The 72,089-nt window shown below is 40.2% G+C and overlaps 1 protein-coding gene across 2 annotated transcripts; it reads right to left on the bottom strand.

Annotated features, from left to right (window-relative positions):
- Window positions 1–11,687: 11,687 nt before the first annotated feature.
- Window positions 11,688–65,899, bottom strand: LOC113996160 (myocardial zonula adherens protein). Of its 2 annotated transcripts, XM_027736897.2 has the most exons (15): window positions 65,794–65,876; window positions 60,121–60,210; window positions 51,134–51,292; window positions 48,761–48,853; window positions 46,202–46,315; window positions 45,201–45,353; window positions 42,281–42,406; window positions 41,431–41,559; window positions 39,504–39,589; window positions 37,370–37,475; window positions 26,823–26,906; window positions 26,262–26,362; window positions 16,729–17,415; window positions 15,850–16,072; window positions 11,688–14,921 (listed from the first exon to the last, which is right to left on the bottom strand). In XM_027736897.2, the coding sequence occupies exons 2-15, from the start codon at window positions 60,208–60,210 to the stop codon at window positions 14,784–14,786; spliced, it is 2,289 nt and encodes a 762-aa protein (XP_027592698.2). In that variant the 5' UTR covers window positions 65,794–65,876; the 3' UTR covers window positions 11,688–14,783. The 2 variants fall into 2 exon arrangements, with proteins under 2 accessions (XP_027592698.2, XP_027592691.1); XM_027736890.2 differs by lacking the exons at window positions 11,688–14,921; window positions 15,850–16,072; window positions 16,729–17,415 and adding an exon at window positions 22,533–25,137 and having other exon boundaries at window positions 65,794–65,899.
- Window positions 65,900–72,089: the final 6,190 nt, after the last annotated feature.

Below are 72,089 nucleotides of genomic sequence, written 5' to 3'. Positions count from 1 at the left end.
TAACTCATGGCTGTGCCTTTCACTCTGTGCTCAGACTTCTAAAAACTGCACAGCATAGTGCTCAACAGTGCAACATCTAAGTCTCAGGAAATCCCCTAATGAAATGCCATTAATACACTCATATCAATGCACTTTAAATGGGCATTTAGGAGGGTTAAGTATCTAGTGAAGCAAAATCCCACAGCCTGGTACTTGGATGGAGTTCTAACACACTGTTATGTTTAAAAACACACAGATCAGAAATAAAGATGAGAGAGCAGATATATTTGAACAACTGTTCCCGAACAGAAATCATTTCCTTATTCTATTATAAATCTATTTATGATTACCTAAAAAGAATGTTGAAACATAAGACTTTCTAGAAATAACTTGGTTCCAAAATGAGTCTCTGAAAAGGCTCATTCTGGCTTGCACTCATCGAAAACCAAGGCACTCAATATCAACATTTTGGCAATTCTAATAACAAAGACTGCCAAAAATATGTTGTCTATCAAATGTACACGGAAGAAAGATGTTAGAATATTAAGAACAGATGTCACAGATATCTTCGAAAATGCTCGTGCTCCCCAAGTACTCTGCAAGGCAATATGTACAAAACCTCATTGAAAGATTAAATTAATGCATCTTGTTCAAATGCTTCCAAGTGTCGTATATGCATGTAAACTTACTTATGAAATATGTACTTTCAAAGATGTTAGAAAGAAGGATTGTGTCATAAATTGATAATGGCCTTGCATCTTAAAATTGGAGCTTTAACAGTTTGATAACATAGTAAAGACTACTTTTTATAGTCTGTTATTTAAACCATTTTGTTCTGTGCGTGCGAGGTTTTCCAGTTATTGAGTATTCACGTATTTACATTTTAATTATTATTCTACTGACAAAGAAAGTTTACCAAAAAATTCCTATTGGAAAAACATGTAAACAACTCTAATGAAAGGAATTTTTACATAAAAGTAGCTTATTGTCTAAAATTAAAAGACCACTTAGAAAACATAAATATCTCGAGAGTTCATCTGAACAGGCACAAAACATGCTTTCTTCCTCTGCTCTATTTATTTTCAGTATTGACAATTCTAAACAGTAAACATTAATCCACTTTCCAAACAGAAAATCATGGCAATTGGCTGATTTATTTATTTATTTGTTAGCATAGGAAGCATTGGATTCTTTATAAATGACATTTATATTAAGAAAATATTTTCATCAACCTCTAGGGCTGATGTTCCAGATTTCAGGCACAGAAAATCACCTCAGACAACTGAAGCCAAACTTTTCATGTATGACTGATTCAGGTGATAGAGTGTTAAAAAAAAAAAATAAAAGGAAAACAAAAATGAAAACCAAAACAAAACAAACAAAACTCCCCCAGAAATCTACTGAATATTTTAAAGCTCATAATAAAATAATAGGTAGTGATACCATGGTGTCTCTTATGGGATGACATTTCCAGGTAAACAGCCAAGAAACCAAACATAGCACTTTGAGCTAATGATTTTGATTTTTTTAATTTTCTTACTGAAATCAGAATTTCAGTGAGAAGGGGATCATGGCCCTATAACATACATCACCAAATTGCATTCACGTGAGAACACAGAGCCAACAAGACTTGTCTTTAAGTTTAAACCTGTCTGCATATTAAACTCAAGACTTTCTGAGGTAAAAGACTAACCATTTGACGTCAAAATGACAGTGCTGAACTCAGAAATGTGATGTGGAAGATATAAGACAGTACAATCCTAATGTAATAGCAGCAACAACACTGACGTTTTCTGTTCTTTAAAAGTTTTGAAAACAGGGCTCATTTCTTGTAACAGGATAAAGGCAACACAATGCTGACAACAACAACAACTGTATAACACTTTGCTGGCCAGGGGCAGGCCCGGGTGCCCTCAGCCTCACAGGACACGGGTTGTGGGGCTCCACTCCTGCCGTGGCGGCCAATCCCTCCCACAGCACAGCCTGAAAAACACGTTGCATTCCCATAAGCACCACCATGTGTGAGGGCTTCGTGGAAAAGGGGCAGACTCGAGCCTGTTTTCGTGGAATACACATGTACAGGCTTTGCCGGACCAGGCCCTAAACCACGACTCCTATTTTTTTTTTTTTTTTTTTATGATCATCCCCTTACAATTAACAGATGTGAAGGCAAACTAGGCACGTACGGATGGCTTAATTTTTTTCTGCCTTCGAATAACCTGGTTATATCCAGTTTCTGCAGCAATCCTACGAGTGTTTACATTGTTGGGGTTTTTTTTCATTTCCCTCTTTTATTAATAGAAAGCAGAGCCGGCGTGCCCGGTGCCCTGGGGAGGCCGCGCAGAGGAGGGTGCTGCGCCGGGCAGTGCAAGGGGCGCTGCACGGGGTGATGTGTTTTGTTCGTATCTGCAGACCCCCAGGGCCCCATTCCGCCCTCCCTGGCTGAGCTCCAGGCCCAGGCTGTCAGCCAGGGAGAGTACAATATCTTCAGGCTATGGCTCATTTAAAGTTTTTCCTCAGCTCTCACCGAGCTTTTCCTTGCGGCTCAGGGGAGGCCACAGCATCTCCTCCTGCCTGAGGCAGCCCCAGACCTGCTCTCAGCCCAGTCACTGCTCCAGTTCCTGTCACCGGGGCAGTGCCACCCTCACAAACACAATCCCCCAGTCCCTGGCTGGGGGGAGACTTGCAGGGAGATACTCCTGCTTTCTGTGTTTCCCTTCCTCTTAAGCTCCCTAAGGAGGGTCTGATATTTAATTAAAGTATCATGAAAGAACTAGATATTTAATTACATGATTAAGTCAGTTAGCCTAGCTTGACAGAATATCATAAATCCACAGAAAAATGTGTTAGTATTGGAGTTAAGCTGTTACTCAGAAACTGCAAACAGGCCAGCTATATTCCTCATGCAATGGGAACAGAATTAGGATTAGCCAGGGTTGCATACACTTGTATTGTCAATAAAAATATCAAAAGACATTTTCAAACCCTCTTAATATTCAAACTTTATCATGGTTGGTTGCTCTACTGATGTGAGATTCCTCTACCTAGCACAACTTCGTTTATTAGTGGGGCTTCGTGAACCCAGGCAGAGCTCAGGGTTAATGAGGCTCCATTGCCCTTGCAAGCCCAGCCAACTTTCTGGGGCGCTGCCTGGTGCCACACTGGTGTCTCTAATAGTGTTACACCAGGAGTGCAATAGCTAATTATACAAAAAACTAGTTACAATTTTCAAACCCTAAAGCAAGTTCCAAACAAGGCCATTTTTGTGAAAGAAGAAAAAAACCCACTGGTTTCTAAGAGAGAAAGGGTTTTAAATTACTATGGCAGGCTTGAACGACTGTCACAATAACAAAGCCACAAAATGCCTTGTATGGCACAGCTCTGCAGTGGGGAACAGGGTGATCATGGGGGGAACATCGACTCTCCAGAGAGAAGCACAAATTGGGACTTTGCTGAGGTCTTCACTCCATCAGACAGCGCCTGGTTTTAAGCACCTAGTCCTGACCACAGACAAAACATTCCTGAGCAGGTGAAATAAATGGCAACACAGATTAACTGACCCCACAAGTCTCACAGTTGTTCCAAAAAACACTCTTCTCCTGGCAGGCTGTGTGCCAGATTGAGTATTGCCTGTCCTCACACAGCTGGCATAAAATCATAAAGGCAGCATAACCATCACACTGGCTGCTCTGGCTACATAGCCAACAGGAATAAGTTGTGTATCCACATGATATCCTGGTTTAATTGGTTCTGTTGGGTGATACCATGTTATACAGCACTAGTATTAATAATAGTAAAACCATAACCTGGAAAAATATTTCCTGCTGCAGTGGCAGGCTGTAATCCTTCAGTAAGCCTCCTGGTTTTCCACTGGCTGGACACGGCCCCGTGGTCCTTGATCAAAGCCCATGTACAATGTATTTAAATGCAAACTGATGCAGGGCAACCCTGTGACATACAGCACTCCTACAAACATCCTCTTATGTTACTACCACAGATATCCATCTCCCCGCACTGTCCAGGCAACAAAATACGGATTTTGTATCGAGTTCTGTGATAAAGTGTAATCTGACTCTCACGTCTCCTCTACTCCTACCAGTCAAGCTATTTACTTAGACATCAATTTAGCAGGGAACATAAGTATTAAGGACAGCCTAGGTTTAAGAATGAGTGTCATGCTGTCCTTCCTGACACGTCTGCAAAAGGTGTTCTAGGCATTCATCCTGATCTCTACATCATGGAGTCTTAGAGCCTCCAATTATTTTGGAGGTATCCTTTCTTACACACCAACACGCAAAAGAGAGTACACCACGTTCCCTGGAGCACTTGCTCCAAAGCTGCAGCAGAGAATTATGGATCACATACAGGTTAGATAGATGTGACACAGACTGAAATACAAACTGCTGCTCTCTCCAGACCTATGAAACTTTATCTCTCATCTCCCTGTTTTTAAAAGACAGGAAATGTGCAGTTAGGGTGACAGTCTCCCACAAACCCAATCCACCAGTAAAAGCACAGTCTGATCTCTCCAGCACAAAACAAAAGGGAGAGCCCCTTTTTTGGGGGAGAAGAGTGTGATACTTCATAAGACAGGCATAATGGATGAAATATGAAATGGTACTTTGCCAATTCCCTTTATGCTAGAAGCCAAACACGATTGATAACCCTGAGCAACTGCTTGCAAGATAGAGAACAGAGCTCCTCTGAACATCTGGCTAATATACCTGACCTGTACTCTGTTTTGCAGGAGGATTCTGATAACCTAATAATAATATATGCTGCTTGCTGGGCTGGTTTTTCTTTTGGTTGTGAAGTTTGGATTTGTTTCATCGGGTTTTTTTCTTTTAAATTGAGTGCTATTTATAAAGTAACAAATTGTGCCTTTACTATCTAATGAAATCTTTACTTGATTAATATTTTTTCTACATCTTGCTTTAATTTTTAAAATTTGTCTTCATGTAAGTATGTGGCACTTGAGTACAAAAATCAGCTTGTAATGTATGTACCTAGAAGTTTGTTATTTTTGGATCTCTACAAAACTTTTTAATCATTTATGAAATAAAAATACCAAAGAGAGAAATGACTTAGCATTTTAAATGTATATATATCAAGTGTCTCAACATCCACATATGCAAACCTATGAAGTTCCTTTCCTCTCTACTGTATGGCAGTTTGAGTCAACGGAAGGGTCAAGACAGAGAGCTCAAGCTCTTTTGCCTTTAGACAAAGCACAAAAAGAATGCATAAAGAGAATTTACATCTGCTACAAATAATTTGAAGTTAATTTTATTATTGTTTTTTTACCAGCATTTTTCCTTCTTGAGAAAAAGTAACCAGTGTTGGAACAGGGCACAGCTGATAAGTAAATGCATTTACCCAGACTGCCCCATCCTTTCAGCAAGATCAGAAAACAAAACTGGAGGAGGAAACCTGAACTGTCAATGTACTTCAGATTCGAGATCCGATGAGCAATTTCCATAAAATTTCCTGGGAGTTAAGGTATCCAAACCACACCATCAGGATTTAGCCACAAATAAAACTAAAAAGAGCAGCTGCCCTGTAACAGAGGGTTATGCTGCAGCCATGGCAAGGGGCAGCACACACAGCAGCACACCCCAATTACCCATTTACCCTGTCAGTGCAGAGCTGTTCTCTGCAGTCAATGCTCTGTCCAGGGGAGCCATAAGCACCTGCAGCTGAGAATAGAACACTTTCCCACAAGGGATCACTCAACAGATAATTCCTCTATTACAAGAGCTGCTTAATATTCACAATCTACATTTTCCTCTTAGATTTATCCATTCTGCTTTATTCCCTGTTTTTGCTCAAATGCACCTCCCTGAGTAATAAACCTCTAAATAATTTGTCTTCCTCCTCTGTGTTCCTATAACAATGAATAGATTGCACTGTCTGAACTATAACACTACAAATTTCCGGTGCGTAGTTTTAGCAATAAAGAATTAGGTATTCTAATAAATACAAGGTTAAAACTAAGGAAAATTAATTACCAAGCTATAGATCACTGAGCAAGAGGTGAAACAGCCAAAGAGATGCTCTTATTAGATTATCAAACTCAAGGCTGATTTATAGCTTTCACTGTGCTTCCTTATCCATCATTTTTATAGTACGTAGAAAGGATTACAAAGCACAAAATTGCCTTGTTTTAATTAGCTATGAAGTTTTGGGTAGCATGGCTATCCTGATCTGAGCCTAGGTTACATTTTTTTTGTTTGCAAAACATGAAAGCAGAAAGCATATTTTATTAATCTGAGAGAGCTGTGACAGAACTGAATGCAATGCAGTTGTCAGCCTGCAGCTTCCTAATGTGCTTGCCTGTGATTTGCCCAGAAACGTCAAGCTGTGGAGCAGCCCTGCTGAAAAGCCTCTGAGGGTCGTGGTAAAGAGCAAGCTGCTCGAGCCAGCAGAGTACCTGTTCAGCCTGGAGAAGGGGACACTTCCAGGGGGTTGAACAGCATCCCCCAGTACCATGAGAAGGTCATCAAAAGACAGAGCCAGGCATAAGATAAAATGAGAGTCTTCGCTCCCAGCCTCGCAGAGAGGTTGTATAATCTCCATCCTTGGAGGTTTTCAAGGCCAGACTGGATTAAGGCCCTGAGCAAACTCATCAGGCCTCACAGCTGACTGCTTCATGCAGGAGGTTGGCCAAGAGCTCTCCCAAGGTCCTTTATAAGCTGAACTGCCACACGAACTCAGTCGGATTCAGGATGCAACAATTTTGACAGGTACTACAAGAAGAACTTTCTGAATTGTACTCAACACAATTCTGCCTCTTCCACCTCTGAAAGGGATGATGACCTGTAGGTCAGAGTGACACAGCAGATCCCTAAAACTTTCTTAATCCAATGGTAAAACATAACTCAGCCAGAGACTTGACAACACTGGCAGCTGGCTCACACTGCTGCTCCTGCTGGTGACAACTGCAGAAACATGTGCAGATGTCGACAGGCTGGGCTGTGGGGGATCATAAATTAAACCAAAAGGGGCAATTGAAAATTACCAAATCCTGAATACACTTCAGAAGAAACCCCTCATCTTGTCCAGGGTCCCTGCCAAAGGTACAGATCAACTCAAAATTATAATTAAAAAAATAAATGCACAAATAGCTAATAGAATGTGTAAATAACTCCTCAAACTCAGTGACATGATTCACTCCTCCTGAAATAAGTGGGTTTGCAATTATATCCCACACTAGAGGCTTTTCTAAAAATACGAAAAGTTACACAGAAAACTGAGTATGCTTTTCCTAGCCATTCCCTCACCACAGTTGTAATACAAGGATCAGATCTGGACTGCAACCAGTATTTCATTCAGTCTTGTAGCTTCATTGCTACCTCTTTTAAATGCTTTGGCTCATATAAACATCTCTTCACTGTTTGTAAGGGATACCACATTCTTAGCACTATCACATTACCAAAAGTAAAAAGATAAGGAAAGAATCTTTTAAAATATTGAGAAGAACTTTTGAAATGATTATTTATAATTGTCTTTTCAGCACAATTTAAGTGGTTACCATAGCTGGAATGAAGTACAGTGCACTGGCAGGAATTTCAGAAAAGACCCCTCCACCCCAGGAAAAGTTCAGTTGCATTCTGCTTTAATGGCTTCTGGCAAGCTTGTACTATTGTTTTTGTACAAACACAAGTAAGTTTGATACAAATAAAAAATGGAACTTTATGTGAATGAAGCAAACATCAAATTCCCTAATCTTCAAAAGAAACTGTATCCCTGAATAATTAACTATGATATATTTATAAAACTAGAATAATTGAAAACAGAATTCTAAGTTGATTCATGTGGACTGCGCTGAAATATTTATTATTGCAAGTCCACAAGATCTGTCTGGGTTTTGTCACTGGAAATGTCTAAACTCAGTGTCCAGATGTTTATTTAAGTTGCTCCCACATAGTTCTAATGTCAATTACCAGGGGTTATCAGAGAGCATCACTGTGTATCTTCCTTGACTAATATTCTCATTTCTTCTGCATCTTTGATGTTTTCTTTCATTAAAATTCCTGGCTCACAGCCACAAAAATCTGCCGTGCAGGCAAAAAAACTGGTCTGCAGACATGACACATGATGATGCCCAATGTCTGTGCAAGGATAATATTTATCATCAGCTATCATTTAAGCAGTTCTATAATCAGTACAATGCCAGCTTAAAGCAGTTCAGAGAAATACATGAGTATTTTTCTGAATACTCAGGGAATAAGAATTTCTCTGAACTCTCAGGGAATAAGAATTTCTAACCAATAAGAAATAACTTGGGTCAGTAAAAAAATATTATCACATAAAATGAAGATTTCGTGAATCTGTGTGGCTTGAGGCTTTTTCCTCATAAGGGAAAAGCCAGGGGAAAGCCAATGACAAAGTAATTTCACACATAATTACAAATGGAATTGATGGATCTGTAACTCTGGAAACCAGAATTACATCAAGACTTTTATAGTAACCAGGAGAGAACACAGACCACTCATAACAGTGACTTAAACAGAGAGAGCTTATCACAGAGTCTCTGAAGATTTCATACATTCAAATGCAAACAGCTAGATAACACAGCTCATTTTTATATATATTATCTGTTACCCAAAATCAGGCAGTTCATTTTGTTGTAGGCGAATTCTGGAAGATTACTTTTAAGGATTTGTAAGAAAAAAGAAGAAAATCAATGTTAATTCAATATAAGTGGAAGTAGAGCTATAAGATGGCTGGAGAAAATAGTACCAATGCCATTTCCTGTTTTCATGATAGTACCCAGGTACTAAGCCTGGGTTCCTCCCTTGGTGAGGTGTTTTAGTTCTCATTGATCAGTGAGAGACAGGCACTTTGAAACTTCAATGGAAAACTGCCTAAAGGACTTGGAAATGCAAATCTCACTGACTATGTAATTTACTCTCCCTGCACTGTCAGTTGGGAAGTGCATCCACCTACCAGCCAAAGCCCTGACAGCTGAGCATTCAGCCTTGCTGAGAGTCATTCTCCCTCACCAAGATCTTCCACAAATGGTGTCACTGCACCTCCAGATTCAGTTGGAATTCTGTGTATGCAGTACAAAATCCCATGGCTTCTCACAGAATCACAGGTTCTATCACAGTATCTATCACTGCAGCAGCAGCTGAAGTTTCTATTCACAAGTGTAGAAAGAATATCTCCTATCAAGTGCTCAGCTTCAGACTCAGCAAACCTTGGACTGCAACTCTTGCCACATTATACCACTATCTTGATCTAATAAGCAAGTACATTAATACCAGCTGTGTGGAGAGAGGGAGGAAATATGAATATGTTCATTAAGCATTATGGCTCCACTTATCTCCCTTATGACTTCAGTGGAGATCTGCCAATTCATGCATGACACAATTATGGTCCCCAGTATCAAACCTGAAAGAAAAGCAATGAGGGTGTCACTACAAATTCTTACAAATTTTCCTATCAAGAAATCTCTCTTACACTTACTGCTGCAGGACACATTCACTCACATTTGGGTGATTAGAAGTGAAATGCTTAGTTCAATGATTCTAGCAAGTTGAAAATCAATTTGCTTCCCACACACATTTCACTGTGCTCATTTATGTCCCCTCACATCCAGTAAGTTGTTCACAACTCTTTATTCACAAATTCCCTTGCACGCAGAGATTAAACAAAACACAGAGGCAATATCCCAGTTCAACAGAGCACTTGCACATAAATGTTCCTAGAGGAATCAAGCTTTGACTTCAGTACTACAATGAAGATTTCACGCTTCACCAAATCAAGGGCCAATTTAATAAAATCTTAACAATCAAATGATCATAACAGTTGCCTTGAACATGAGATGACTAAATGCCTCTAAAGCTTTGCATATATAATAATAATTACAGTTTGTATTAGGAGTCAAATGGAGTTAAGCATCCATATCCCATGGAAAGGCAATGTGACTGTAAAATGTTTCAGCTACAGTCAGCTAACATCTGCCTGCACAGTGGCAGCAGTGACATAGCACTGCAGAGTATGAGAATAAAACACAATCATTAGCTGACTGGGAAAGGAAAAATACCACAACAAAATAAAGGTTGTTTTCACACAGCTGCCTTTTCCACTTCCCTTGCCCTCCCAGAATGTGGGAGTTCACAACCTGAAACCAAACATCAGGAAACCAGGAAATCTCAATGGTGATTCTCCACACATACCATCCTAAAAGCGGTGGCTAACCACAAACTAAGGGAAATTACAGGTCATTTAGCACCTCCCTGGAACAAGGCCACACCATGCAAGACCTACTCCCTGAAAAATTTGTCCTTACAAAATACTCTGGAGAAGTTATGCTTCCTTCTTATACTGCTCTGAAAAGGAATCAAGGCTGGCAAAGCTGAGAAAAGCCACCTTTCCCTACAGCAGAGTGCAAAGGGTACAGCACAGCTTCTTCCAACACAGGACTCCCATTTCTTGTCCCCTTTATGCCATTCATTTGCTATAAAAGGCCAGTTGCAATTCCCCTGGCCCAAGTACACTTTTTGCAGGCACTAACTTGCTAAAAGCAGAAGACGAGCCAGACACCACCCAAATTGTGCCCAAAATGTTCTGAACTGGGTCCCACTACAGATAATTTTCACTGGTAAAACCCAGCCTGGTACATGACCGAGATTACAGTCAGCCTCCTGGAGCCAGGGAATTGGCTCTGCAGTGGAGCTGCACAAAGCAACCAGCCAGCCAGACCCACACCTACAGTTCAGGCTGCTCGGGTCCCACCTCCTGCACGAGGCTGCTAAAGGCTGCCAGCTGGTGGTGGTCTGGGATACGGGAATTGTCTGCGAGTTCCAGGCAGAAACCCCCAAACTACTGCCTGGGGATGCTCATGGAGCACGATCAGCTTTTGCCATGGCTTCCCACTAAAATTTTGATTCATCAGTCCGTAGTGTCTGGATATTCTTTTACCTGACTCCTGATCCTGTGTCCCTCTGGCAGGTTCAGAAATTCCACAGCACAGAGCCATGGTTTCCAAATTCTCTCAGTTTGCAGGCCCCATTTCCTCCACACAGCAGCATGCAGCTTACTGTCACCAACTTTTCTGGAAAAACTACTTACAAGTAGTCCACAAGCCACCAGACAGGAAGCTTCTAACAAGTCTAAAAACCAGGAAAAGCTTATGTCTTTTCTACCCTTAGTTACTCTTACAGTCCTCCCAAAATAATTCAGTACAACAGCATTCCCGTCTTTCTTCTTTCAAATGTTATTTCCTAAATATTTAGCATAAATTTTTAGATGGCTAAATCCTCTAGATCATGTAACCACCACAGCTGGCAAACCAGATTGCACATTCTTTCCCTCAGGAAGGTGAAGCTGCAAACAGAAACTCTATTACAGTATTTTTCTTCTGTGCAGCTTGGGAATCAGGTACTCCCAGCAACACAAAAATCAAGGGACTGCAGGTGCTGCTGCTCAGATACTGCCTCACATGCTAAAGCTCTCTGGCTCACAAGACACCAGCTAAGCTCTCTCTCTGTGCCATCTCTCAGACCTGCATGATGGGCCAACTTCAGGTCTTAAGAGTCTTTTCTTACCCATTGCATTCCCAAAAGTTTTCTTTCCCTATATAGCAATTTATTTCCTTACTCCATCTCCAGTGCTTTCCTTGTGAAGTACTGAAGAAAAAGAGTTCCAATTTTCCTCTAAATTTTACATGGCCAAGACAAAACATTATTCACAAGAGGAACTTCAGAAACGTATTATCAATTCTTTATTTTTACTGTGTTGACAGCCCATTCCAATATAACAGTCCACTCCCAAAACAGGGAACAATCTTCTCAACTCTCAATATACATATTGAAATGTTCTGGAACTGCAGAACAGCAAAATACACAACAGCAACACCATACTTGATCAGAAACTTACTTCAGTATGACCAAACCATTCCTTTGTCCTTTTATTATCCAACAAATCATTCCATGATCCTCTTAATCGCTAACCTTTACAAACTTCCAGATTGCACATCCTCCTTAACATGGGACTCTATACCTGACTCTGCATTCTTGTCATTCACAGAATCTTAATTCAAAGTGCATACCTGTGCTCAGAACCAACAGCTCCCCAGAAAAGCTTCCAGGTTATGCAGTAATAAAAAACTTATAATAACTTAAAATCCATATCAAGCTTGGCTCTGTATTCACACAGCCCACTCTTCCACAAAGACTCCCCAACACTGTGCTGAGCAGCTGCTAATTGTTTAACAAATACATAATGCACTTTACCTGTCACCACAGTGATTTACACCCCCCCCCCCTTAAAGGTGAAGTTTACCCATTCAAGGGATCACTTTGGCAAAGGCCCAACATGCTGAATGTTACCAAAATAAAGACCAAGAAAACTGCCTCTGCTTCACAAAATTTAGAGAGCAAAAGTAAGTGCTAACAGTGCAAGGAGAGCTCAGTTTTTGTTAGGGAAAGGGATGGTCAGCAGAAGCCTAGACTGAGATAGATTTCAGTACTCCAGGAAACAGATGCTACTGTGCAGCTTTGTGTGGATTCCTTTAGCACAGAAAAGCCAACATGGAGAAAACACACACAGAATCTTAAAAGGTGTGACAGCACAGCCAGTACAGGGACAAGGGTGATGATCCTGGGAAGGGGAAGAGATGCAAATGGCCAGGAAGTGGCAACCTGTGCTTCATGCAACAGCAAAGGGAAAGCCAATACACTCCTGAGGCTTGTCCTTAAGCAGCACAGACTGCAATGAGGAGAGGGATGATGACAAGATGCAGCTGGACAAGCGGGTGACCTGAGAGATGAGCAGCATCCACAAGACAGGAGCACTCCTCTGGCCTGTGTTCTGGCTGAACAGAAATAGATACAACTGAGGATCAGCTGGGTCATCAGCATGGATGCTGAGGGATGGTTGTGAATGACTGACAACATGCCAAGGATTGTGCTGACAAAGGCAAGTGATGGTGAGAAGAAGGAGCACAGAAAAAGAGAGAAGGGGAAAAAAAACAAACCAGGAAAAGGTGGTAAAAAGGACAGAAGGCCTGGAAGGGTCAAACACATGCAGAGTCTGAAACCAAAATGGGAAATAAGAAAGGAAAGCCCCAGTAGGAAGGCAGCTGTGGCAAAAAGTCAAAGACATTCAGGTCTCTGTGGGATATTCATGGGACTGAGATGAACAGGAGGTGCCCAGGTGCACAGCTGGTATTTAGATGGAGTTCCAGAAAGCAAGGTAAGATAGCAGTGGCAGGAGGATCCATGACACAGGGCAGGAATTAAATGCAGACACAGGCAGCAATGTCATATGAAAGGGAATGGGTGGTGCAGGGATGCAGAGTATGAATTTGGCTTAGTGACAGGAGGTTAAATCTAATAAGAAAAAGGGAAGAGCAGCTGATGAGAAGCCAACGAACAATGACAACACAAAGGCTGTGAGAGGAAAGGGTACAGGAAAGAACAACAGAAGACCTAGTCAAAAAATACCACTTATTAGCACAGCAGCAGTTCCACCTGTCAAACTGCAGTGCCAGGGTGTGGACTGTGCCACAGGGACTGGAGCATTTGGGAGAGAGTTACTGCCTGTTACTGAAGTGCTGTTTGCACTCAAGAAGCGGCAGAGACCCTCCTCCCCCATTTCTAGATAATATCATGCAGCTTTTTGAATGACCTGCAGCTGGAACACCTTTGATTTCCAGAGACACCATTCCTGCAGCAATAGGTACACATCCAGGGACAGCCCTGCACATGAGTTGCTGCATCATCTTGGAAAACAGGTGTTGACAAACTATACAAGGAATCTCTGAGGTTTGCTTTTTAGAACCGAACCCAAACTAGGCTTGGAATATCCTAGTCAACATGGAATATCATTGTAAGATACTTCTCAGGTGTGTTCCTGATCTTTCAAAAATTCATATTAAAATGCAGAAAATGTAATTGTAAGGAAGATTGGTATTTATCTTCAAAGAACAGCTAGAACTTAAAAATACACAGAACACTTTCTCCCAGAAAACCAGAGGGTGGATCTCTTAATTTACATTATGAAAAAATAGTATTCCAAAGTATGAAAGCAGTGTACAAAAATAAGGAAAAACTTCAACATCTTTAATAAAAATATTAAAGTCTTCAGATTAACTTGATCTCTTGATGTGCTTTGTCATGATAAACAAAAATAAAACAGCAGAGTCCCTTAAAGCCCAAACAGAATTTGAGTTACAAAATAACTTGGAATCCTTAGCTATTTACAACATAAGGGCAGAAAGTGTTATTTTAAGGTGCAGGCACAGAAACAAGTTCTTGTGTGATAAGAAGCCGACTTACAGCCTAAGGATCGTGGATTTATTGTAGCTGTCTGGGTATGTATTTTCACCACAAGGTAAAAGCAAGAGAATATTAAAAGAAGTATCTCCCATTTGTACAAGACAAGAGCTTTCATATGTGTGAGCAGTTCACAGGCACCTTAGCTTACTTTATGGACAAGTGTGCCCTTTGCAACCACGTTTCTGCACAGAAGAAACCTCCTCTTGTAGGTGAGCCATCACAGCCTGCAAAAGGGTATTAAAGAGCTCACTTTGCTAAAGCTGAACACTGTGGGGCATTCCACAAGGATTAACAGCCCCAAGTGCTGGAAAAAACAGTTCCCAAATAGCACTCAGGTTACCACTTAGTCACATGTATATTTATGAGGTTTACACTGAACCCTTCCTGTGGCTGTAATGTGAAAATTTTAAGAAAAAAATGATTAGATCAAGCATTCTCAATATTCAGGTTTGGGTTTTAAGAAGTACTGCACAAAGATCAGTTACATGGCGCATCCTCAGACATCCCTTCTTGAATTCAGTCCTCTGCCGAAAAATAATCTTCATCTCTCACTTCTCTGTACTGCATTGAGGCCTCTCCCTCTGGTTCAAACCTGAGCATTTTTATATTCAGTCTCTCTGCAAGCTTCTGTGCTGCCAGCTTGGCTTGCATTTCCTGCATAAGAAAAAAAAAAAAAGGACACAAGTTAGAAAAAGTGTTCATCTGTCATTGTCACAGAAAAATTAATATATTAAAGTATAAATTTGACATCATAGTATCAGCAATTCCAGAGTGGGTTTAATTAAAAGCTTTAGTAACTAGCAAAGAAATTTCAGGTTTCTTTTCACACTTATACATAACTGTGCTATTATGTATTATTGAAGATCCTTTTATAAGAGTTAAGATTCCCCGTGTGGCAGCCCTCACCTTTGATACACTAATGTCAGTTTTTACAGAACAAAATCAGCTCACATAAGAGAGCAACTGTGCACAGTAAACACGTAGCAAAAGCAGTGCTGGTCTTTCAGCAACCTCAGCAAAGAATGTCTCCATTTTCCAAATAAGTTGCCTCCCTTAAAGATGATGAAAGTAGCAAGTACTTTTAAAACAATAAGCAGCAACAAACACTTTTACAATAGTGTCTAAGCTTGACACTAACTAGAAAGTCAAAATTCATTACAACAGCATTTGAAGAACCTCAGAACTTGGATTCTTCAGACACAGCATAAATAAAGGCAAACTCAGATACTTGCATGTTATAAGAATAACAAATACTGCTAGGCCTTCATTTATGCAAGGGCAAAAAACTCTTTAAAGACTAATAGGCAAGGTATACATTTAATTTCTAGTCAGAGGTGAAATAAGTGCAGTAAGCTTAGCATATCAACACACAAAGATTTTGTCTAATGTAGGAATAACAATTTCAGAAGGCATTAATAAATTCTTTAATTATATCATTAAAAGAAAAAATACAAGACAAAGTGCCTTTCCTCAAAGTCTGCCCATCTCAATTCATCATCATCAAAAGATCCCTTCATCTTTTCTTTTTTAGGAGTGATCCTGATGCTATGATTACTTTTCAGACCAAACAGTAAATTCATACCTCATAAGCTTCTTTTTGCTGTATCTGAATTGCTATGGATTCCTCTATGGGTAAGAGCTTAGCAGGGGAGTGGTGAAGTGGTGGCAGTCGAGCTGCTGTGATATCATCCAAATGTTTCTTATCTCTGAGTCGTCTTTCTTCAGCAGAAATTGGAGAGCCAAGTCCCCCAGGGGATCGACTGGATGAGGAACCAAGAGATGACCCACTGTGCTCTCCTGATAATCTGGAAGACATAAAACACCTAAGTTGTGACCCAAACTTGCAGCACAAGGTTGAACACCTTCAGTTCCAAAACTTATTTTTAACGTGCAAGAGTTGAAAAGAAATATGAAGTACTACGAAAACATACACAAATGAAAAACAAGCAGCACTCAGAAAAACTACAACTGTTTCTCTGCAGAGAGACAATAACACAATTTACACCTGGCAGTGAACAAACCAGGTATGGCAATTTATTAGCAAGCTGAAGTAGCAATGCTTTGGGAGTCACATGAAGTACAAATTGCTCCCAGTACAGACAATGTGAACTGTAACTTCTCTAGAAGTGTAGGAAAAGCAAAAGACTTCCTGCTATTAAAGTCTACACATTCTAGAATTGATATACAGGAGTTTTGCCAATTGTTTCATAGTTCTGCAGCTTAGGCTATGAAATTCTGTGAAGGTTCATGACAGTTGTTTCAAATGGGTAGAATTAGGTCACTGCTCAATACTGAGATTCTGTGGCACTTAATGCTAAAGAGAAACATATTAACTCTCTGTGTCATGAGACTCTCTTTAATTATGACTAGAAAATAAAGCCATCATGCTTATTCTGTACCATTTCCAATTTTATACACATTAATTATCTCACAAAAGGTTTTTCTATCCCATAATACTTACGCATTTGTTTTAAACTTGCTTTTCTTTATGACTGGGTTCTTGGCTCGAGCCTCCAGAACTTCAATGTAATGTGGTGTCTTGGGATACAGGCTTCCAAACACATTGCCCTTATGTTTTGCCACATTCTGCCCTTTTTCCAATATTTTTTCACTGTTATCTCCATCTACAATTGTAATTTTTTGAAAGGCATCAACCAGAGTGTCTTTGCTGTCATTCGAAGTAGCTGCACTTTCAGTACCATTCTCAGCACTGCTCTGAGAGACGTGTTGATCATTTTTCAGATGACTGCTCGTGGCTGACGTGGAGACAACTTCAACAGAATGACTCTGATCTTTTCTAACAGTCTTTACTTCATCATTTTTCCTCTGAGTCCTTTGATTTTCCAAAGCTGTACTTGTGGCATCTTCCTCAATACATTCTGCCTCCTGCCTTTTGGAAGGAATCTCAGAAATTTCTTTAATATTAGAGTTTTCGTTAAAGTCTGATGAATCTTCACAGTTCAGTGCATCTTTCTTTTCCTGTTTGCTTGTATTAATTTCCTCCTGTTTTGCCCGAAACTCCAACCTGACAGCAGATAACAGCTCAGCAGTCCTGGCTAGTTCCTCCTCTTGCAAAATGGCAAGCTTCAGCTTTTCAGCAAAATCAGAGATCTTCTTACCCTTATCTGGAAGCCTAGAAATGAACCTCCTAAGACCAAAAAAAGAACCAAAAACACCAGAGTATAAACAATCCTATTTCAATCTGAAACACAGAAGTGTTTTGTTAGAATAGCCAGTGGGGGAGGTTTTACATTCTGATATCAGCTTCTTATTTACATTACAGATTTCTGAAAATGTTAAGATGCAAAGCACCCGCAGTCCAACCACGTGTTTTCACTGAGTGAATCACAAAATTACAGAATGGTTTGCGTTGGAAGGGACTTTAAAGATCATCCAGTCCTACCCCCTGCCATGGGCAGGAACACCTTCCCACTATTCCCAGGTTGCTCCAGGCCCGTCCAACCTAGCCTTGAACATCTCCAGGGGTGGGGCAGCCACAGCTTCCCTGGGCAACCTGTGCCAGGGCCTCATCACCCTCATAGGGAAGAATTTTTTCCTAATATCTAATCTAAACCTACTCTCTTTCAGTGTGAAGCCATTCCCCCTTGTTCTGTCACTCCATCCCCTTGTAAATAGTCTTGTCTCATCTTTCGTGCAAGCTCCCTTCATAAACCGGAAAGGCGCAATTATGTCACCCCGAAGCCTCTTTTTCAGGTGGAGCAACCCCAGTTCCCTCAGCCTTCCCTCACAGCACAGCTGCTCCCTCCCTCTGCCCGCGGGGCCACAGGGGCACGCACTCCCTGTATTCCCGGCAGCCGGAGCGCCGGGCGGTCCGTGCGGCCTCTCCGGTCCCCGCAGGACGGGGCGGCTCGTCCTCTGCTGCCTGCCCCGCCCGCCCTCACCTGTCCGCCAGCAGCCGCTCCTGCCGCCGCAGCATGTCCCGGAGCTCGGGCAGCGCCCGCCCGCGCAGCCCCGGACCCGCCGCCATCGGCGCCCGCCCGGCAGCGACATGGGCGCCGCCATCTTGCCGGAAGCGACGGCACGGCGGCAGGGCCCGCCTTGCTCGGAACGCGAAGGCCGACACGGCCTCCCGAGGGGGGACCAGGGACGGGGTTGGGCGGTGTGGAGAATGGGAACAACAGCTGAGGAAATGTGTTTTATTTCCTAGCGAATATGGCAGCTGTAATACTTGCGGAGAAGCAGCTGAAAGGCTGTTTATTTGTTTTGGGACCAATTTGACATCTTTTAGCAATGTTTTTTGGCAGTAATTCTGCTTCTTACCCTTCAGAATTCCTTCAGGATTCTGATTTTTCCCCCTCCCCAACACCGATCTGGTATCTTTCTATCATAAGTTTTTTGACATCTTTTTACTGGGGGAATCAATAAAGTCTGAAAATATTTTTTTTTTCTGCAGAAACAAATTGTTATGGAAATTTCTGGTATTGTTTTTGGCCAATATATATGACTTTAAAATCCAGGGATTTCATCTTTCCTTGCCTGTGTTGTGCTACATTTATTAGACATTATTTTAAATTTTTATTACTTTCCCTTTTGAAATATGAACCTTAGAATGGATACGTTCCAGACACATTTTTTAAAGGGAATAATTAGCGCAGTTTTACCACAGTATTTGAAGGGTCACACGTGCCTGACGTGGTGCTCGTCCCGTATCAGTGCGGGCGGGTCCGGCTGCATGAGGCTCATCGCACATCCCGGAGTCACGGAGTCCTTACTGCACAAACGCAGCATCCCAGAAACAATTCCAGGTCAGCCTGGGTGTGACAGGCTGTGCAGAGCAGAGGCAGGATTTGTCCCTGAGCTCAGCATTCTTAGCGAACTCAAAAAGCTGCGAAGGCTGAAATGTCTCCCCTGTTGATGTTTCCACGGGTGAGAGCTGTGCTGTTTCCATGTGTCTGAGCAGCCCTTAGCAGAATGACAATTCATGTTAAGGGCTCAAGGTTTACTTTTCAGAGGTCTGTTAAAGTGTTTACATGGCCTTTATTTTTTAACTTGTTCATGTATGATACAGAGACCAAACACAGAACCTCAGATTGTGGTATAACACTAACTCCAGACCTTCCGAACTGGCACAAGCGTCCTTAGGAAGCCACTCCATCCATAGCAGTGAGGTCACGGTGAGTGGGGGCTCCCAGGTGGCTGCTAGCAGCTTTTTTAAGTTGATCCCAGTGGAGGTTTCTCAACCTGAGCAATAGAGAACAGGCACATTTCTCAGAGGCTGTTAAGAGAGTTGTTTTACGAGCCGGACGAAGGCAGGCCCAGCCCGGAGGGACTGCAGGAGGAAGCACTCCGAAATGTCCGCCTGCCCTTTGTTTGCGCAGCTGGACGGCCCAGGGAAAGGCTGAGGGCCGGGGGAAAATGAGATTAATCAAGTAGGCAGCTACCCATGGAAAAAACACCACAACCAGGGTGAGAAAAGCTGCTCGGTGACGAGTTGAAGAGATCATTTCACTGCCTGTTACTCACAACCTGGATCATCTCCTGTGGAAAATCCCTCGGGGAATTTTGCCTGAAAGTTCAGGGAAGAGGAAATCACTGAGTTTTTCACACCAGGAGATCCCCTGCTGTTAAAGGACACAAATCCTTTGAATTGCTGCTTCTGTAACGCAGGGTTAAGTTATGCTATCTATTGAACATTTCTTGCAGAAGGAACCTTGCTTGATCCTGCTTTTTAGCCTTTCTCCTCTGGAGATAGGAGAAAGCAGGAAGGCTGAGCATGGAAATCACTTCTGCCCACGGGAAAGTGGAAGTCTAGAAGGAACAATCTCATTAGACCACTGCTCTGCACTCACAAGATGTTCAGCTGCTTTATGACATGTACAGGAAAGTAATGCCAGTATTTACAATGGGTTTCAGCTTATGTGCTAAACTGCATAAACATAGGAAAAAATAGAGCAAAAACTGATTAAAGTGCTGGAAATCACAACTGATCCTTCTGTACCTCACATAGAATACCATTCACCAAATCTGTATTGGTTCAAAGTCATTGCAAAGGAATACTGCTCATCTTTACAGCTAGGGAGTTTAAATTTTGAAGCACTGTTTACAGTTCCAAAATGATGAACAAGTAGCTGAAATTTGGAAGGTGCAGAAACAAATATATTCTTGTGTATAAAGAGGTGGGCAGCATCTAAATACACCGTAATTGAGATGGTATCAATTTAGGAACAAATTTGAAGAAGGAAAAATGGATTTATGCTTTTGCAGTCAAGGAGCAGAAGTATGGGGCACTTGTGGGACTGAGGAAAATTATCCTTAGGCATTGCTGCCCCTGGGGTGAAATACAGGTGTGCAGGAAAATCCTCACTGCTCCCACTCTGAACATGAGTGATCACATCCTACAGCAAGTTTGGTTTTAGGACTTTACTCTTTCTTCTATTGGGAGACTGACAGACTGTCATTATTTGCAGTGCACAGTCATGTTTTTATGGTTTCCCTCAGAGTGTTCTTGGCATGTTTGATTAGAGGATTTATTTTGTATCACTTAAATATTTGATCAGCATTTAGGTGAGCTAAATATGTAACAAAACTAGGGGGTTAATATTTTTTACATAGTAGGCTTTCCTACATTTCCTAACTCAGGACATTATCTTGAGCCGTTACTAGTTTTTGGTGAGTTGTTTTCTGTCACTAGATATCTAGAGTTAAATATATTTTTTTCTGCAATAGCATGGCTGGAATTGCTAGGCAATTCAGTATTATTTCTACAAGAAAAGTTCAACTTTATAGAATGTTACTTCTTTTCATTAGGAAAAGAGGCAAAAGAGACTTTAGAACATAGATTTTGGGGGAGGGGGGCATTACTTTTATGGTTTCTCTGCTCCTAGGTGGAAATATTAAGAGGCAGGAGGAGAGGAAACAAGCCCCACAGACAAAATAAACTACCCCCAAAATAGCAGGAAAAAATGGTGTACTTGGAATTTAATTATCTTTTATTTCATTTAGGAAAAAAACCCCTTTTTATCAGCATGACTCACCTTCATAATAATTCATTTTCTTTAAAAAACCCACAAATCCCTCCCTTAACATTATTTCTCTAGAAAAAGCCTCAAGCAATTTAAAAGCAGATCTATATATACTGACAGCTATCAACATACTGGTTTACATATGGGAAGCCACTGTCAGATCATTGTAGTGCCCACACACCACATGCCTTTACAGAATATTGTAACCTCACAAACCTTCACTTCTGCCTGTTTTCTCTTTAAACCATCAGGTAGGTCCCTTTTTCTTTTGAAAACGTTCACATACCTTGAGTAGTAGATGGCTGCTATCACCTTGTTTTCTTCTGTTCCTTCCATGTTGTAGTGTTTGAGGTAGGGCTGGAATGGCCTTAACTCAGGTCTCTTAAGCACATTTCTTCTTTTACACATGCAAATAGCTCCAGGTGCTGAACGGGAATGAAATAAAATGTAAGTGGAATGAAACTCTCAGCAGGTACATCTGCTGAGGAAGATTTCCTGTGCAGAATTACAGGCTTAATGCAGACTGAACTTACTTCTCATCTGTCCATGTCTAAAAGTCTTCAGATGTCAAAACAAGTATCTAAAGCTCTCTGAAAAGTATCCAACTCCTACAGTTCCATGTTGTAGGTTCAGCACCGAGCACTGCTGATCTCCACAGGACTTTATGAGGTCCTGTTGGCAATCTGTACTGAATGCACATACCAAGGGAAGCATTAGTTGAGCAAAAAACTTCACATTCTTCATCTGAGCACTGCAAACCTGCAACACTGTGACTGTAATGTTTGCATGACCTCTTATTTAATTGACATGCACACTGCTTTATTGTGACAGTCTTAAAAAACAAATCTCTATTTCAGTGAGTGGATATCAACTGTAAATAAAGATGGGCCACAGCCATCCCACCCTCATCCTGCTGAAGCCTGCAGAGCATCATCCCAACGTATTCAGGTGTTTTCTGCAGGATCTGAAGCTGCTGGGTTGGGGTTTTTTTCACAAGAGCTGTGCTGCCCAGTTCTTGTTTATCCTGTGCAAGTCAATAGCTCTTTATTTCATGAAAGAATTCATCTACTTTTGTTACTTGGCTTTGAGAAGGAGTCTGTAGCCAGGGAGTGCCTTCCTGTTCTCAAGAGCCCATCTGCCAAAGGAAACACCGACAGGAACATCGGGGCTCCAGCGGAGCCGCTTTGCATCCACACGTGTTTTGAACAAAGTTGTGCAGAGTAACAGTTGGCAACGTTTTAAGGCAGGTTTCTTTCTAAATGACCGTTGACACAAAAGAATAGCAAGTTTAAATACAGTATTTATTGCAATTTATCCTTTTCATGTCCTACATACAGGATGTATTAAAAGCATACAACGTAATGCATTATTTGTACAGCAGATATGAAAACTGTATCACAAAAGACTTTCCAGAGTATCTGGAATAAATCACAAAAGAATACTTATCATGGTACAAATGTAGTCATACAATTGACTTACATTTAGTGCACTTTCTGGGACCTTTCTATATGGCTTTTATTGCTGTTTACAGAAATTTTACTAGTTTCTAAAATTATAGTACTAATTAACCCAATCTCAAATCAACAAAATTTATACAGAAGTGTTACAGTCTTTTCAGTCAGATTTGTTATTATCTATGCTAATTTACATTGCTACCGATTTGACTAGAAAGCTCTATATTTTCATGTAACACAATCATATAAATATGGTTCCTCTCCTGTTCTTCAGAGTTACCAAATTTAGACCAGTAGTCCAATGAAAGGATGGTCACCCAGTTCACTGCTCTTAAAATACATCATAGGCTTCAGTCCTTATTTGGCTTAGAAAAAAATACCACATTTCATCAAACAGTCAAGACAGAATTTACACAGAAAACTTTTACAGTAAGAACTTAAGGCCTTGCTGCAGTCTTGGTAAAGTCTCGAGTAGTTTATCATAATTTTGCAAGTCTCAGAATTAAAATAGCTTGTACTATTTTCAGAGGAGATCCTCTATCAAAACAGAATGAACTTCCTTTTGAAGTCTGTGTCAAAACAGCATTTTTATACATATCCTGTCCTCTCCTACCATTCACTGAGCACCTTACAGTTGTCAGGTTCTGTTTTCTGAATTCTGGCCAAAACCAGAAGGATAAAGGATTTTCACATATTTAATCTTGTTATTCTCTTTTACAACAACATGCATTTCCTTTTATCTAAAAATATCACCTTCATCCATTTACCTTCAGTTTGAAGGTAACTTTTACAAACCCTGGTTCAGAATCAAATTCCTGAAATATAGAGGGACTATTTGGGCACAAAAATGCTAAAAAGACATTATGTAACAACCTAAAGCTCCATCCCTAGTGAACATTAATATACCAGTTGGGATTAGTTTTTAATGTCTTCCGCTTCCAAAACAGATACTGTCCAAATATTTGCTGTTATCAGCCACTAGATGGAGATACGATTCCACAGGCACAAATCTTATCCCTGACATTGCAGTTGAGTCACTACTCATCATCTTGTGGGTTCAGTATGAGGTCAATATTATTATTTTAAATACAACTTTAGTAAGTGTACTTGATTTGAATAGATAAGGACTGCATTTAAGAACTTGCATTAGCCTGGAGATAAAAGCAATCCCTTTGTGAAGCCCTGTGGCAAGGTCAGTATCTCCCAGGATTGGCTGAATGCAAGAACAATATTGACCATATAGAAAACAAAAGTTGTTTGTTTTCTGTAGTTACTGTAATTAAAAAAAAAATCCTTCATTCATGTTAACAGAACTACAATAAATATTCATAATTCAAGTTCACTGAGACTGGGAGATCAAAACAAGATGTAAAGAAATCCCCTATATATTTAAAGGAGTTCAGTACTAGATGCAGTCATTCCTGCTGCTACATGAAGCCAAGGATAAGATTTTAAGTGCTTTGGAAAAAAAATACTCAAAACCCAAAATCCTGATTCAGGATTGCTGTTGCTGTAGGAATTGCAGGGACTGCTGCAGGTTGCAATAGGCAAAATTCTGTTTAATGAAAACTGCTTCCTCTAATGGAAAAGTAAATAAATAAGGTGTCAGGGGTTTTCCAACACAATTACTATTGAATGTACCACCAATGGCCACTCTGTCCCATGACTGAGGAAGTGCAAACCACTGCCTCAGTCCAACAAAGCAAATTCCATTATAATCTGCTCTACCGGTTACTATTTCGAGCAACAAACACAACATTCACCTTCATGTGTGGAGGGAATTGTTTGGAACAGCCCAGTTGCGTCTCTCCCTCCCAGCAAAGAGTGCTGGGTACAAGGGAGCTGCCCCCAGGTGAAGAGAGCCCTCGACTATGCCAGGTCTGACAGGTGTGATCTGCCCTCCCAGTTTGTAGGGGCACATGGGGAGCTTCCACACTAATGCCCTCTGCCAGCATCACTTCAGGTCATACTGACAACACAATAGATTAGAGCTTCATCACACAGACAGAATTATCATACAGTTGAAGAAAACAAAAACTGTACAGCTGTACAACTCCTTCCTTGCAGGCATTTGAAATGACACACTGCACTGGGCAGCTTCTGAAGAAGCAACATTTGCTGCTTCACTTACCCCGCTCCTTCCATATCCCCCTCACAGTCAACGCCAGTAGTAACTTCAGAGACAAAGTTACTGAAAAGCTGCTTTCAGGATAAATTTAGCAAGACTCCATGCTGCTGTTCTTCTCTATGAATTGATAACAATTTATCTAATCAAGCTGCAAAGGCGCAAGGTATCTGCTCCTATTTAGAAAGCACAGTGACTTGACTGCTCAAGATGTGCTGTTCTTTGTGCTGAACTCCAGCACTCTCTTGAACGGGGTGTACGTCCTCACCGGCCTCTGGCTCTCAGGAGATCTGTTCTCGGGACTTGGACTGTTGAGGAGACAAGAAAAACCTTAGAGATTTAATGTCAGAGTATCAGACAGCTGGGCTCAAAATGCCATGGCAATGAACTTGTGCCCTGTTTGGATACCGACAGGCTAAAATTAATTAGTGTGTTTGATATGTTCCATATTTCTTTTCTATAATGCCACGAAGAATATTTGATAAAAACTGTGGCACATACTGGCACATTGACATGCAGGCATTTGCTGGAGCTCATAGTGGAATGTCCAGCAATAAAGTCACTAGGACTAAGGATCCCCTAACAAAAAAACACAGCAATATAGTGTTTAAGAAGACAATTAAATGATCCTGCAACAAAAAAGACAGCAATATTACATTTAAGAAGATAATAAAAGGATTCTGCAACAAAAAAGACAGCAATGTTACATTTAAGAAGATAATTAATTGTGAAAAATAATCCCATGAAATTTAAACTGTACAGAGGTACATTTTCACAGACATAAACCTTAAAAATAGAAAAAATGTTCGATAAGTAGGGGCTGTGCTTACATATAGAGAGGCCACAGAGAAGACAACAAAGATAGGTCTTTGTTGACACCCTGAGTGAAAAACACTGTTTTAAGGTTTCAAAACACATGCCATTAAATTATGCTTTAGGCCAAACCCTGAAATGAGTACATTTTCAAATTATCAAGGGAATTTTACTTCGCTTGCCGATTTCATATCAGCTTGCTGTTCCATGTGGTGATTTACACTCCTCCAATTAAATGGTTCAACTTGCAGGGCAGTTAAGAACAGGTTTACTTGTTGGTACTTCAAGCAACATGCAGTGGGGTCCTGCTTAGCTTAGTATTTTGTTTTCTGTTTGGTCCTTCCCTGTGGTGACTTTGGGGTGAAGATTCAAGTGCGAGGCCAGAGCCGTGTTGCCAGGGCTCAGTGCAACCCTGAGCAGTGCCCGGGGCAGAGGAAGGGGGAGGAGAAGGAAAGGTACAATTCCTGATCTTTCCAAAGCCAGGCTGCAGAGCCACTGGCCACCACAGAGCAGAAACAACACTCTGGTGCAGAAGTGGGAACGTTTGGGTTCACTAATACAGCACCAATAAGGGATATTATAGGGAATTTTTCTACGAGCAAGCCAGAAAAACAAATACCTGTATGGAAGGTCACATTCTACACCAGTATCTCTGGTTTCTATATTGGTCTTTGGTTGGTTTTCCATTAAGTAGTCCAGTTTATCTTGTAATTCTTTATTCTGGAAAACAGTAATTTTCATCCCAAGTTTATTTTATTTAAATTATGTTATGGAAACAAGGAAATAAAATTGCTCATTGCCTTCACCCCACAAGAAATAATGTAAAAGTATTGACTGAAAAAATAAAGGAATCCTTAATTCTGGGAAAAAAATATAAATTAAACCAACAATTTTATTCAGAAGCTTCTGGTTTAAGTCATTATAATACCATTATAAAATTTTAAGTTAAGAAACTCAGCATGAATATTGAGAATTTATTACATGCATTCCTCATGTGACTGGTGTCATAAGTTTAATTTTCATTTGAAAATACAAATACATATACATCAAATGTAAATGTAAATATATAAATATGCAAGTAAATATGTAAATATGCATGCAGATAACACCAGATGACATTGGTTCAAATTTTATTTGGTTTCATAAAATAATCACAATAACATAAAAGGTAATGCCTTACCTCACATTCTAAGAAAGAGATTTTTTCTAAAAGCTGTACTATAAATAATTCCTTTTCTTTTACTTTCTTCCTTAGCATTTCAATCTATGAAGAAAAATGAAGCAAAGACATTTACTTTGATTGGGATGTAAAGAGAAGGGGAAAGACCTAAATACCACAGGAATAAACGTTTAATTTTATTGCTCAGCAAGAACCGAATACCTCTAAATATTCACAAACTGCTTTAATTTGTGGATTAGCTATCAAATTCAGTGGACTTTTACTAAAGTGAATTAATTCCATAGAACAGTTAAACTGAAATAAAGGAAAGCTCAGAATACATTCATTTTTCCTGGCAGTCATTATATTACACTGATATGCAAGAAAGACCACTTCTAAATACTTGGGTCAAATTTTCCAGGCACTCTCCCCAGTCACTTGTTAGCTCTATATCCTAAAACCTATGTTGTGAACAAACATTAACATCCCCTTCAAAAACACCACTGTAAAACTTTTTCAGTATGTGTGCAACGTGATTAGCAGAAATATTCTCATCCTGCTAAAGGAGAAAGATAATACTCAGGGTACAGTAATGAAAACCACAGCACAGTATTGTCACCCTCCCAAAAATATACTAGATGTTATAAAACATTGAAACTAAAATGCACAGAACTATGAAAAATATGAAGCAAAACAAATGCATAAATAAAACAAAAAAACGGGCAGATATAACACCAACTGAAATTTAATTTAATCTCCATGACTTCAGTTACCACATCTCATTGACACAATGATCAGTTTTTATTTGGAAGAGCTAAAATGCAAACTCCATACAGTGTTTTCAGCTGAACAGTTACAGAATACAGGAGTGCTGTCATCATCCATCTTCCTCAAAATCAGGTATTTCCCTTCTTTCTCTTTTAGTTTAAAGTGCATGTAAAACTACCCATGTCATCTGAAGCTAAGATCATTTCAGTTTGCAACTCACAGAAACACAAAGCTTGTGGCATTTTCACAAAATCTTAGAACATATCTTGATTTTCATATTTAATTACAACTTTGTTTATTAGCATGACTAAATGAGGTCAGCTATGTCTTTGCTGGTTCAATAGCTTCAGTCCTGCTAATAAATTCCACTTCAGAAAGATAAACTCTTCTTTTAGGACTTTCAAGTGGATCTTCTCTATTAATATTCTGTTCTCCTACCATGCATAGAAGGATATAATATTCATACCACTAATCAGTGCAGCACAAAGAAACCCGAAGCCAAGCACAGCTGTGTTATCAGGGGAGGGGTTTGCCCTGACACACAGCAATTCTTGTTATTGAAAGGAATCAACCCCATCAGCTGCTTGGTCTGGTTTTTACATCAAACACAAAATATTTCTGCTTCCAAAGAAGTGATCAAATTATCTGTCATCCAAAAGCAAGACCAAACTCTTGTGTTTCATAGCCATTTACCTTAAGTTATATTCACTCTATGACACAAAGGTTCTAAGACATGCAATAAACTGTGACCCCAACCATTATGTTTACCAGTAGGTACAAACAGAGTTTGTGTAAGTAAAAATTAAACTTCTATTTGTTTTTTCTTCACATTGGCTATGAAGAACACAAACTCCCTAAGGTATTTTAACTACAACAGTCTAAAGGCAAAAATGAGCACGGACACCTTAAAATCTAACAGAGAATACAAAGAGGAACACCTTGACAAACAGCTTCCTCCCCTTCCCAAACACAAAACTGAACTCCAAAAAGACATTTTGTAGTTTGGTGAGAGTGCCCCAAGGACCAGCAGACTGACCCATCCACAGCAGCACTCCCTGCCTCACTGGGACATGTTTACAGAGTACACAGAACCCATTAAATCAATCTCTTAGTCCCTCTGAAGAATTACACCAGATTTTTAAAATATGCTTTCCCTTCTGCAGACAATATGGTCCTGTGCCATCACATGCTCCAAGTCCCAGTCCAGCAGCAAACCAGAATGGTGTTGGCAATCGTGTAACTTAGAGAACACCTTTGGGTGGATCTTTAGAATGCTGGGAACTCACAGGCACACAGACAGAATACATTCCAGGATAAATAAATTCAGCAGTGGGTAAAAGGAGAGGCTGTGCTCCCCAGATGCAGCAGAGCACTCTGTGAGGCCTCTGCTGAAGGAAAGCACGGCCAGGATGGAGCACGAATGCTGCACCTCCAGACATGTGGCCAAATAGTTGTCTCAGCAGCTACTGCAGTCCAAGGGCTGAAATAAGTGGCCTGACACAGATGACACATCCCATCAGAGTAATTTACTATATAAAAAAAGTTTATTTACTGAATAAGGACTTGAGTACACATCATCTTACACCATTAGCACCAGACCAGGAGTGAACCTGATTTGATTAACCCTTGAGGGGATCTGACACAGAAAACCAGGGAAAATATGAATAACTTTAAGGAATTATATTATTACTCTATTAAATAAAAAAAGTCCAAAGCCCAAAAATCCAAGACTTGAGAGTATCTTTGCTTCAAGGAGCAGCCCAAAGCAAGAGAACAACTAGCAGGTGACAGAGCAATAGATTTTGACTTTGGGTTGAATGTAAGGTAAGGAGGAGGAAAGGAGAAGTAAGATAGGTCAAACCCAATACTGAACTCCAGGCCTGAGTGGTGGCCAGAATAGTCTGGTCAGAATAGTCAGAAACAAATCGGTTCAAGCCAAAGACTCTCAAATTCCATGGACTGACTCAGGTATCTAACTCATTTCTGGACTGACTCCAGGATAAAATTATCACCAAGATGTTCCTATGTTTTCTTTGGTCAATGCCCAAGGCCTATACTCCACCTCATCCTTGCTGTGTGTGCAGACTTTAGCATTCCAGCTCACTGCCAACTCAGCAACTTGCTCCCAAATCTGCCTTTTGCACAACTCCCCTCTCAGATTTCTTCATGATTTTCCTCAGCACTATTCAGGTACATCCTTCAGGCTCTCTCCCCCCAGCCTTCTCTAGAAGTGCCCAAACAGACTTACCCTAGCACTTAACTCTTGACCTGACTTGCATCATTAGGACTCCACACTACCACCAGTATTTCCATAAACTTCATGCCCACATTAAGCAGTCAAACACAACTGGCAACCTACTTAGAAATATCATTTACATTAATGACCCACTCATTCCTTTCAAAACAGCTCTGCTAACAGTAAAACTGTGACTTTAGCAACCCTGGGCCACAGAGTCACCCTTTTCCCTACCACTTCATTCTCTCTTAACCTCCCCCACCCCACTGCATTCATTGCTCCTGCCTATTCCAAAACCGAGAAGGGAAAAGCTACAGGGCCCAAGCTACAGTTTGTAATTTATCAGGTCTGTGAGTGAGTTGAGGGGCATCATGTGCTCTAGGCCATCCCAGGGGCTGGGCAGCATTGCCACAGTGCCATAACAGCCAGGAGGGATGAACCCCCTGGCTCAGGCAGTCACAGGGGCTGCTCAGGAGCTCAGCCCTTCGGCCACCCCATCTCCATCCCCGGCATTTCACTGTGGGGCACAGGAAGGCCACCTGATCTCTCCCCATCCTGGCACGATCCATGAAGTTCCCTGCAGACTGTGCTGGGTGTGCAGCTTGCATTTCACATACCCACTGCAATTTCTGATGACCCGAATCAGCACGTAAGGCCCCACATGCAATGTGAATCATCCTGAAATTATCCACTGGCTCAGGACTGACATGGTCTTGCACTTCAAGCTCTCTCCTGCTTGTTTCCATCCTGTTGCTGTTACCAGCTCTGTGGTTTTGCCTCCTTCTGAAACCTTGAGTTCTCTCAAACTCCCTCAATCTCCAGACTGTCACCTTATCTTCTGGTAACTCCAAGAAAATTCAATTCTTGTCCATCCCATCACCAAAGATCTATTTCTTTCTCACTAATGCACCTTACAGAGCCTCCAAATACCAAACACTTGTCGTGGTACTTGAATGGGATGTGTAAATTCTTTCTAGGAAGAGCTGCACTTCTTTGTCTTGCACCACCAAGCAACTAAACTTTGTTTCACTAAGACAGAAAGTGAGATATAAGAGTCAACACCATTAAGCCAATCTCATGGATAGAACACCTAAGAACAGTCAAGAGGAGAACTGCAAGACCCAAAAGAAAGAGTCCTTAAAGAAATGCTGGAGATGTGAGTAGTGGTATTAGAAGGGAAAGTCAACAGAATTACAAAGCTATTAAAGCAGAAGGAAAGAGCATCTTAAGAGTAAATTAAAATTATGTCCAATTGCAGAGTTTATATAAAGAAAGCCTGAAATAGAAAACTTTATTTTATTCTGTGTACTGGGACACGGATATGGAGGCTTAAAATATACAGTGATCTACTGGATTGGAACAGATCCAGCTATTAGGTAAACTCAGTCAACATTTACAACTTGATATTATCATCCATTAGTTTAAAATATTTATCAGAACATGACAGTTTTAACATACTTAAGTATGATGTATTATTCAAGTATATTGTATTTTCCTTATTCATCTCCTATTAATGGATTGGGCATCTGTAACACTGATACAGAGACATGAACAAACTGGTCATAAATATGACTGAACACAGGACAAACACGATACACAGCATGCACAAAACAAGACAGACAAGACATTGCAACATCGGCCTGAACTCTCAGAGGTAATTCCTGTACAAGGAGAACAGGATTTTCCTCAGTCCAATATTTCACTGGACCTTAAGTGATATTCATCAGAGGCTAGACAAGAGTGTTGAAATTTTTTCAGGGAACAATAATACAGTAAATAGGGATAAGCACCTTTGCCTTTTAATCCTCCCTAAATCACTTGAGCAACCCATCAATACCTTCTGTATTTTGAAACTCACATTGTATTTAATGAAAAAGTAACAACTGATTGATTTGAGCTAATGCACCAACTTACAGACCTTCCTAAACCAACGAGCTGCAAGAAGACATTAGGCCAGACTTTGATGCACATGTATTGCCAAAGCAGGCCCGTGGGCTGAGATGCCCTGATGAGTTACAGACATTGGCTCCCTGTCTGCAGTTCAACCACCTCCTTAAGAGCTACCTCAGTAATGGGCAAGTTTTCTAATTAAGGACTTGGCCAGGCAATTCCCAGCTGAAAGGGCTGATGTTATGCATGTATAAACACTCTCACCAACACCAGCAGTGACTCTACTCCTGCCAATAGATAAGCAATGTACTGCTTGCTCAAGTCCACTGAGGGATGCCAAACACTTGAACTGGGGAGAGGGGGAGCAGGAGGCAACTTTTTTGTGTTCTGTCCTTTATCTTCTTCCTCCAAGCTCCCAAGGTGGGTTTCTCTTTCTACATTTCTTGTTTGTGTTTTTGTCGGTGTTTTGTTTTCACGGTAGGTACTATACAATGCAGATTTGGGTTAATACAAATTCGGCATCTGTCTGTTGCTGGTGATTCCATCTTCTCACTGTATCCTTCTGTGCAGCTTCCTTTACTTGACCTTGAAACTCTTCTTCCATATTAAAACAGGGAAGTTTTCCTATATATCTGGAGATGGAGTATCTTGACACAGATGTTTTGAGATGGTTAAGTCTTTGGTGGAAAAATTTCTTCTTTATTCCCCACTTGTGCAATATAAAGTATCTTCTGTATTTGGGACATCATTTGCTCATTAGTACTTTGTCCTTTCATGCAAGTATCTTCCACAACAGAACAGGAGACAGCTTCTCCCTGGTGTTTGGTCACCATTTATTATCCAACGAATCTGAGACTAAAGCTGGAGAACAGCTCATGGGCCATGACCTAGAGACAGTTCAATTCAGTAGTTAGGGGGATTTCATGTGAAATCTGAGTTCTGTAGATAATTTCTTGTCATGAAATCAAATATCCTTTTCTCTTCAGACCCCTTCAGAACAGCTTCATATATGTGCATCGACCCACTCACCTTGCTTACAAAATGTTAATGCTTATTTCCTTCCCTCTTCTGCTTCTCAACAATGAAACCCTATTACATATAAAATAAGCTTATTGTGCAATGAAACTGCAATCCACTTCAATGGCAATTGCACACATCTCAAAACTAAAGTTCTCTTCATTCTCTCCAGGCTTGAAACTGAGATCAAGCCACAAAATAATTTTGCTGCTGATCTAAAATCACTGTTCTGCATTTTATATATCTTACACTAAACTCACATTTCCTACACTGGCTCAGGATGAAGTGGTTGACTGTACCAAATAGATACTTAAAAGACAGCTTTCACCCCTCTCACAGAACAAGAGCAATTTCAACCCTGAAAGAAACAATGAGGTAGCAGCTTTCCATGCCCTCCCATGGCACCTCTGTGCCTCCACCTGCCTGCCCAATTCTGTCTCTTCAGTGGAAACTTCTTAGCAGAAGGGCCTGAAGTTTGTGTGCCTCCACGTTTGACCTAAGAGTCTCCCTGCAGATTCTTCGTCTCAAACTGTCTTTGAAAATCTCTCTCTGCCCAGCCACACTTTAAGATAACTACAAAGGCAAGGGCTAAAAAAACCCTGAGCTTTGGGTGACCCACTGTGGCCATCTGTCTCTTCTCACACTTTCTTTTAAAGCCTGCAATGTACAAACAGTATGAGGAAAAGGCTGGGTTTCTAAACACCTGCCAAATGCAGGTCCTGCACTTTCAACTGCCAGCACTTCATTTAAAATGTACTACACTAAGCTGTGAACAAACAGATTTATTTAACAAACAAGTTCAACACAGGGATAAATCTGTCAGCCTTAAATCATCTGCAATACCTCTCTAATGAGAACATGAGGCTTTAAGACTATGCAGACTATGACTTTCTGCTCAGCTGGTGCACTTAATGGGCTGCAGTCTTGGCTCTCACGGCAGACAATCCCTACAAGGCTGAAAAATGGATATGAATCAGACCTAACACACAGAGATGCTGAAAGTACCAACACCAGCAAACTTCCATTTTATTTCTTCCATTTATTTTTCTTCTGAAAGTTCCTTCCTGTGCTACTATTTAATTTGTGACTGGTTGGACTAGATCAAGTTGAAGAATGTTCTATTAATGCCTGAGATAGAAGGATTTATTTTCAGGAAAAAAAAAATTAGAAGCAAATGATGTCTTTGCCAAGGAGTATATGCACATTGAGTTGTGATTTTCCTTCTCTGTCTGGGCTCAATTCCCTAGATCACATGGCCAGTGCATTCAGTACCAACAAGATGGGACCTATGAAGAGGAAGGTGTTAAATGCTCTTTCCCTCCACGGCCTCCTACATTTGGTGCTCCTCTGCCAGCATCCCCTTTCCTGCACGCCTAAGTTAGGACTGACCACCACCTAACACATTTTAAATGCCATCAAAACAGCACGGGAGGTGTTGGAACAGCCTAGTGCATCACAAAACTCCACTCTAAAACTTCTCTTTCACTTCCTCCTGACTGCTTGCAGCTCTTTTCAAGAATGCCCTGTTTCTGTCGCTCGCAAGTGATCCATCATCTTTCCTAAAAGGCCCGAAGAACAATCTATTTTGTGATTTTTTTCAGCCAGGAGATTCATTTCAGTACTTGTTCAATTCTGACAGTTCTCCATATGAGTTTGAAGCAGTATATCTTGTTTGTTTATCACCCCTTTGCAGTGATTTTCATCTCTCCAATTTGTCTAAATTGGAGATGGTAACAGCACAAACCCCTGATTTACACTGAAAGAATAAACCCATTATTTATATTTCAGATTTGTGTCCAACGATACTAAGATAAATACTAAACAAAGCTCATCCTGTAGTCAAGCAAGCACAGGCTTGGCCATCTTTCTCACCCAGTAGTTCCTGCAGTAGCTTGTTCATGTTTCAGCTTCTAACAAAAGCACTGCCAATAATTTTGCCTATTTCCTTTCTTTACACTTCTCTCCTGAGTTTCCCAGGTCAGCCTGTTCTCGGTCTACTCTCATACCACAGAGCAGCTCAGCATTTCAGAGAGCAGGATTTCTCACTGCTTTGATCATTCTTTCTCAATTATTTAAACACAAGTTATCAATCATTATAATACCCTCATAAATCCTAAGATGGCATGTTATTTTACAGATACGAAGCATGAAAGTATTGCAATAATGAGTAACACAACAGGGGTTTGTGGCAGCTTTCTAGGTATTCTTCCCCATTATATTTTGCAATCAGTTTAGTGTAGAGGGGGTATATGCTTAAATATAGACTGATGTACATGTTTTCTGGGACTTAAATAGTAGTGCAATCTTCCCTATTTACTCTAGAAAGTATTTTTAGTGCTGCTACTCACTAGTTTTTAACTTAGAACAGGCTCTTCAGATAGCATTCCTTTTCAGTATTTTTGTTGAAGATTTCTCAGCTTCTATGACATAGTTAGCAAGTGTTGCTTAAAATACACCTAAACACTTGTCAAATATTACATAGAAAAGAGCACAAAATCATGAAAAACACCACGTGCTTGGATAGCTGAGGGCACTCACATCTGCAATGCTTTTTCTCTTTCCCCATGATGGACAGCTACTCTTCTCTACACTACTAAGGCTGCTAATTAGGGCCTCTAATTAGGAGTTCAGTTTAAAATAGTGCATGCCAACTGTATTGTGTGTATTCCCTCAAACACAGCACAAACACAAGCCACAAACAGAACAAAATTAAAAAACCAAACCACCAATTAATTAAATGCCTAATGTATTTGGTACCATCTGACCTGATCAAACTTCTGGTACAGGAGTCTTTAGCCAGCTCACTAGTGAAAACAGAGATGTAGCTACAGATGTTCATGCAGTTCTCAAGGAAACTGAATTAAAAGAAAAACTAAAACACACAAGGACTAAAGCAGATAGCAAAAAAATATTCCCTATGGCTACATGGCAGTCAAGAATTTACACAGAGGCTTAATTGGTTTTGAAAAGCAGGCAGACATCAATTAAAATTAGACATATTTGACAGGTCAGTAGTGACTTGGTCACCTAACACTGTCCTTGTTAAATGATAACCAGGCAATCTAGAAGGGTTTTCTGTGTATATGAAGGCACGAGCAGAGATACATTACAAGGAATCAGCAAGCTAAACTGACCCATTAAAGCTAATATTTGTGGAATCATAATCATTGCCTCAAGCTTTATACACGATTTTTTGCCAAAACATCCGAGAGCTGGAAGGATTTGTTATACCAATGTAGCCCACTAGGGGTCAAGTTACATCCAGCAGTTTAAAAATATATTTAGTAATAAAGGGCAAAATTTAGGCCACCATCCTCCTATATCACTAGAATCATCTGGGTTGCCACATGTATCACAAAATGACAAGTCCTTTAGAACTTTTCTTTAGAACAAACAGAAAAAAATCATAATATGATGGTTGGTGCACAGAGATACAAAACAGATTAAATTATTGTTCCTATAATCCATTCATTAGATGGATTGAATTATTAGATTGCAGAAGTTTTCCTTAATAGAACACCACAGTATAAAGATTGTTAGTTCAGTTATAGACCAGCTGTGATGCTTGAAAATAGTGACAGTGGCAAGCTGAGCTAAAAACAAAACCTCAAGACTTGATATGTCTGATATGACAGAAGAACTTTAATCCTTCTGTGTAGAAGACACTTAGTATCACACATCTGATCATGCAGCAGGGCTACATAAGAATCTTGCAGAACAAAACAGATATAAGTAAAGATATATATATATAAATACCAACTTGACAAAAATGAAACAACCATGTCTAATCAGAAATCCTGTAACAGCACTTCGTGAATGCAGAAAGAATGCCTTAGATTTGAGTGGTTTCCAAACATATGATTTTATGAATGTGAGATGTCCAAATACAAATAAAAGATTTTTAATGAAGGCCTATCCTCTGTGGAATAGGAAGGCTTGTGTAATAGAACTCTTAGCCTGCCTTGTAAATCTCCAATTTAAACTTAATTTACCTATTTCCACGTCATTCTTTCATCCATTTGGAGAAACAGAAATGTTTGCAATTAAAGCCTTCCGACTGTGAAATAGTTTCCTGACATATAGGTAGCCTGTAACTTGAAGCAGCTATCCAGTAAAATTCCACTTAAAATTTTACAGGAAATGATATCAGCTAAGATGGTGTCCCAAGACCAGGGTAAAAAAAGACGAGTGGTGAAAAACTGTGTTTGCAGGCCTATTTCTGTGAGGAAACACATTGGGAAAACAGAAACAAATAAAAAAAACCCCAAACAAAACCCTCCAAAACCAAAAGAACAAACATTAAAGGTCAGGTTTTGCCTTTCACTTCTGTACAGGAAGGAGACCTTTAATGAGTAGTCAGCAGGTACCCTCTGAATGGTTCAAACTGAGTTGCAAGTTGGATGTTGCATTTCCTGAACTACCACAAAAAGTCCCAGAATTAGTGTCAGCCTAAAGATCACAGTTCACAACCTGCAGCCACTGGATTAAACTGCTTTCACCCCGTCTTTCTGCTTCACTCCCTCCAGAAGCTTAACTCATCTTCCATTGTAACTAAGGTGCCATAAGGAAACTGCACACAGGACAGAGTTCCCTTTGGAACATTTACTAGAAGAATCAGTGCTCCCCAAATACTCAGAGTTGTTTTACTAGATCTCACCTCCTCGACCATATGCTTGACTTTCTTCTGTTGGCAGTGCACCATGTCATCCAGATGTTTGATTCGCTCTCTCAGGCTGGCTGCAACCTCCTCCAAGTGCTGTGACCTAGCAAAGCATGCAAGAGTCAAGCATTTAAGTGGGGAGCTGTGCAGCATAAGCAAAACAAGAACAATCCCCATAATTCACCATAAATCGGGACAGGCGAGTCAAATTCCACCGACAGATGTCAATTTGTCCAAAGTACGTTTTAATGGTAATCTTAGTCCCAGTGCCTGTCTCCACCCAAGTTTACTCACCTTTGTCTTGCATACTGGCACTCTTACTCAGAAGCCCCAAGTGCTGACAATTAAACAAGGTGACAAAACTCATCTCAAGGTGTGTTTTACCTTTAAGTGAAAGGTTTTTAGACAACTAGATCTTTATCATTAGAAAGACACATTTAGCCTGACTTATTACCACCTACAAACGTTTTGGAAACCTATACTGAACAAAAGTCAGGAAGCAGGTCTGCTTTCAAAGCTGTCAGGAAAGCCTTGAGTCAAGAATTTGGCAGAGCTGCCAACAGCAGCAGAATGTTAACTGGAGTGGTATTAACTCATCAACAGTCAGCAGGAATTGTGACTGTTTTTAAGTTTGTACATGACTCTTCAGATAGATCCTGCATTTCACTTTAACACAGAAATTGAACACCCACAGAATTCCTGCCCCAAGTTGGTTTGTCAGCTTGTCAGAAAAGCAGTTTTAGAATATGCAAAGAAACAGGAGTGAAGCTTTTTAATAAATTTTTTGGCTCGTTGGCCACGGGAGACTCCATTTTTATCTGAATGTACAGTTCTTAAAATTCTTCAAAGAACACAATGACCTGCTTACAAAATAAACTTCTGTACTCTGAGGTTCAAGACTGGACAGAATTTGAGAAGTGGAGGAGGGGAATCAAAAACAAAAAGGCTTTTTTCATCTTGGTCTGTGCACAGCAGAAGAAACTGTTGAAGTTGCAAATAGAACTACCATTCTGAGACAAAGCAGCAGATGGCAAACTGTAAGACATGATTCCAGTGAATGACTGAATTGTATCCTGTTTCCCCCCAAAAGTCTCTATTAACAGTGAAGCACTCTACAGAAATTTAACTGCAGCACTTTGACAAGGACCCAAAAAATTCAAAACATTGCTGCAGCTTTTTCAGTTGTGAGTATTAAGGTCTCACAAAACTGTAATTTGTGTTTTTGATTGGAATTTTAACACATATTTAGTCTCTCATTGAAAGATTCAGAATTGTAAGCATGGATAGCAATAGAGAAATGGAACAGACATCCATCCTCAGGTGGAGATCAAGTGTCTGGTCAGGTGCAGACAGGTAAAGAGATGTTAAGAAGAGACTTCAGCATCACCTGAACATAGATTCATTGCTTGCATAGCATAGATTGCAACTGTGAGCTTGCTTGCATTGCACAAATTCCTGCCTCAACATTGCCTTTACCTCTTCACTGCAGTGTAACTTTTCACGCTGAAAAGGATTCACTGAAGCGAGAAGAGTCTGTGTTATTCAGAAGTAAAGGAAGAAAGCAATTATCTTTCATCTCCATATTCTATGTTGCTGAACATCTGTTCACTTTAAATTATTATTTTAACAGGCTGCTGTGAAAAGCCATTCTTGCCCTGACACCAGAGAACCTGGTCACAGATCAACACAAGCACGCAGTGAGAGGCTCTCAGCAGGGACCTCCTTTTATGTTTATACTTCCTAAAGAACAGCAGGATGCCAAAAACCTTGAAACTGAATTTCTGGGTGCCACAGAACCATAAGTAGTAATCAAGTACAGTTATTCAGTCTCTGGTTTATCTTTACCCGCTCAAGCAGCATCATATAAACCTTTGAGTGGCAGACACAATTTTCACTCCAACTTCAGCTACTCTATTTCAGTGCTGGATAGAATTCTCTTGGAACTTGGCCTCTGACTTTGCTTGAAGCTTTCTTTTGCCTGGTCATGTAAATAAACTTTCGTTGAGGTAGACAATCCCTATCAGACTCCGGGTTTTAAGTTAAAAAAAGTAAAACTGACGTCTTCAAAAACAACCCATCCCCTGAAGCTTCCTAGCAATATTACAAGTTCCACAGACAAGATATATCTCACCTTTCACTGTCGGAGTTGTTTTCGGATTTCGCTCCATGTATTTGTATTTCATTCAATTCAAGCTGTTTTTGCAGCTGCTGACGCTCCTAAACAAGAAATGTTATCCTTCAGTTCTCCATGTGTCAAAATGTAAAGGCTTCACAAAGCATATTTCATTGCAATTCAAAACATCATTTGTGAAATTAAAATAGAAACTGATTAACCAAAATTCATGCATTTCCTACAGCCAAGGAGCATAGAGTGCATAATAATAAAACCAAATTCCCAGCTATGCATGGAAATAAGATCAGAGTTTTCAATTTTCTATTTGAAGATGTATGGTTGCACTTGAAACTGAATTTTTTTAATAAAAAGATGAGTCATCAAAATCTTTAACTACATAAATGTCAAATTGTCCATGTTATCTCTCCAAAAAGATTTCTCAATCCAAGGCTGAGATAAAAGGTGTTGCTGTACTTTCTTCCCCCCAAACATTCCTGATTATTTTTAAGTGCTCAGCAGCACAGTGCTTGTGAAGATCTATGAGGACTCAGGGACTGAGTCAAAACAAGTTAACAGAGAAGTAAATCTGTTATCCACTTTAATGGGAAGTTAAGAGGCATTCAGTCGTACTCAGCCAGATAAGAGCAAATTAAATAACTAATGTGAAGAAACTCATTGGTACTTATGAACTACATTGCAATCCTTTATTCACTGTGTAACACAAGTTGTAGGCTGAAGCCCAGATGAAGTTAATGGAGCCACTAAAGGGGGATATTAAACTGAATGATTTCTCACTGTAGTCACTAATTCTACCTACAGATTTGCAAGTATTAGACAAAGGGGGCTCAATGCACATTAGACTAACCAGTCAAGCCAACTGGCTTATAAAAACCTATCTCTCAGTAAAATACTGAGATTAAACATGTACTATACTGAAATAAAAATGGTGAAAAAGCCCACTTCATTTGTAAGAACAGAAGATTGTATTCACTCCACTGACTAAAATTCTCTCTGCTCCTGCATTTCAGATAGTGAGGCACAAATTTTTAAAAGATAATGAGATGACTGCTACTGAATGAAATGAGAAATACCAAAGTACATCCAAGACCATTTCATGGTCACTGCAGCCAAGGCTGCCCTTGAGCTGCACATTCCCCACCAGCCCCTTCTTGTTGGAGAGAACAAGGTCCAGCACAGCACCTCTCCTCATGGGCTCCTCTATCACTCGGAGAAGGAAGTTACCAAAACATTCCAAAGGAAGTTATCAACACATTCCAGGGACCTCAGTTGCTTATGCCCTGCTGCACTGTCCCTTCAGCAGCTGTCAGGGTAGTTGAAGATCCTCATGAGGACCAGGGCTTGTGAATGTGTGAGACACTCCCATCTGTCTGTACACAGCCTCAGCTGTCTGTCTGTCTGTCTGTCTGTAGAGAGCCTCATCCTTTCAGCCTGCCTGGCTGGGTGGTCTGTAACAGATCCCCACTATAATGTCACCTGTCCCTGCTCTCCCTTTGATCCTGATCCATAAGCTCTCAGTCAGCTCCTTATCCATCCCCAGGTGGAGCTCCATGCACTCCATGGACCTACCACAGCAACACTTGTAAGTGATTTTGGATCATTTATGATTTTTACTTGATTAGGCTTAGACTTTGCACACCAAAGGGAGACTGAATGGTCTTATTAAATTCCTTCTTTAAAGTAATGTTCATTTCCTAAAGAAATGTTGACACTTTAGCCCTGACTGTAAAGAGAGCTAGAAAGATAGAACAACCACTTCATCACAGTGTATCTGTGGCAGTCCAGGTCCATTTCTGATCTGAATACAATTACTAAGATACAAACAGCAATGGTGTGTCACTGAGCAGCAGAAAAAGAACAAGAAGTTAAATTTCCTCCATGCACTGGTGCACTTCCTTTAAAGGCAGCAATCAGCTGACTCTCATACCACTTCCATGCGTTCAATCAGCCTGTCCAGCTCCCCAATTCTCTGGTCTTTTTCCTGGATGCTGGTTTCTGTAATTTGCATCTTCTTATTGGCCTCTTCAATAGCCTTCAGAAGCCGATTTGTTTCCTCCTTCAAATAAGAACATTTACAGTCACATTAGCACCTAATATATTAATGAGGAATTTTTATTTTTCTTTTCTTTTAGGCTACAGAGTCAGGCTAATAGCTTTTACTTTTACCCATTTCTTAGATATTTGTTTTCTCTTCTGAGGATGCTGTGAAGTAACAGCTAAGAAAAATATGCTGTTGCAGAAGACAATTTTTAAAATACCGAAGTTTGCCATGTTTAGTTTTGTACTTTCCTCACATGTAAAGCAATATGAATAGAAAGAGACAGGGGCATCTATCTTCAATCTCCATCATCATCCATCTCTATCAGTTAAAAAATGCAATGACTAACTGCTCATAGAAAGGTCTTCCTTGGGCCTAAAGGAAACCAAAGAACAGGAAGAGTTCTTGCTCCAGTAGCATCCAGTGAGGTTGTTCCCCCTCTCCTTCCTAAACTGTCACTAAAATTGGGCATTATATTTTTCTATTTTTTAGAGAATCAAAAGTTAAAAACCCAAATAACTTCATTTCAAATTTTGAAATGTACATTATCATTAACATTACTATGTTGGAACACATTCTTTTCTTAGTCCTACAACCCCAGAAGTTTGCAAAGGTTAGTAACTATGGCATGACTAGTCACAGAGACAGAAGTGAAGGAATACACGTCAGCTCTGGGGTACTGAGTGATTGAGAAACACCACCAAGCTGAGCACCACTCTTGCAGGTTTGCTATACATACCAGGAGGATTTCTTTCTCAGCTTTATGTTTCTGTTCCTCTTCTCGCATCTTTTCCTCATACTGACTGTACAGTTTTCTTGTCATCTCTCTCATGACTTCAGCATTGGCTTCCTGCGATGATTCCACCTGTGAGGGAGGAAAGTTGACCCATCAGTCAGTACAGCATTGCTGGCAGCAGGAGAAAGAGAGTTCACATGATGTAAAAATAACACTTTGAGCTTCAGCTCCACCTTGTTACAAATCTGACATTGCTGAAGCAGATTTCCACTTGCATGAAGACCATTTACAGCATTCTGCCAGCACACACATCATTGCAACTTCTAGAAGTTACCGTTTCATCAAGTTTCAATTTGTCTGAATTTAACCCATTTGCTCATTGCTTATCCAAGGTCAGGCAGTGCCTCTTTACTGAGCCCTTTCCTTACAGCCTCCAAGTCACTTGGTTTGCTACCCCATTGAAAACACTCAAAGCAATAATTACTTTATTGCAGTACCCCCTCCCTGCTCTCTCTTGGTTTTTCACATTCTGCTCTTTGTGTAGGCACAAGAACTGGGGTGACAATGGAGGAAAGAAGATCAGGGAACAATTAAAATTAAAATTAATATTCTCAGTGATGTGGAAGGGTTAATTTTTAACAACAGAACCAGAAACTTTACTAGGGCTACAGGGAAGAGGGTAAGAATGGTAATTCTGAGACAGGATTTCCTCCTTCTGTTGGCTGAAAACACTGACTGAAACACACCCTCGGTGATTAAACACCAGACAGGATACTCACAGTTTAAGCCTGTCTACTGGATAAACCACAACATAAGCAAAGTAAAATAACTAGTCCAGAACTTAGATCTCTTCCTAGAGATGCTGTGAAACAGCCAACATTACAGTGAAATCCTGTGGGTGCTACAGAAGTGACAGGAAGAGGAGGAATATAGTGTGATCTGGGAAGAGAATCAAGTGCTCCCTGCTGATCACTACACTTTCCACAGCTACAAAATACATAGTTCTGATGATTAAGGTTTTGGGTTGGTTCCTTTTTTTTCCATTTCAAGAACTGAAAGATTTTTTAAACCCTTGTGTTGATCTTGCATGGCAGAAACAAGCTTGTGTACTACCCTGTGCAAAAACAACACTGCATTTCATCCTTTTGAAAAGGGACTGAGCTCTGAAGGACTCCTCTGGTACTACAATTGTCCCCTCTGTCATCTCACCTAGACCAAGCCTGGGGAACTTTATGTGAGGGAGTGGAGTTATATTAATATTCCACATTTCAGGAAGCCTGAAAGAATCATATCATTCAGAAAAAGCCAATAATTAAAACCCAGGTTCCTTAAGATACATTGAACTGGAATATGATCTCTGTCCCTGTTTCTCCATCTTTCCTTGTCTATAGCTTGAGCAATGAGGAAAGTAAAAACAAGCATAAAAAGGCAGATGTATCAGGGCATCTGTTATAATACTCATGAGCAACATCTCCAATCTCAGTTATTATGGTTATATGAATAAACTGAACCTACTTAATAAGCCTCATAGGTGTGTTCTTCTATCCAGAATGTAATCATGGTGTACAGTAGCTACTGCTTTTCAACTGTTAACCTCCCAGATTCCACACATCCTCTTACATCCACCCCTAGAATTTAAATCCCAGATGTCTTGGCACCTTTGATACATGATTTTATATTTAACGGTCAAAGACAGTAATGAGGTATTTTATTCACTAATTTTGTACTAAAACTGCAAGTTTGAGGGCAAAATTTAGACTTTTTGTATATTGTATTCTGCAGACCTTGACATGCTTGAAGATAAACAAATCCTTACACATTCAGTAGAGCTGAGACTTAAGCTGTGGTTCTCAGCCCTCAGAAGCAGACATACCTTTCCCTGACTTGTTGATGCATGTCCTTAAGATTATAGTGAAGTCCAAATTTCTGTTTTAAAATCTTAATTGCATCACCTTTGCTTCTTTTATTTGTTTTTTTTCCCTCTATTTATTTCCTGCTGACAACAGCAAGTACAAAATAGCCTGACTTTTACAGCCTGTAAAGCTCCACTATGAGAGGAAACTAGAACATGAACTGTAATTTGAAATGCACTTATGTTAATGTTTTCTTGTTTAGCCATTCATCATTAAGCATGAATGCAAGTCACCAGACAGCCAAAAGAAGCATTTTCTCTGACAAAATGAAACATGAATAAAGCAGCAGTCACCTTAATTTCACAAATTTGTCCAAAAAATTCACAAATTTTTCAAAATTTAAAAATTCTGATACAGTACTATATCCAAATTAGTCTATTTTGAGCAATTTTAAGAGCAACAAAGGTTTGTAGAAGAAGGTGTGGGGGTTTTGTTGGGTTTTTTGCGGGGGCTTTTTCTGGGCTTATTTTTTTTGAGATTAAAGGAATACATTTGGCAGATGAGGGGAGAACATGGTCAAGCTTTCTGGCATATAAAACCTTACAATTTGTGTTTTATTCCCTTGCATTTCTCTGAAAGAAACAGCTTAATTCTCTTTTCAAGATACTTAAGAGTACTGCTGACCACATGCTCATAAGACTTAACAAATTACACCTGTGGTGCAATGCCAAGCAAACTCAACATCAAAGAAATTCATATAGCACTGTGTAGAGTTATAATACTCCTTCACTTGATAGAAAAAGATGCTAACAACCATTTAATGGTTTGAATTTTCATCTGCCAACATCCCTGAATCTTATGCTACATCCCATGGTATGGAAAGTCTGACTGTCATCAGCTGGAATTCTTTTTTATTAAACCAGTATCGATTTACAGAAATATGTGAGCTCTAGGGAATGATGAGGGTATGAAGGATGAAGAACCCTTTACAAATAAGGCTAAGGAATTATTTTAATGTACTCCTAATGCCCTTACTGTGCAATATTTTTAGGGGAGTTTATATACCACACCTTTAACTTCAGTAACTGATTTTCAATTTGTGCTGTTTCCAGTTGCTTTTGCTTCTCTCTCAGCTTTTCCATAGATTGCTCGTGTGTATGTTTTAAATTCCTTATTTGTTCCCTTATGTCAGTGTTCTCCAATGTAACATCCACTAGAGTTTTCTAGAAGAAAGAGGCAAACCACATATTAAAAATCAGAAATAATTTGATGAACTAACACAGTCAAGAGATTATGAAACAGGCAGGACATTTAAAGAGCTTCCTGATGTACTAATGCAGTGTGAACAGTTTTGCAACTTTTAACATTTAAAATTATGGCTTTTGTTGTTGTTAGAAGGTATTTCCATGAGAAATGTGCTCAGTGACATCAAGTCCTGGAACATTATTAAAAAAAAAAAAAAGGAAAGGAGCATGGATACATTTCAGTATGAATAATCTTCCCTTCTTCTCTCCAAGGGCCATGTGACACATATAAAAGGCACTAGACTGAAAAAAACTGTGACAATCAAGAAAGCAGGAACATTAGGTTGTTCAGCTCAGTTACATAGGAATTTGAAAGTCTTTAAAAAAGAAAATTCATTCCCACTTTGTCCCTCCCCCTACATTTCACAGGTATGTAAAGTCTCACAAGTGTTTAGCATTCAAATATGCCACTCCCATTTCTGTTAACAACTGAAGGTAGGAACAAGTCAGGAGATGGATCATTTTGCACTATACAGAACAGATCCCATTTTCAGCTCAGATAATTTGTAGAGACACAACTAGTGGCATTAGTCTGCTGCATATCAGTATCTCTTTATTGTACACTATTTTTTAATGGTTTTTTTAAACACAGGCGTTGGAACTCTTTTTCCTTAGTTTCCTAAAGAAGTTGCTTTAGATACCAAAGACAGTACTTTATGGTCTGGTTCAGTGTTAGAATCTACACCTGCCACCCATGTTGTAGGTATGCTTTTAACCCCACGTTAGCAAAGGCAGTTGTCAGCTGGGACACAGCTGGTAAGATGTACCTGCAAGTCTATTGATGCTGATGTCAAGGAGCTGTTCATTTCGCTAAAGCTATCTAAGGCTGCCGCCTGCACTCGCACATGAGTCTCTAAGGATTCCTGATGAGCATTTGTCACCTGAGCAGGAAAAAACAAACAAACAAAAAAAACAAAACAAAAACAAAAAAGTTTTATATAGAATAATTATCAAGTTTACCTATTCTTTCAAAGGGAGCTACAGAAGAGAAAGACCCCGACGCTCATTTTCACAGTACTAGGATGCTTAGAGTGTACAGGCCTCCAAGGATATTTTTGCACCTCATGAACAAACAAACAAAACTTGCTAACAGAACAAAATAATGCTAACAGAAATAAGGCACAAGTATCTCTGTTTACTGCTAGTCTGCAGTCACTGCAGAAGCTGTTCTTTTTGAAAGGACAAGAGGACACTTGGCAGCTCTCTATTCAGAAGGATTGTGTACATGGAGCGGGCAGATTGTAAAAAGTCACAGAGTGAGAATCAGAAGAATGCAAGAAATAAGGAAATCTAGAAAGGTTTGGGTGAACTGTAGGAAAGCCTTAATTAAGAAGGAACTGACTAATCAGGTACATAAAGAAGCAACATCAAGAAGACTTAAGGATGAAACAATACGAAGCAAGGAGGAGAAGTCAGAGTGCTTTGTTGTGTGAAAATTAGTAATTTTCTGTTATGTACACAAACACATGCTCAAAAACTGAAGGGGGAAAAAAGGCACAAAATTACTTCATTCAAGAAGAGACCAAAACCCAAACAGTGTAAATAATCACAAACAATCCAATAATAAAGAGGGAGTGTTACTAATGGAGGTCAGCCCAACTCACATTCTTAGTTGGATCACATTTGTTTCTTGATAAAAACATAAGAACACTAGGGACTCATATGGAGGACAAGGAGTGTTCAGTAACCAAGCCATACACAGATTAGGTCAGCATAGGGAGCAGAAGCCAAGTAATTGCTGTTAACCTTATATAAATGTGTGCTCATGTAAAGATAAACAAACAAAAGCAGAAATGCTTTGGATGGATTAAGAAAGTTACAAGATAAGAAAGACCTTGTGGTGAAGAAGCCCAGGGCAGGATATTGGAAGTACAAATTTCAAACAAACTTTATGAAAAAAAAGTATTCCTGAAAATTGATAGGAACAAAGGCACAGTGATTGAAAGCTGCAGCAAAGAGTACAGAAAGGATTTTAGACAGGGTACCCAAATAGGCAAAAGGTGACAGTCATGTAAAAACAAAATCAAACACCAATAACCAACCAAACAAAAAGCTTATTTTATCGGGTAGAACAACACTTGTGCTTCCTTTCAGGCAGTTTAGAGTATTAAAAAAGGGGAGGGTTGTCTCATAATGTGCCATTTATGTCACGAGTGCTTCATAAACTGCTAATTTGCTGCAGAACTAGATATTCTGTCAGAGCTGGTCAGAAACCCTTAATTAAGAAAGAATTTCTGACTCAAGCAGGATTTCTACTGGTCTGACAAAAGATCTGGAAGTGCAGGATATCACCAGTGCTATTCAGTAAAGATCAGCAGCAAAGACAACAAAACTGCACCTGAATCAGCATTTACCTGCATGTACACTGGGTGGGAGAGTCTTGTCAGCAGCATTACAACTATTTAACAGTTTACAGTTTTCTTTCTCTCCTCCTCTCAAGTCAGGGTGATTTTTTGGATTTTTTTTGTTTGTTTGTTTGTTGGTTTTTTTTGAGACTAGTTGCCACAGAATAGAACTACCTGTTTACAGCAAGGTCTGATTTTTATCACTAATACAGCATGCAGGGAACTGACAGCCTCCAAATCAGGATGGCAGAAGGGCACAAATCAGCGTCCCAATCCCTTGAAATCAGAATACCTTTAATTCCCAAAGCTTCACCTGAATGAGGGCTGTCAAAACCAAGGTTGAATATAAATCCAAAGCAAGTTTTCAGGGAGATTTTTTGGACCAAAGAACTCAGCAGTTTAATATGAAGGATACTTCTACAGACTGCAACAGCTTTTATTGCTAAAGCAGCGTGTCAGAAGAAAGAGAGGTTATCAAATGACCACTGAAATGTTCAATTAAGAACAAAAAGGTAATTTTTTAGAACTGTCAAGCACTTTTATATTAAAGAATACTGCTACTGCTTTTACCACAGCGTCTGAAAAACAGAGTCAGTAAAACAGAGCAAAGTGTGTTGAAATGACACCAAGTCACCCATTACTCCTAACTATTAACCTTATTTAGTTAATTCACCAGCAGCTTCCTGGTACATACATCTCCACTAATTATGAATACACAAAGACAATGGTATCAAGGTCATTCTTTTACTTCCAAGAATTTCCAGGCAATTAGTAATTCCATATGCAAAAGTATCACTGTCCTGCTTTACCTTCCTGGATGGAAAGATAAAGAAAGAAAGGAAACTACAGATGTCACATAAACCAATGAACTGGAATGAATTGGAAAATCAGTTCTGTTCTGCTAAAGCAAAAGAAAAGTTTCTAGATAACACCGGGGCAGTTATTCCCATATGCTTTCCCTACAAGTGAGTGGATACTTACTTTCAGTTCATTTGTAAGCTGCTGTATTTTTCGTTTCATTTCATCATATTCACCATACATTTTTTTTCTTACTTTTTCCAGAGTTGCTCTCACCTGTTGTCAGAAAAATCAAATGCCTTTATGAAACTTATAGATAATAATGTTTATAATAGGACATGAATTTTTTCTATGTTCTTCATTGTTACTTTCCATAATTTCCATTATTAATCTACCTCTGCATAACAACAATTTACTCTTAAGAACAAGAAAAAAACTTAAGTCTCAAGACTTGCCTACATAGGGATCATACAAATACCTGTCTCTATGAGTAATTCTAAACTTCTCTGTAGACACTTAAACATTTATAAATTAATAATTTAAATAAATGAATTTAAGTTAAATTATCCATAAGGTATTCTAACCTGATTACTAAATGAATTAAAACTAATTTGAGCATATATAGTTTTATTTCTGAAAAAAAGCATCCACACATAGATTTAATACACCTTCATACTTTTGAAAGTGGTTACTTCTCCCTGAGTATCCTTTGAAGATAAACCCTTCTAATTTCAGACTTTATTTACCAATGCAATTTCAAATCTGAAGAACAGAGAACTCAGTTTGATTTTAAGAACTGTGGATGCAAATTATTCCTTGTCTTAAAAAAAAAAAAAAAAAAAAGGAAAAAAAAGACAAAAACAAAAATAAAAAAAACAGCTGGCTTCCAGCTCCAGTTTACATGCCATTGCAATCTTGTTTGCCTACAGTCTACATTCCAGCTACATAATTCAAACTCTTTTTTCCTTTTTCCCCTTCACCCCTATCAAATGGTGAGACTGACTGCAGATACTCTAAGGCATCGAGTTTACCTAAGCTTACCTGCACAGGCTTGGGGTGTGGGGAAAACTCGAGCAGAGCTTTATACAAGAGGGGATGTTTCCAGGAGCCCTGCAGAGAGCACACCCACTCCCTCCCACAAAGAAGGGCACTGGCCACCAAACCTATGTGCTCAGATCCAGAGGAGACCATCAGCAGCTCTGACATGGCCCATCAGTTTTGTTCTGTTTAAGTCAGCACATATGAGGACAAGCTCAGGACTCTTATTTTTAAGACTCTGCTTTTAAAGGCAAAACTTATCTGGCAGGCCAAAGTTCACAAATTAGCACAGCTGAACTCAACTTCCAGAAGATGGGAGAGCAAGAGCCAGTATGCGTCTTCCTATGTCTTTCCCACTTTTTCCTGGAAGAATCAGTACCCTGAATGCACAAGCAAGACATGCAGTTCACCTGGTGTGTCGTGTCCCTCCCTGCCATGAGCCGGCTGGGAACAGAAAAGGGCAGGGAGATGGTCCCAGCCTAAGCAATCTAGCCCAGGTACCAGGAATAGTGGAGTTTGGGGAGCTGGCCCTGTGCATGACAATTCACCTGTTCCTTGACACCACCCCAACAGGGCAGAGAAACTACTCAGGCAGGAAAACAGCACCAGGGCAGTTTGTGTGCTTTGCCAGCACTGCAGTAGTGACATACCCTGACATGCCCTAAGCTTGAGAGTGGTGAACACTGGGAGGGGAGCTCACAAACTGTGAGTAATAAGGGAAAGAAGCAAGTGCTGATAGTTACAGAGACCAGGCAGATGTTAAGACCATACATAATTACAGTCTCTTACACTGCTGGTTTGGCTCAGTGTTCCTCCCTTTATATCAACTGCATTTGCACTTGAATCAGTGTAACCTGATAACCACTGACCAATGGTTCCATGGGTGGTGAGGGTGGATGGAAAAAGAAGGTCAAATTATTTGCCCTGGGGTAATCAGGGTGTTACTGCCAAAGCCTGAGAGCCAAGGACTGATGGGCTGAGTTTCAGGCACAGAAAAATTTCAAGCAGCATCAGAAATACATTTTTGGTCTTTCAGGAGAGCTTCTGCCAATTATGATAAATGTGCATGCACAGAGAAAGTAGTACAAAGACATCATTATTAGGCTGACTATTTTAAGGCTGCCCCAAAATATACCCCAGTGATTTTACTACATCACCTAATTTAGAAGCCTTTTCAAACCTGGGGGGCTTGGGGATGGGGAAGCAAAGGAAGAGAGGAGAGAGAGTTTGTCCTTCCAGGTGTCTGCTTACACAGTTTTTCCTGTCAGCAAGAATTTTCAAGCACCACTTACTTGGCAGGGAGGCCTTGAGTCTGGACTGCACAGTTCCCAAGTATATATATAGCATATTTTTTCTCAATTCAAATGCTAACAAGGTAAGCCTTTAGCTTCTGAGGAGGTTCCCAATTCAAATTCAGGTGTTGGGCTGGACAGCAGTCATCCCATTATACACTCACAGCTCTACATGGATATATGGAAAGGATATTTGACAAATGCTGAAGCTGAAACTGTAACTCACTTCTTTAATGTAATTCATCTCTTCTTTCAGCTGATCAGCTGACCAGCCATAAACCACCATTTCTCTCTTATGGTTGTTGTCAGTTCGGTGCACAACACCATAGACCATCCCGTGAGAGAGCTTCCCTGGAGACATCCCATTTGGTACGTGGTAGAGCTCCTGAAAGTGGGGGAAAAAAAGAAAAAAGGGAGATAATTTTAAAATCAGACTAGAATAAAAAAAAAAAAAACAGCAACATAGGGCCAGGAGAGACAGCCAACTATAGTGATGACCAATTTATAATTCATAGAGAATATAGAGATGTCTTTTTTCCACAGCCTTTAATGGAAATGACATAGGCACAGCTAGAGGAAACAGATTGGAGAGGTAGAGCCATGTGAGAAAAAGTTATCCTGGCTTATTTTCTTTCATCAACATATGCTACTTTTCTGCATTCTTGCAAAGCATTGTCAGGTCTCTAGTTCCTTCTAAACTCTTGCAACCACAGAATTGTCCCTCACTGCCCAAACTCCCTGCTGCAAGAAACATAAAAATTCACAAATTTACTTTAAAATTACTGAAAGTTATAAGAAACGGTAATTAAAACATTTTAGGCAAGGTTCCTTAAAAGAGAGTTTGGAAAATATCTGCTTATCTTGAAGATAAACAAAGTAGAATTTCAGTTTGCACTTAAAGCTAAGTAAGGGCCTCCAAGGCAATGAAATGCTCATTTCAGGGCTCCATTTCTCTTGTAGAAGTTGTAGAACTGACATTGTAAGAGCTAGGGCAAAGCTGTGAAACAGCATTCATGTGGGTGTTCCAGTATTATTAACTATTGTAGAAGGATAAATCTTCTAAATCAGGTCTTGCTATGTCAGTAGAAAGGCTGTTTAAAAGTGACTACATTTGTTATTTTAATGATCTGCAGAAATTTTTAAAACGTACTTGTGATAAGTTGTATGTCTTGCTTCAAGGCACTCTTCCCAACAGACTCCTCTTATCTCATCAATACACTTAGTAAGAAAAATATTCATGCAAACAGCAGGAATCATTTCCCTCAGCATGTAAATAAGTATCTGCAAGGTCAGATGTAACCACCTGACCTGACTACTCACCCAGCCTTCCTTCCAACCAACCCAGAGGAACATCCTTCTGTAGCAAGCATCTGAAATGAGTCAGTCTCCAGAACTACTCACTTCTCTTCTTGATTACAAAGAATTTAAACCATTAGCTTAGACAAAGAGACTTTCACATTATGACTTTGTTTAAAAGAGGAGAAAAATATTCTTCATTAACCTGAAGTATTTGCAAACTACAAACCTAAAATTAGTGGTTATTTCTGAATGGAAAGTTAGAAAGAAAGTTTGGAAACATAGCTGTTACTGCTTAGCTTTGCACATTGCTTTTGAAAGGCCAGTTCTGGGGGAAAATCAGTTCTAGGTGATTTTACTGAACTTTCTTATGCTGGATATACCAGGATACAGGTAAATTTGAGAATATTTATTACATTGATTTTAGAAAAGGTTTGGGGTTTTTTGTTCAATAAAGACAACAGGACAACCTTTAGTAAATTAGGAGTCTAAGCAGTGTCTAAATACTCTCTTTGACACCAAACAGAGGCTGAAAGCTCAGTGTCTTATATCCACCTGCAGCTGCATCCTAGAACATCTCCAGCCCTTACCCTGACAGATGAGAGGACAGCAGCTGCAGTCTAAAGCAGCAGCACTTTCAGTTTTAGCAGCCAAACACAGCTATGGTGGTAACATAAGAATAAATACTTCTTTGGATAAGGGGAAAATGAACATGAAAATTTACTTGCATTAAGAAAAATGGGTAATGACAGACATTTGTTTTATATTGTGTCCCTCCTGCAAGGCACTGGCAGATTTCCAAAATTGTAAATCCTACACATTTTCCTTTACCATATAATTAATAGCTTAATCATGTTCCTGAAGCTTGTGGGGGGGTTGCAGGGCTGGGAGGGGAACAATCACAGAGCAGACACCTAATAAAGAACATTTCAGGCGAAAAACAACAAAATTGCCTTAAAACCACTTAATGATAAAACATTGGGCAGCCAGCCCTACCTATACATGATATAACTTTGCACGTTGTAAACATTACATGCAAAGTTCCATAGCTTCATAATCAGCCATTTCATAACTATGTATTATTGGGGGTTTTCTTGTTTTGTTCTCTGGATGTGCACAAACAAAACCTCCACACCTGATATTTTGAGAATAGAGAAATACAGGAACTAGATGGGACATGCCTCAAAACTTTTTTGTGTTTGTTTGCTTCCAGGGTTGTACGGTTTCTTTCATATCTTCATTGCAGCTCCTCCCCTGCATCTGGATAATGGGATTACACACAAGTTTCCATCTTCCTGATAACAGAATGAATAATCACTCTGATTGTTTAGAGGTTACCAAGGCACCAGACACTGAATTCATAAATCCATACCCTTTGCCTATGATCATTCATTTTTAATGAGGTGAACAGCTGAATACCAGCAATACCAAGACCCTTTGTACCTCTGAAACACTAGCAGAATTGTCTAAAGTGCTGTTTGCAGAATTCTGTATGAAAAACTATTACCAAATTCCTTATTTTTAGAATATTATGGACACATTCCTAAGGAATCACTCATGGCACTTACATATGTATTTCACAGACGAACAGACTTAAATTTACATCATATTGGGCAGCACATGCAGGATTAAGAATGCACAAAGGCAAACTGCTTACATGGCTCTTGTAACAATGCTAAACTTGCCCATAATCTGTATTGGCACAAGCCTCCCAAGATGCTTTTGTTACTTCTCTTTCAGAAGATTAAAAGAATCTCCATCATCTGTTGAGTGGTACAGTTCTCCCAAAACTCAGGATATTGTTTTTACCTTCTCCTTATTCCTCCTTCGTATCACAATCCTCAGACAAGCACTTGTTAAAATTTCAGTACAGTTCTTGCTTGATTTAAAGCTGTGTGAACCAACAACTACACAAATAACTTCTCTCATATTTCTTTAGCCATTTTCATTGCTGTTCTATTCCAGCTTTGTTTATTTTCTACTCCCCCTTTTCTCTGTTTGGTAACTCCTAATTTCCACTCAGTGACCACTTGTTTCAGGGTTCTGTACAAACAGACAGAGAAGGGCTGACCTGATGCAGCCCCCTCTTAGAGGACGGATTACAATCAGAAAACTGCTCAATGCAGGGTTGAGAGTTGGATGGATTCCTTTCCTTGTTGACTTTCTTAATACACCTTTGCCTCTAAAGGAGGCCTTGCTGAATAGCTCAGTTCTCAAATTTCTCCACAGATCTGTGTCACTAAGTATGCATCGAGTACACTTTCTGCCAGTTTGCCTCCTCTCTTAAGCCACTTCCACCCACCTTTGTCTATTTTTCTCCCTTCACTGTTTTCTCCTTTTCTGCCTTGTCCTCTGTTTTTCCTCTATCACATCCTCTCTCTCCCATGTTTCCTCTTTCATAAATCCTGGATTTTCCACATCCCCAAGGAATACAGAACAGTTTTTTACAGTCAAACACTTTTCATTGTTTTCCTCTATGTCCCACACATACCCACATATTTTTCCAAGAGGGTCCTCAGTGGCCTCCACTACAGTGAGACATCTCAGTGAAGATAACAGCATAAGTAAATATATGCAAGTAAATACTGTAAAGTTAAGCAGAAAAGTGCTCGAAGAAGGTTTCATTAGATTAGTCAACCATCCCTGTTTAAGGTCAAAATATCAGTCGAATCCCTTCTGATGTGAGCTGCTGATCTGAAAAGGCAGATTAAGCTTAAGCAATTTGTGAATATTTCTTTGTGCCTGCAGTCAGTGCTGTGACAGCCCAAGGTAACAGCAAGATGCACATACATCCTGTATCAGCTTCCAGGAACAGCTTTGTCTGTGTTGCAGCAACCGACATGTTGTACTTGGTATGGTCACACAGAATGTGCTCAAGAAATGTAGCCTGTGTTTACTTAACTAATAAGTATTTAATACAGAAGCCTACACCCCAAGGTTGCAAAAGCCTTGATAATTGCCATGCATCCTGTTTATGTGTCTGTCCAAGGACGTAGCACATGTTAGCATGAAACAGGTGAAGCAAAGACATTATAAAACCAAACCCTAAATTTGAGTTGTTAGCTGCTTTTTCTATGGCCCATGGTTTTACTGGCATCATAAATAACACTGAGGAATGAAGTCCTTCCTAATCTGTCTCCATCAGTCTTTTTAATTAAAGTCAGATAGCCCCATACTTTGCAATGCCCCAAAATTGAAAGCAAAAGCACAGAAGATATTTTGAGGGAAAAAGGACGTCTGATGTAATGCTTAACACAATTCTGGGTTTAGCATTCATATGGCCTTCAAATTTTCCTGACTCATGATCTTCTGTTTACCTACACATCTAAAAACTTTGAACAAGAACTGTATCAGTTAAGTGAGGCTTTATCTTTTCCTTAACAGCCACATTCCAGACGTTTCTGAAATATCCAGTTATCTTTTACTTGTTCAGTAGTTATACAAGGAACAAGAATATTCAGGTTGTTACTTAGGTTACATATTTTCTGTTCAGTAAAATGACACATTTATAACATTGAGGTCACCAAGAACAGTTACTGTGCTCTGATAAAAGGTACCTCTGTTGTGTTTTTTCATATTTCTCTACAGCCCATTAAAATCTTGTTACATTTATGGATGTTTTATATACAAATAGTATTAAAATGGGGAAAATATGCCATGACATAAAAGACATGAGTGTTCTTAAATTCATGATGCTAAACAAGAAGCATTGCTTAACACATTCCAACTTTTAAGCTCCTTGGGTGTAGAATTTAGGTATCCATCTCAAAACACAGAAGTGAGAGGCATTATAAAGAGTCATATCTCATCCATGAAATCTGTACACAGAACACCAATGTTTATGCATTAGGAAAATAAGATACAACAAATGCAGTAGTAACCTCAGAAGTCAAGGGAATTCTTTCTGTGCTTTTCATGTAGGGCTGGTTTTAATGAAGGTGTCGCTTAATTAGTACACATCAAAAATCAGGCAATCAGTGCTGGAGAGACTGAGGAACAGTAACATCAGCCACCTGTAGCACATGAGCCACATTTGCTAGGGTACAAGTTCTGCTCTGCAGATAGGAGTGGGCTGGCAGCAGAGAAAATAGGCACTGTCCTAGATTCAATGTGCACAACAGCCCCTGCTCACTGCACTCGTATTCTTGATCCAGGACTGACACGAGTTTCTGCTTGATTCTCACCATGACATACAGGAGCAAATCCCTCCTCTGGTTTCTTCACAGCCTACTTTTTGTGCTGGGGTAAATTCAAGCATTTGAGGATGTACACAGCCAAAGTACCAAGTAGAGTTTAAGACTAAACGCCGCTCAAACTCAGGTAAAAGCCACAAAGACAGTAAAGTGACACAAATTTCTGGTGTATCATCTCATTTTCATTCTCTTGTCCATGTGTCCAAATGAAAAAAGTCTGTCTACATGTATCTCCATATTCTGCCCTCAAAAGCTTAGCTGCAGCTTCCAATGACACTTCCAAATTTAGCCATGACAGTGAAGAAAGAGACTGATGGATAAAAATAAGCTCAATCCCAAACAGGGACAATACAATTGTCTGGTAGCCCTTTATTATGCAAGACAAGAGGCTTCAGGACATGCAGATTTTGCATACAATCTGCCAAACACAATATGCCTTTGTACTTCATGGTGAAGTAAACAGCCTCACACTACTGTCATCCATTGTCTATCATGAACAAAAGTAATGGAACAAAATCAGAATAGTCTGTGATCCTCTCTACCTAAAGTGCTGACAATTCAGAGATATCCAGCACTAGGCTTTTAGCCTGTAACCAACCAACCAGCCTCTACCTGTCAGTTAAGTTCTCAAATCCTTCTTCCAACGTATCACAGCCTAAATATAAATACAAAAATCCAACCTGACACACTGGAGCACAAGCTCACTCTCCTTTCAGCTTCTGAGATCAGTCTCTAACTGCACCACCTGCCAGCCTTTCACAGAAGACAGGGAGAGGCCACCCTAGTACAGTATTGCCTACAGCAATTTTGTTGCAAAAAACTACCCAGATCCATCACTTTTATCTCTTGCACCAGATCATTTTTATTTCGTGGATGTATAGCAACAAAAAAGTCAATCTAGAAACTTAGTGCACTGATACAGATCGAATGAAGTACAGCATACATTTTCCATGAAGCTTGGACTACGGTGAAAAAGGCCAAGCCAACAGCTACCAACTGACACTGGATCACTTCTGATCTGCAAAACAAGTCACTGGAAGGATCAGCACTAGCAAGAGCTGCTGTGCAGCTCATGAGCTGATTCTGCAACTGAAACATCTCTTAGTGGTCCTGAGCCCGAGAAAGATGGAGCAAAGTAACAAACAGTCAGTGAGTCATCACTGTGTCAAACCAGGGCAGCTCAAAATCACCTCCTTCTAATGAAAGATTTGAAAGAGGAGAGATTACAACCAAATGTCACGCCACGGCGTATTTATAGTTTCCTGGCATTCCCTCGGACACTAAGAGGCCTTTGCTCTCCTCCCTCACCAGCAGAGACAGAGACAGGGAATAGTCTGTCTCTCCCCAGCACTTGTCCTGCCCAAACAGGATAAGTGTCCTGCCCTGCTCTGACTGCATGACTCGTTTGAGCACTCTAGCAAAAACTGTACAATCCCACAGATTACCCCTGCAGTTCATTTCTGTAAGTCACACAGCATATAAAGACAGCACAGAACTCTAGATTCCAACAAGGAATCTGATGTTAAAACTTTATTCTTACTGAAGCTGGATTTTTTACCTTAAATTGTCAAGTGCAAAGCAGAAAATGGAGCAGTTCCCTAATTTCTATTATCCTTATTTCCAAAAAGGGGGCACAATTCTCAAAGGACGGTGTGTGGATTACCTAAATTTGTTAAATTTGTTCTTCTCCAAGTGCTTTAAGTGATTTCATTAACATGAAGTCAGCTGAACACTGGTGATCAGCAGAGATATCTGATCACTGCTTTTAGGAGACTTTTTTAATTAAATTGGAGTAAAAGCATCACAGCATGACTAAGTCATGAGGCATGTGTGCACTGTAAGTTATTGTATAACTCATTCAAATAGATAATGCAATAGGTTACATAGACAATAAAAATCTGCACGTAATATATTACTGCCTGGCTTTAGAGACATAAGGAAAGACCAGTTCACAATCAGTGATTTTTCTGGAGCTGCTTCCATACACTGCAATCTGTGGGGTGATTTTGTTAATGACACAGAATCTATAAAACACAAATAGATGGCACAATTCCTCTGGGGTTTTTGATTGCTATGAGTTTGACTGATGAAATCCCATCTAGCTGTGAAGACTTTATGTATGCTTTCTAAAAATCTTTAAATTGTCTCAAAGCACTGAACTTCAGAAAACTGCTCAGAACATACAGCATTTAAAACACACACTGTTTTTTTGGTCTCAGCTAAAAAGCTTCCATCTCTTAAAAATCACTGAGCAGTATCCTGAGCCAAATAATGTATTTATTATCTTTCATATCCTCGCCTTAACATTCTCTGATATGAAGCCCACTCGCTTTTACTTGTATTATGTGGGAAATAACAGCTCTCATTAAATATAACGTCCCACAGAGAAAAAAAATTGGTCACATAAGAAAATTGTCACTACAAATTGTCCCAGCCCTAATCATTCAAACTTCTTTCTTATTATTGCACTACTCAGCTCCATAAAATGAGTAAGCCGTGAGTCAATATCTACCCTCCTCAAAAACAAACTCAGACTCCTCTCAGGGCAGTGAGCCCATAAGCTTAGGCCAGTCTGAGGGTTGCTGCAATCAGATACAAGCTGGCAAAAGACTGACAGAGAAGCTGCTTAAGTGCCACAACTAAACCCATCTGTAAAAAATGAATTATTACTATTTAATGCTGGCCCAAAGATAGTTTGCATTAAGGTCTATTAATCTATTCTGTAAGTAGCAGTTCTAGAACTTGAAGGATCAATTACTCTGCCAGAGCACTGAATGAAAACCTGAGTGTATGCAATATTCAAGCACAAGAAATATCTGATAAGGAATCCTTATCTTGGTCATTTTACTTTGCATTTATTTTTATTGCTTCGGAATGTTTGTCTTTCTGAGTAATTTTACAGTTATTTTTGCCTCTAAGTATCACTAAGAAATTATTTCGAGTAAGTCCTATTGCTGTTTTGCTTCCTATTGTCATTTTACTGTTCAGACATTGGGTCTGGCAAACTTCACCAACTTCTTTGATTTTGGTTTATCAAAGTATAAATGTGGTGAAGTTGTAGAGCCTGTCCAGCTTCCCTTTTTAGACTATCCTTAAGACAAGTTAAACATCATCTCTTACTCTGAAATAGCTCTTAAAGAACTAGTTCTGCACCAAAGCAGATTTAAGATTTTTTTGTGTGCATCTACTTGTTTCTACAAAGAAATTCCCATTCTGAACCCTTCTAAGCACATGACCTTCAAATCACTTTCACTTCAGAACAATCTTAAATTCTTTATTTTGTATTTCTTATTTGCACATCACCCTTTACCAAAATTAGCTGACACAGCAAAACATCAAGGTCCCTGGCCCAGCAGCTCCCATACACACTAATGCCCAAACCTTGCACACTGCTAAGCCTACATGAAACATGAAATCCCCTTCAGCTGAGGATCAAGATCCTGTTTGATGCAAGACCCAGCTCCTGATAAGTTTCCTGCTCTTTGAAATATAAATATCAAATAATCAAGTTTTAAAGGTACCTCAGTCACAAATCACCTCCAAATCCTCTGTTGTTCCTCCACACCCTCTGTTGTTCCTCCACCACTGTCCTTCTTGCAGTTTTGCAATCCCTAACTCCAAGGCTCAGGCTCAAAGCTCACAGCAACTAATATCAGCAGCCATGGAGGGCTTATATATTTACTCCTAGTTTATACAGAATTTAACTTTGATTCTTAAAACTTACGCTTTTCTTTCTTTCAGTTTCCTTCACTCCCTGTTCAGGCTGTGAGACTTCATCAGGTGGCACCGTCAAGCGTAACCTACAGACGTTCATCTGAAAGAAAAACAAGATTTAGGCATTATAAAAAAATATTTTCATAATTCTCTTTACAGAATGAACTGTACTAACGTTCAAGTTTGAATCTACTATTTTCTACCTTCTACATAGCTGCCAAAAGATTATTTTTTAAAGGTTAGAGGGGTTTTTAGATGGCAAAAAATAATTCAAGGGCATCCCCATAATTACATACCTGAATAGAAAAAATCCATTTCAATCAACAACTTGTTCTTATGTACTCATAAATGACATTGAGAACTGAGAGAACAGAACAATGAACATCATTTTCTACTTTCTGAGTTTTGTTTGCTGATTGGCCATACTTTTAATCTTCAAAAGAGATTATTTAGAAACAGAGTGTATTTTAGAGTGAATGCTTCTTTTCTGTTCAGTATATGGCCAAATATTTGAGGCAAGGGATACCTCAGTGCTGCAACTCCACTGAATGTGAATAGGAATATTATTGAAATCTGTTACATACAAATTATTTATAAAAACTAAGCTTCAAAACACTTCAGAAGAATTTAAGCAGTGTTGTTTCCCAACTGATTTTAGAAAAGCCAGTAGGGATGATATCTTTCTGTCCCCACCTGCAGTTTGCCTTGCTTAGGGCTGAGACATCTTTGGTGTAAGGATATTTTCAAATCAGTGCATTTCATACAAGAAATTCTGTTAAAACTTTCAGTCTCAGTCCTGTTCAAGAGACATTTTTGTGGAAAACAACTGTAAGTCCTAAAGAGAGCACAGCAAATGCTGAAATAAGAATTTTGGCAGTCCAGATTCAAAGCTGCACAATACCTTCCTGTGAAATCCCAGCTGTCTGTTGACAACAAAGAGAGCTCTTAAAGCTCTTCCTGTAAAGCTCTGAAGTATCCCTTTCATGATTACCGTGGGCCATCACCACTGCTCTTCTACAGGCCAGCATCTCATGGGATCTAGAGCTCCCCAGTTTTTCCTGACTTCCTACCTTCAGCCATGCTCAATGTGTGTCTTTCTCTGAAATACCCCTTCCCATTGCACTTGTCCCAGCTCACAGCTCACAGGTCATCACAGCACTTCCTTTGCCCTTGAAAATGGCAATAAAGTTCAGACCTTTTTCAACTTTTCAAACGGGCTTTAACTTTTTCTTCTTCCCAAGCAAAAGCAGTTGGAAGAACTATCTGCAAATATCTGCAGCAACTTCACTGTTTTTAATTCCTTTCTTTAAATCTGTTGAGAGGACAAATCAACAGCATTTCGACTACTGGTATGTTGTCAACTGTATTTAAAATATGTTATGTATTGCCTTCCATCTTTCTCTCAGTTTGGTCTTCCAGGCCTGCTAGGCCTGTTCTGCCAATAAGGAACAATGTCCTGACATGCAGATAAAGTTCTTATAAAATATGTGAGATGTGTGAAAAAGGAATAAAAAGTTTCTAAGAAGATCAAGGTGAAATATAACCTACTCTTTGGACACATCTGTGAAGGCAACTTTTTGTGCATTGTTAATTCATCATTCATGCATATGCTAGCAAATCTAGAACAAGAAGCCACAAAGTCACACAACACCCCCAAAACTTAGCATAAGAGCAGGTTATGCATTCATATTTGATAAAGAATTCTGAAACAATGAAATGCATTTAAAAATGATCAATCTTGGCACACTGGCTTTTGACACAGATTGACTGCTCTGTTTGTTCTAAGAACACCACACTCTCCCCATATACTACAGAAGCTGATGGTGCTTCCCACTTACAAGTCAGTTATCAAGATCTATTGATAATAAACTCCTCATCTTCAAAACTCTTGGATTCATAATGTAATCGGTATCACCTTTCCTCACCTATTTAATTTCCATTTCCCCTGCCCTTTCTTCCCATTAGCTTAGTAAGGCTCTTTCCTCTTAAAACATCCCCGTTTACAACGTGAAGGGAAACAGAGACTGGCATTCCTCCATGTAGGCAAACAAAGACCAGAGTCATAAATAGGAAATAGAACTGAATCTCTGCTGTGCAGGAAGTGACAGAAGAGGCCAACTTTTCCTTACAGTGACTTCAAATGAAGGAAAACTGCACAAAAATAAATGAATGGATTGCTAGGATAAAACATTAAAAAATCCTCAGATAAACAGAAATAGATAATGACTGGCAATTCAAAGTTAGGAGAAATTGAGTTGTGTATGATTCTCTGAAGCTGGCAAATAGCTTGCCTACTAATCAGTACAGGGCTAATTATAGGCAACACAGATTCAGGGTGCAGTGATTGTAAATAAGTAATTACCCCTGTACCTGTCAACCGGTCATGACTGACTGTCACATCACAGAGCTACTATGAAGGAAATCACAGAATGGCAGTCAAAGCATAACAAATAGATTGGAAATACAAATTTACAACAGCAATTTGTTGAGACTAAAACCACTGTACAATAAAAGGGTTGTTATCATTTAAACTGCTTTTTCTTGCCCTTTTCACTCTGCCTTATCCATTACCCCCAAATCATTTCCCCCACCCCAGTTGGCAGTCAGCTGAGGATTTCAGCCTTGAAGTGATGCCCAGTAAGGCTTGTACAGCAGTGGCAAAGTACCACCCAGTTCCTTGCTGGGACAAACCTACACAGGCTGTACTTTCGCTATTGTTTATAACAATAGGACTTCCTCAGCATCCCTGGGGAAACAGCAGCAAACATATAAAGCAGCCATCCACTTCTGCTCCTCGTAGGCCCCAGATGATGCATTCTACCTAGGGACAGAAACACAGACCAAACTGCTAAAATTCAGAAACACTACAGATGTTGGAACTTTTTCCTCTAACCCCCAGAAGCAGTCACAAATACTGTACATATACTGTTCTTGCTGTGCAGTGCTTTCTGAAGAATCAACACACTGTACCATTTGTCAGCAAGTTTACTGGAGCAAATGAATGAGGAGGCCCACATGGAAATCACAGCGAGCCCTCCTCCAACAGCAAACACTGCTGCAGTGATGCCTCAAAATGGAAATGAGACCGTGACAGGAAGTGCCTCGACTCAGTGCCAAACAATGGCAGGATAATGTGCATGAGGATGAAGAAGTAGTTTCCAGAAACCAACTGGGTAATGCAGGGATGGGGAGGAGAATGAGAACTACTCCAATGGGGGAAAAGTTGTGATTCAATTTCCTTCAACTGCTTACTAAGAACAAGTGAGAAAAAACAGGGACAGACGTGGCTTCCACCCTCCCTTTATGTCACTGACATTGTCACTTTGTGAGCATAACTTTCAAAAAGAAATACCGGGTAGAAGAAGAACCAGGTATATTTCTAATAATCTTTCAGTTTTTTGTTTAATTTGCAGCATCTGCAGCTTGGGTAAGTCACCAATATAAGTAAGCTTAATGGTACCGACATTTTGTGTTTGCTCTTGGCTTTTTGACACCAACAACCCATAAGTGGCGTTTCCAAAGCTCATCTGGCATCACTTGTGAAACAAATCAGTAGAGAAAAAAACAAAGACTGACAGGTTCAGCCCAGCACAACACCAGACAGCAAAAGTTTGCTGAGTGCAGCGAAAATTAACAGGTCAGGACATGCTTTTTTACCAGATTTCTAAGAGGCTACTGGGACAGCATGGATGAGAGCTACTGCAGTATGGCAGTTAGGAAAAAAAACCAATCTAGGTTAGTTTAAAATGTTGAGAATTCGTGGCCCAGATCCACAATCCACATTTATGTTTACCATCCTACTCAAATCACTAGGGTGCAACTTAAAACAAATACAGATGACAGATTCTGTTTGAGTAATGTTCTTCAGCCTCTTCTTCCCCCTTTCTAAAAAACGAAGCACCCAGAAAGGCATTAATCATAGTTAACTATGGACTGAAATAATTACAGAGCTAGCATTAAAATAACGAGCAATGTTGTTACAGAATAACCAAAATTACTAGTACAGCAATAGAAAAATACAGGCTGCTGTACTACCAACCAGTCTTAGAATAAGACTTTTACAGGAGCCCCACAGAAAAGATGTGGTTCAATACTGATCCAGCTTCAAACCAACTTTAGAGTTAAACATCACCAGAATTTAATATTGTTGATATTGTCTGCTAATAAAACTGCATAGGGAAAACACCCTTGTCAAGTAAATATCCACTACCCTACCAGCTCAACGCACAAAAATCACTCCCGTTGCCTAAAGCCCAGTGTCAGCTTCAGACTTTTGAAGGTGAAAGCAGAAAAAGAGTGGATGTTTAATTTCAGTCAGTCCTAAAAAGCAAAGAAGAAAGTACTTTCTTTGCTCATTTATCTGTTGATTAGCCTGCTCCATTTATGAAAGCTCTGCTATGAGATTCCACACACAATTAAAGGGCACTTTTCCTGTGACCACAAACACACAGGAATGTGACACACATCTTTCATTTATTCAGCAGTTATTCTAACTGTCTTCCTCCCCTCTTCTTACAACTCATGGTAAGGGAGTCATATTTCACTAAAAAAAAGGGACAACAGCTTCCCAGTGGGCTGTATTTGCAAATTAAATTTTTACTAGTTTCCTTAAGAGAATATATCAAATACAGTTCATCTTACATCATGCCCAGTAAATCTATCAAGGGGGTGAAAATACGAAAATTATCACCTAAACACAAGTTCCCTTACTTTAACTTCTTTAAGAAATAGTAAAATAGGAAAACTCAATGGGAATACGGAAGACACACAGGAAACATAACTATGACTTTCAAGTCATCTTAATTTTTCCACATACATGAGCAACTTCAATTTTTATGAAGACCAGCAATCTTTTGCTGTGGAAGAGCCTGACCTTCTTGCTATCATGTAAAACAGAGCACCACAATGTTCTTCATTGTTTCAATTAGGAACTCATAATTTTGGAGCATTAAAACAATCACTACATAAATCAAGAAGTTTCATGATCACATGGGGGTACTTCTTTGTAAGGACAAGATTATCACTTATTTTGATTTATTTCTTCACATGTGGAGTGAGCACTCACAATGATAGCAGTGTGGTTACAGCAGCAAGAAAAGGGCTATTTAAAGCTGGGTGGCTGTAGAGACATTCCTGTCATATCTGCATGAGTTTTAACAACTTTTTAGAAGCACTTCCCAACAGATTAATACATCGTTATTATTTAATGCATCTATAAAATTAAAAAAATACATCAATAAATCATATTCCTGTATCTGAGAAACTGATTATCCAAACAAATTACTATTGCCATCTAAATCGTTGTGGCGAGCCTCCTCACAACAGGCAGAGCCTGGACAGGCAAATTCTGAGTTTCAGATATCCAGATACATTTCAAAGGTGCAGGGAGAAAGTCTCCAACACAAGTACACCTTCCCGAACAGCCAGGGACTAGCACTACAAAAGCCTTGCGGGACACCCCAGAAGCTCATCATTTCCCCGCACCTACATCGAACGCACAGAAAGATGCTCTCGCACAGCGCAAAATAAGAGAGGAGAAAGAAAAAAAAAAAAAAAGGGAAGAAGGAAAGAAAGAAAGGAAAAGCGCTCCGCAGGTAAGTACAAGAGGGGGTGTCGAACCGCCGCTCCCCCGCGACACCTCCCGCGGGCCCTCCCCGCCGCCCCCCCCGCCTGCCCCGCGCACCTTCCGCCGGGCGCGGCCGCCGTCCCCGGGCTGTCCCCGGGGGGTGGTGGCGGTGACCGTGAGCCCGGAGCTGTAGCGCAGCATCCCCGCGGGCCGGCGCGCACCGACTGCGGCTCCCGGGCCGGCGCCGCCGCTCCGCCCCGCGCACTTGGCCGCGGGCGGCCGCAGGGGCCGGGCGGGGGCGGGCCGGGCAGCGGGGACGGGGCTCTCCCCTCCGCCCAACCTGCGCCCCCGCCGTGCCGCCCGGGCACCAAAGTGCCCGCTTTCCTCGCCTGGGGTGGAACTGGGCAAAGTGGCCGTGGGACGCTGAGGTCCCGGTGCGGGGTGGCATTGCCTCTGCTCATAACTGGGTGTTGGGGCGCAGCGTGGGGAGAGGGGCTGTGAGAGGAGATCCGCCTCGGTCCGTCTGTCACTCAGCCACCTCCCGGGACTGGAAAATGGGGGGTAGGGCTCGAGGGAGTCACTGGGGGCCACTCCGTCCCATTCTCCTGTACCCACCTCTGAGCACTCTAACCAGAGAGTGATATGTGAAAGCTGGACACTGTCCTCCCTTTCTTCCCACAGCAGCAATCCGTGGGTGACCCAGGGCTGTCAGTTGTTATCCATGCTCCAGGAACGGGTACCAGACTGATCCAAAAGCACGCAGACCCCAGACAGCCGCGGGTTGACAGGCACAGAGCCGGTGCAGCTCAGTGCATGAGTGACAGCATCAGCCTTGGTGCCAAAGGTCCAACAAGGTGAGTCGGGTCTGCTGGAGCTGCCTGGCCCCGAGCCAGGTTGCAGGTGTGGACTTCAGCATTTCAGATGCTCAGCTCTTCCGGATCTGGGCTGAGGGAACGCCACAACCCTACCCCGCTGACACGGGCCTAGGCACACACATCTTCACCCACAGCCAGGGCTGCGTCTGTCATGAGCAGTGCATTCCTCAGTAATCAAGGGAGTCATAATCAAAGGAGATGCTTTTGTTTGAAGGAAATGGCAGAACAAATACCTTAAAGAGCATTTTTTAAATAATTTATCTCCCGTCTCCATGTAATTAAATTAAGGCCACGAGAAAACACAGTTATGGCTGTGCAGTGTCTGTGCCCGATAAGATGTAAAGGACCAGAGTGTTGAAGAGAGGAAAGTAATTTGCACTGGAAAAATGTAAACTGCACCGAAGTCTGAGTGCCTCACCCTCCCTGCGTGCAATGCCTCTGTCCGCTTCTGCCCCCAGTTGTCTGTCTCCAGGACAAGATTCTGAGCTATCAACATGACAGGGATCTGAGGAAGAGAGGCAGAAATCATTGCCCAACCCAGAGGAATGAATGAAGGTTCTGCATTTAGTATTCAGCATTTTTTGTTGTTTTCCTAGCTACTATTCTCTTCTCCCCCAGAGGAAGGTAATATAGCCCAAGGCAAATAAGTTAGAACAACCACTTGTATTTGGATTTCTCTCACCTCAAGATTGGCTGCATGTCTTTGTGGGAAGGCGTCTTGTGCCTACAAACAATTGCATTTCCATATGAATCACACCTGTCTTAGCTCCTGGTTGTAATGCTGCTTTTGTGGGTTTGCAGGTGGAGAATAGGTTTATCATCAACAACACGTTCCTTCACAAGTATGTTGTCTACCCACTGGGCTGTCATTTACTTGTTCCTGGTTATTCTGGTGAGCAGCAATGTGTCTGTTTAAATTCTGGTATGCAGACAGCTGGTGACCTTTGTGGTTTCAGCTGAGGAGGAGTTCATAGACCTGCGAGATTATCCTGGTTATTTAGAAGTTTTGCCTTCTGGACTTCATTTCCCTCTGGGAAAAGGCCTGTATGCAGGGCTGCCTAGTCACTGCAAGGCACAAACAGGAAACTGCTTTTCTAAGAACAGGCACAGAGATTAAACTTGTACCACACTATGGGAAAGGACCTCCCTTCCCATACACTAAAGCATGAGAGTAAGGCACAATAATCAGATCTCTGGGGGAATCTACAAGGTCTGCATCAACTTTGCAAATACTGATAATTTTGATGGAAATTTTGTTGGTGCAGATGAGGAAGACTTGTTCATGGATAATACAGAGATAGATAATAAAAATATAATTTTCTCAGTTACATCTACCTTACTAGCAGCTCCCCCCATTTCTTGGAAAATAGCAGCAGGACATGTTTACCCAATTTATCAATATTTGCTAGAACAGAAGCATCTTCTACTTTTGGGCACATCCTCAATTTAATATCCTCTAAGAAAGAATAACCTACATGCATAGCTAGTAGTCTCCTTTTTTTGGATACTCTCTGAATCTTCTTCCCTTCCCCTCAGTCAGGAAGCTGCTCAAGTGTAGTAAGGAGTCTAATTTGTTTGCTGCCTTGCCAGTTGACTGTGTATCCTATGCAACCATGTGCAGTCACCATATTTGTGTGTGAAATTATGCCAGAAGAATCACTGATCAGGAAGAATATAAATGCTCCCAAGAAGCAGCTGGGTAAACTCATGGAAGACAAGCTACGAGAGCTGTAACACATGAAGATACATCTACAACTACTGACCCAGGAGGTCCCTGAACTGTGGGTTTGCTTCCTTGATACCTCCCCAGGGACAGGATGTTTGACCACTGTTTTTTCAGCCTTGGCATGATGGACTCCCCACCAACAGCAGTAAAGGTGACAGGCTTCTAGCAAGCAACAGGTCTCCTCTGCTCTGAACAGCTCTCGTGCCCAGCTGTTGCTTGCCTAGGACCAGCTCTGCATGTATGCATGGCTGCAGCTCATTATTCCACATTTGCCATTCTCTCTCACCCCCTATGGAAGCTTAAACCAAGAAGTGACAATCCACAGAGTCACTCTCTGTTGCTCCCTGTCTGGTTTTGGCTTGTCCCTGTTTGCCAGGACCCATGACTTTACCTCCCTGGTCCTGATAGTCTGAAGTAGATTTGCCACAGTTTACAACTCTTTTTTCCTGCAAGGGTCATTGTACACATGTTGAGAACATTTTATACTGTCTGTGGTTTGGCATTACTTTAGCAAAATGAGATGGGGGAATAGAAAGGAAATCACTACTTGGGAATTAGTTTGACTAAATTAACAGTATTCTATTGGTTTTTACAGCTGGACAGACTACTCAAAAGGTATACAGAGTCATACAGACTGCTCAGACAATATACAATATGGTGGCAGAACATAATCTGACCAGGATGCTGAGCTTTCAGTTCAAAACCTGGCACAGCACTTTGTGACTGCAATGATCCAGAAGCACAGCAGGTTAATTACAAGATGACACTATAGTATGAATATCTGGAGCAATAGTTGTTGTGACATAGCTAATATAATTACACAGAAATTACAAGAAATTTAAAGTGTAGGCACCTTTTTTGTTTTTTGTACACTACCTTGTTCACCCCCACCAGTGTTACTGAAATATTTTTTCCCCAGGAGGCCCAAAGACCATTTTGCTGCGGGAAAAATGAAACAGGATGTCACAAAATCAACAGACATTTCTATGAAAAGCCCTTGGTCACAAGATGGACAACAGAGCATGCAATACATGGAGTAGGAAGCAAGTCTGCCCTAACAGAACAGCAGATCATAAAATAATTCCTGCAGGAGTGGGTAGCCTGGTCTTGCCATAACAAATTGCCTAAATGTGGGCATGATAAAAAGCAGATTGTTATTTTCCCATCAAAAGCTCCTCTCCATCTTTAGGCTAACTGCTGACACAGTCAAGAGGAAGAAAAAAAGTTCCAATAGCACATGATCAACTGGAATATTAATCCCACAAGATTTAGGAATAATTGCAAAGGTACAAATGGAACAAGAACTCACACCTGTGGTCATTAAGGTTATAAAGTCCCATTTGTATTGCTACAAAACTGAGGTCTTGTAATTAACTTCTAATAGCCTACACTTTCCAGGGAGATTAAGATCTATTCTGCCTTCATCATCCCTAAAGTGTGAAACCCATTTATAGAAGAAATTATCAAATGGACAGGTACATGTAAAATATTTCACTAAGAACTGTAGGCTCAATCAACTATTTTTCCTCAAAGCTGTTTCTTTTTGCTGCCAGCTCTTACCCTTGTATTCTACAGACACACACTTAGCTCAGCATCATAGAACTATTAAGCTCTCCTTTTTAGGCATTTAAAATGAAAATTTTAGCCTGCTAATGGTCATAAAACAGCTTGTTAGGTGACATATCAGAAACTGAGCCCCCAAATTCAGTTGTCATAGGTGCCCTGAAATGCAGTATACAAACCAACACATAATATTGTGCAGTTCTTCTCTTGAATAATATTTCATCTTTCACTGGCAAATACATCTTTCCTGCATTTGGAGCTTCTGTGATTTATAGTTACCCTTTTGAAGTGACATAACACACACAGCCACCTGAATGTCCAGCTTGGTTCAGCTACAAGCATCATATCACTTCTCAGACCTTTAATTGTTTACTCTCACTTACTGCTCTTGGTACATGGCTAATACAAAGATTACTACAAAAACTCAGAGCCTCTCCTGCTGGTCTCACATAGACAAATCTAAAATTAGGAATTCCCACGCCAGGAGTTTGAAATGCAGAATACACGTTTTATTTTGCAAAGCCCTCGGTACCTATTTCATGCAATTATTTCAGTTAGGGTTGAAATGAATAAAAATAAGAAATTCCTGGAGTTACCTGCAATAACAACTTGATTCCGTGTTTGCTGACCATGTAGAGTCACAGACTGTAATTGCAGTAAATGTTTCTTTGAATACCTTCTGCTTTTAATTGTTGTCCTACTTTGTACTTGAAGTCCATCTTCCTGTCGAGTTTCTCAAAGTATTTTTTAACTGTGTATCAATAAAGTCACAAAATGCAAGATAGCTCAATAAGTAATACATTGTGCACAGTAATTTCCTATGGAAGAGACAGAAAAGACAAGAGAGAATGGATTAGTTACTAAAAATTGTATCTAGGCACGAACATAGAGCAAGTCCATTGAAGCCAAACATGTAATGATAATAATAACAGGATTCCACCATGTACCTTTATGCATATATATGTATGTCAGTGTATTTCACACAGTTCGTACACCTAGCAGTTAGAAAAATGAGAATTACACCTGGTAGCTGTGATCTGTAGAGTCAGACTGTTAAAAACAATTTATAGAGAAATAAAAATTACTACCACTAAGATTTTAAAGAAGGCTGCAGAGCCTAGGAGGGCATGTTTTTCAATAAAAAGATATTTTTACCTGTATTTTGGAGGGCTTTTCATAATTTTACAGCTATAGTCATGGAATTGATTTTATTAACTAAAAAAAAGCTTGAACTTTAAAATCAACTGAGAAATATGAAATATGTTGAGGCAAATACAGGACAGTTTCATTTCTCATGAATATGTGGCCACGTTTGAATGAAAAAAATAGCACTATAGGTTTTCAGTCACGAATTTGCAGGGGTTTAGATAGCATCAGTGAAGATTTTGCTGAAGCATATAGGGCATCAATCCAGTTCTGATTCAGCAGAAAAAGTACCACCCCTTGATTCACCTTCACCGTTTCCTCTTTCGCGTAGGTCTCCATTCAGTTCCCAGCTGGGTCACAGCCCACAGCAATGTGGCTCCTGACACACGTGCAGTGCTGGAAGCCTGTCACTCATCCTCCAGCAGCAGCTCTGGGTTTGGTCAGTCCCTGCAAGCACAAATGTCACATAAAAACAAGGCAGCAGAGGAGCAGCAGCGTTGCTCACCCAGGGGTGTGACTCGGCCGGGTCACGCAATGGGACTGGTTACGGTGGGTAGGAGAGGAGCAAACAGGCACACCCCACCATTAGCACCACTGGGGTATTGTTAGGGAGCTGCATTTAAAATCATATTCCACTCCCTGGAGATAATATCAAATGATAGATCCCTTCTGATTCGAGGGTTGTCATTGTTGCAGGAAATAAGGAAATTTCAGAGGCAGAAATAAATTGAGGAGTGCAAGTTCTTCTACAAGTGTAAGGAGTGGAAATATTTCAGGGAGGGGGAGCGTTAAGGACAGGAAATACACCCTGAGATTAGCTCAGCTGGTTAGAGCATGGTGCTCATAAAACCAATATGGGCCATGCACTTAAGAGTTGGACTTGATGATTCTTGTGGGTCCCTTCCAACCCAGGATGTTCTGTGATTCTGTGAAATCACTACATGTATTTGACTGACTGGTTTTAGTTTACAAAGGAAAAGATGAGACATTTCATCTTTATTTCTCCACAGGAAAGGAAACATAGAAGAGTTAGAAGGGCGAAACTATATTCTGCTTCAGCTCTATTTTATGGTAGAAGGCCAGAATAGCAAGTGGTTGACTTC

The sequence above is a fragment of the Pipra filicauda genome, unplaced genomic scaffold, assembly GCF_003945595.2.
Source record: "Pipra filicauda isolate LSUMZ 115617 unplaced genomic scaffold, ASM394559v2 scaffold7_size6619720_pilon, whole genome shotgun sequence".
Lineage (NCBI taxonomy): Eukaryota > Metazoa > Chordata > Aves > Passeriformes > Pipridae > Pipra > Pipra filicauda.
This window is presented reverse-complemented; position numbering and strand designations above follow the sequence as displayed.

Excerpts from the sequence above, each read along its gene's own strand:
- LOC113996160 (XM_027736897.2), bottom strand. The coding sequence starts at position 60,210 with ATGAACGTCTGTAGGTTACGCTTGACGGTGCCACCTGATGAAGTCTCA. Across the intron at positions 46,316-48,760 it reads AGCTTACAAATGAACTGAAA|GTGACAAATGCTCATCAGGA; the intron begins GTAAGTATCCAC and ends TTTCCTGCTCAG. Across the intron at positions 45,354-46,201 it reads CAGCATCAATAGACTTGCAG|AAAACTCTAGTGGATGTTAC; the intron begins GTACATCTTACC and ends TCTTTCTTCTAG.